Here is a 72089-nt window from a genome sequence, read left to right on the forward strand (position 1 = left end):
CGTTCGTGAATGTTCAGTTATATTCGTTCAGTTATGTTCGTTTCTGTTTGTTCGGTTATGTTCGGTTATGTTCGTTTATGTTCATTCATTTATGTTTAAGCCAATCTTCTTAAATCAATTTTGGTGACTAATTTGTAGGTATCTTAAAAATATTAATTAATCTGATATTCTGATGACCAACTCCATAATTAACCTAATTTTATTTGGAAAATCCAACAATATTAACATGGTTTAGTTCTTTTTGAACGATCCATAAGCTGCATACCCAGCACCGTCAACATCCACTACGCCGGAACCCTATTTGACTTCGCCACTAGTTGGTTATCCGATGAGCAAAGAGGAGCCCCAGAAACCGGTTGCTTTCGAAACCAAGTCCAAAGGTGATGGATTCCAGAGTTAAGTATTAAGTACCGTTTCTTCTACTCAAATAATCTTCTTTTCTTTCATATATAATGTAGTATTCGAATTTACAAGTAAATAGTGATCATCCAGCAACTCAAGTCAACTTACTTTGAACTCAAGAATCCAACAATCGAGCTCTTAATTTTTTTTTGAGTTCGAGCCTTTCGAGTTCGAGTCGAGTTTCAATATTATATTTCGAATTCGAGTCGAGCTTGATAATTTTAAGCTCGCGAGTTTTCGAGTCGAGTCAAGCTGACTTTGAAAGTTTTCGAGTTCGAGTCGAGCTCAGCAATACTTGAGCTCGACTCGGCTCTTTACACCCCTAAGTAGGGTCTCCAATGTTTATGTTCGTTTATGTTTGTGTTCATTTACGTTTATGTTCGTTTATGTTTGTGTTCGTTTATGTTCGTTTATTTATTAAATGAACGAACATGAACAAGTTATATTCCTTAATAAACGAACATGAACAAAAAACATTTTGTTCATTTATGCTCGTGTTCGTTTATGTTCGTTTAATTATTAAATGAACGAACATGAACATATCTCCGTTCGTGTGCGTTCGGTTCGTTTACAGGCCTAGATACCATCATTTTCCTTCTGAACTACAGTAGTTCCTTCTGACGAGTTTACAGCAGGAATGGATTCAAGCATCACAACAGTTTTCTCAACCACTGTACTATCATCCTCATCGCCATTAAGTGGAACTTTTTCCTTGTTCCTACTTGGTTCATTAACATCGGTGGTCGAAGAAATACTTCCAGTCACCTTCTGAGTCATTGCATTTTCTTCAGATTTGCTGCTGGTAATATCAGGGGCTTTAGTTGTTTTAATTTTTAGCTCGGGAAGAGACACAATCTTACTTTTATCATGGTTCACAATTGTTGATATTTTTTTGCTTTCAGGCACACCAGATACTTTTGTTTTCTTTGATGGCTCGGAGTTCCGTGACTTCACTGAAGAAACAAGTGGGCTGCTACTTGTTTTTGGTTCTGATAATCTCCTAACCCTTGCCATGGATACCTTTATATCAGGAGTTACACCGCCAATGTCCTTCTTCGTTTCAGGCAACGATGAAACTGACTGGCTTGATCTATTTCCACAGGATAGGGTTCCAGTGTTCAGTTTGCTGGGTTTAGAAGCTTTGTGAGAATCAGCTGATCCCACAGAAGCAAGCTTTATGGACCTTTATAGTGGCGATGATGGTCCAGGCTCACCATCAGTAAACTTTGATGCCTTATAAGATGAAAAACAATAATTAACATATGCAAATTTTGTTGAAGCGGGAAAAAATCGAATTCACGATCAAACACAGCTTCAGACAAACATTTACCAGATCTCAGAATTTCATTAAACACAAACAAGAACAAAAACAAAATTAAATAAAATGATAGTCAGATTCAAACGAAGAGAAGAAACAAAATCTAATCAGACTTGCTTATAATTTTATCTCATTAATCATAAGATAAACACAAAGCGGTAAATAAAATAGAAACATAAAAAAGAAAAACAATAAAAGCAAAGAAGTGATTGATAAAGAAAACGAACAGGAATAGTAATACTAATGTTGTGAGCGACTTACTGATTGGCTAAGGAGAAGTTTGGCAAGGAAAAAAGAATTCAAATGAATCTCTTTTTGCCAAACAATTAATACACTATCTCACTCTTTTTCTTTCTTTTTTCACTTGTTGTTCCTTTGATTTTATGTTGTAGTTCTTGGCGTTCTATTATCAGATCTTAATTGGATTAAAAAGTACTCGGTTTCAATTACAGGATGTTGTTGACCCTGTAACAGTTGAAATGCTTGCACAGTTTAATTTAATGAGTAATTTCTACTTTGTATGCCTATTTTTAGTTTTATATTGTTTTGGTCCTTCATGGCATTTTTAAAATATGAGTTTAAGTTATTAATAGTAGGTTTAATCTTATATTGTTTCATCTTAATGTATGTGCATTTGCATTTCATTCGTATGCATGCATGTATCGTGTAAGCACACTTTAGTTTAGGTAATAATTTAGTCCATGTTTAGGATTGTCTTCTTTAAGTAGTTATGTATATTTATTTTGCATGTTGATATGTTTATGTATAAGTATGTGAATGATTTATTTAGGAGTCACATAACATTATTTTGCATAATTTCTATGTTAGCTTCATGTGCATAACTTAAATCCTAAACCCTAAATCCTAAACCCTAAACCTAAACCTAAACCTAAACCCTAAACTCTAAGCCCTAGTCCATAAACTCTAAACTCTAAACCTTAAACTCTAAACACTAAACCATAAACCCTATCACATAATTATAAGGGATGAGATGTCTTAGTTGTATTATAGAATTTTTATTATATTTTTAAAATTTTTTAATTATCAATAATGTATTTTTAATAATGTAATTTTAAAAAATCTAAAATTATAATATAACATTTTTTCGAGTAGCTCACGAGCTTTTCGAGTCGAATATCGAGTAGCTCATTTTGGCTCGTTAAGAACTCGAGTCGAGCTCCGATCCGAGTATTTATCGAGCCTTGATCGAGTCGATCTCGAGTGGCTCGCGATCTATCTCGTCTCATTTACAACCCTAACTCTGGGTGTAAATGAACGAGCTTAAGTTGGGTTCATGTTTATTTGTTTATTTTTTTAAAATATTTATGTTCAGTTTGTGTTCATATAAATTTTCAATATCATTTTCTTGTTTATTTTTTTTAATGTGTTCAGGTTTGGTTGTTTAGCTTTTGTCAACATACCCGATAACCAAAACTCTATTTTTATCATTTTATTTGCAAGTAAAACAATGATGGAATTACACCATTAATCCTTAATATTTTGATACTTTCCTATTTTTAACTCCATAGTTTATCTTATATTCAATTTTGTCCTTACCTTCACCAAAATGAGTTAACGACTCATTCCCTTTGTCATGATTAGTGAAAGAGAAAAGAGAAAGCTCCAAGGCAAGGGGCAAGGGGAAGTTAGTCCTTGGGTGATTTGAGAACATTTTTCAGTAGCCTAACACCAAGGTAAAATGTTTCTAACTTATCCATACCACATGTAATTCATTAAATGTGCATAAATGGTTAGTTAAGTTCATGAAGCATGCTTGAGTAGTTCATGGTAAATCTTATTTTTGATGTTTTTAGCATGAAATGTGACTCCTTTTAACCCCTAAAACCTCAAATAAGACTTAAATAATTTAATGCCTAAAATAAGGCATTTCTAGGCACAAGTATCAATACTGGAAGAACAATACCGATTGAATTAAGGGACTTTTGGGAAAGGTAGTATCGATACTCGTTCATGGAGTATCGATACCAAGGGTAGAGTATCGGTACCAAGGTATTTTTCTAGACATTGAAGCCATTTTTTGTATCGGTACTCGGCGTAGTATTGATACCCTCCCATGGAAGTATCGATACTCTAAATAAGAGTATCGATACCAAGTGTTTTTCTAAAACATCGAATCTATTTTCGACATCGATACCCAGAGGGGGTACCGGTACTCGAGGGTTAGTATCGGTACTATTAAGCATAGTATCAGTACTATCATCATGAGTTGGTTAAATAACCCAATTGATTCAAGTGTTTGGGTAAGGGGGTTATAAGGTTGTGCATACGACTACAATTGAGAACAATTATGGTACCTATAAATACAACTAGAAACTGAATAAGTTAAAATAACATAAGACTGGACTTGTATGATGCTCGATAAACGAGCAGGACACCCGAGTCCCTTTAGCAGTATGATGATTCTCTTTATGATGAACATCCGAATATGGTATGCTAGTGCGTTAGGCGCTTCAGTTGCCAGCTAGGCTCAGATACCTTAAGACTTGATGGAGTAAGTTGGTCGGCACGTATCCGGTGCAAGTAAAATTTTGGATCACACACGATACTCGAGATCCCACACGTGGGCTAGGGATGTAAGCTTCGGAACCATGTGGAAATTCCAATTCTTACCCCGAGACCTTTGAGTATTCAAAGTAGGCTAATTTGCCATCCAAGATATACAAAATTCCTCTGATCGCAGCTCTAGTCCTATCATATGTTTGTTTATATACTTTTGCATGCCCATGACTTTACGCACCAACATGTTCATGAAATGAATGCATGTAGTATTGCATAGTTATTATCATGACACTGAGCTTATGAGCTCAGCGTTCGAAATTTGTTTCTGTACGCAGGTTAGTAGAGGATTGACGAGGAGCTTATCGTGCAGATACATTCCAGACCATTCGTCCTTCAGAGTATGTCTTGAGTCTGTTAGAGGACATGTATTTATGTGGACCTTGTATTAGTCATAACTCTGCTTGAATTAAAACTCAGTGTGTGCGTATTGGGAGCGTCCCGTATTTTGTAAACCTTGATTTATGATGTTTCATTTCATACTATGGTGAATGTTTCATTAATGTTTTACAGATGTTTTTAAAGAAAAATTTTGGGTTAGCCACTTTGGTGGTCCATGTAACGCTTTAATCATATGATCTTATGATTGGACCGAATTTGGGTGTTACATTATTTGTCACTAATTTATTATTTTTCTTATTTTAATGATCAAATTATATTTTATATAAAATTCTTATTAACGTTATATTTTTTTATTTAGTTATTAAACGTTATAAATTAATAACAATATTAATATGATTTTTTTCTATTTTTTTCTCTCATTGTGAACCCAAGAGGCCAAGACCCCTTACAAAAAGGGTCCCCATACTTAACCACTGATATTTAAAGTATATTAATATAATACCAAAATTTATATGACTCAACAATTGCTCGTTGCTTACTAACAGTTGTTTGGACTTCACCTAAGACCCCCGACAGTTGTTTGATATGTATTCTGTATAGCAGATAATGTTTAATATTAATTCATTTCGTATTAACTAACATTGGATTTAGTTATGCAGCTTAGAGCATTTTTAGCTGAAGCATTATTGGTAGAAACAAATTTCCGAAAAGCTGATATACGACCAATTATATCTTCAAAAACAAAATAAACTCTTTCCCTGGTTGGATTGCTAATCTTTGATTGAAACGTGATATCCACAAGGTTTCGATCTATGCAACACCTCAAAAATCACTTAGACTTTAAAAAAAGCTGGTGCAACCTGTGAGATCTTAGAGAATATAGAGCTATCCATATTTTTAATAGATCATAAAACTAAGGGTAAAATACATAAATAGTCCCTGAACTTTTAGGAATTTTACATTTTGGTCACCCAACTTTTAAAACTTGCGACACAGTCATTGGACTCTTAGTTCATTTTCAGAAAGGTCTCTGACGTTACCTTCCGTTAGTTTTATCTGACATGGCACATTACCTTCCGTTAACTTTTCTTCTTCTTCTTCTTGTAAACATTGTTCTATTACAGCATCCATATAAAACACTAGTCAAATCATCCGTCATACCGTTTGCATCTCTGTTCATTGGTTAGAAGATTCTCCTTTGCCATAGTTCATAAGAATTGTTTGCATCATTTCAACCCATTTAGTCTCCATCTTCTCTTCCAGACCTTCGCCTCCCTGCTCCAATTCATTTCATGATAGCCTAGCATAAGCATCAGATACCGAGAATACCCCTTTTCTGGATCATTTTCAGGTACATTTACCGGGACCAACTCACTCGTTTTGGGGTTAGATACTTGCAGTATGCAAAATAACAGTTTGTTCATGGTAGTTAGAAAAGTTGTTCCAATCCTAAAAGCACATATAAAGCTTTAAAAACAAAGTATACCATTGTTGGATTCCCCAACTTTGACACATCAACAAGCCTTTTGTCCATTTTATGTTGATCTGCGTTTATGTTTTGTTGTTCATAAGAAGCTTCGCTAACCCGAACTCAGATATTTTCACAGTGAGTGATTCATCCCATAGTATATTTTGTGGCTTTTTGTCACAATGGATGATCTCTTTACTGCATTCTTCATGCAAGTACGTTCGTCCCTTTACGTTCTGAAGAAGAAGAAAAAGAATAAGTATGTTAGTCCCTTTGCTTTCTGAAGAAAAAGGAGGAGGAGGAGGAGTTCATTGATTGAATTACAAGTTTTAAAAGCTGGGTGACCAAAATGCAAATGCCTTAAAAATTCGGGGACTATTTATGTACTTTACCCCAAACAACTTATCACACAAAAGAAAAAAAGAAAATGTAATGGTTGAACTAATATGGCATAAATACCTCTATATGAGAATATTCATCCTGTTTGATTGTAGTTTTACTTCCAAGCATATTGTAGCACAATAAATGCCTTTTTCGGTTCCAATAGGGTTAAACCTGCTTGCATTTCTTGGCCTAAATGCCTTCATAGATTTTTTTATTGTACTTCTTCCATAAATTATACTCCGTTGTCAGTTTTCCGTATGAGAGATTTTAAGGCCTCGAAAAATTCTTTAAGATATCCCAAGGTTCTTGTGGAGAGATAACTCGTAATTTCCTCCACCTGATTATGATTTTTTGATATGATCATTGTCAATCCCGACCACCCTACTATATAGTATCATCAATTCTATGACTGATATTATAGTCACTCTATTGTTTGGTGTCATCAACCATAGGACTGACACCAACCACTCTATTGCTTGATGTCAAGGATATATATACCCGCACAAGTAAGATTGAAGGATGGAATTTTCAGCCCCACGTCCATTATTTATCATCCTGTAATCCTTTTTTATCTCCTTTCTCAAAGCCATCACCAAGTAGACTCTGCATCTAATCCAAAAAGGATAAACTAGTTATATCCACCACCTTCCTTTGTTAACTCGATGCACTTTTCTCTGGGTTCAGGTTTTGGAACCAAGCTTAACTCGTCATAGACATATTCATGCTGATTATAATCAACTGTCAATTATTTTCACAATTATTTTCTGCTAGGAAGCTCAGGCTCACCATGGCTATCCTCGCCAAGATCACTTAAACCACCTGGCATGCCGAGTTCCTGATCTTTCTCATCGTAAAATAAGAGGCCATTATTGTTCCTTGACTTGGAACTTGGTGTGTCTTTTGTAAGAGAGTTAATTAAGGATGGAATAATCGATTCCCACATTCCATACTTTCCCATGACACCAATAATAGCCAGTGCATTTCGAATTGGCTTCCATGCTATACAACATAATCTGTCATCAAATATTTTCTTGTCAATGTCTTGCTCTCTTAACATCCCAGATCAAAACCTGTTTATCCAAACTGGAAATATCCATGTATCTCCCATTAGGCGACCGTGACATGAAACATATATGATCAGCTCTCAAAGTAAACAACTTTTCATTCGTGTCCCTTTCGTACAACACAATGTCATTTTTCAAACCAGGCACTGCTAAAATCTCCCCATCTGAACTCCAGCTAAGTACATTTTAGACCAAGTATCAAGGGCTACACCTCGAGGGTATATAGTGTTCTTCCAGATTGAAGTTCCCAATATACAAGTTACAACAGTTCCAATTAAATCAATTGAATGCACAATATCATCCATTAGGATGAAAAGGTAAACTTTGGATGAAATGATGGTGATACTTTTGTACGGGTGCTTATCAAACGAGTCGATCGTGATTAGGGCAGTGCTCTACACTTGCTCGTTAAAAAAAAAAATTGTTGCTCGACTCGACTCGTTGCTCATTAAGCTCGTTAAAATTTTACTCAACTTGTGTTCGTTAGTTAAGAAAATTTGCTGGTTAAATTATTGCTCGTTAAGCTCACCAAAATTTTTATTTTATTTTTTAACTGTGAGTAAAGTATACTAATACTATGTACTATAGAACTTATTATAAACATAAATTAATAAATTTAACTAAAAATTATCAAAAGGGTGTATGAAACAAATTCAAAGTCTAAACATCAAAATAACAATCCATATAAATACATTAAAATAATAATTAGAGTTTAATTTTTTTGGTGTAGTAAAATAATAATTATTAATTATTATTTTAATATATTTAATTATCTATTAGTAATGTAATATATTTAATTTTAAATTTGTAATTAGTAATTTTTTGAATGAAATAATTTTTTAAGATAACTACTAAAAATTAATTAAAAAAAAGTTAACGAATTACTCGCGAACTTATCGAGTCAAGTTGGACTTTGTTCAACTCAACTCGTTAAGGTCTCGAATCGAGCTCGAGTGTGAGATAAATTCAAACTGCTCACGAACTGCTCAACTTACTAATCACCCTTATGACATGTGTTTAGTAGCCAATTGGAAACGTCTAACGGTGATGGTATATGCAAAAGGAGGCCGATGATTATCATTAGTCTGAAAAACTTAGACGTATTTGTGAAAAAAAGATTACTTTAATGTGTCAAATCAACATTTCTTAATGACAGTTTAAAGTAATAACCGTAATAAAAGTAAATTTAAAATTGAGTGATTATATTACAAACTTTAAACGTTGATTATCATTAGTCTGAAATAGGTAATGATTTGTTGATAGGTTGAGGCCCGAGAAGACCTCGATTCGAATCCCACCGTTCACAGGTTGGCTTTCTTTTGCGTTATCCAGTCGTTAGTGTGTCCGAATCAAAAGCACTGGTTTAAACAGCCAAAAAACGCATTATTATTGTTTTTACAACATCATTAGTCTGAAATAGGTAATGATTTGTTGATAGGTTGAGGCCCGAGAAGACCTCGATTCGAATCCCACCGTTCACAGGTTGGCTTTCTTTTGCGTTATCCAGTCGTTAGTGTGTCCGAATCAAAAGCACTGGTTTAAACAGCCAAAAACGCATTTATTATTGTTTTTACAACGTGCATAGATCAATTTGGTTCACGTCTTCCCTCATGTCATGTGCTCTTGGAATCTTTTGCTTAATGAATGCATAGACAATGCGCATTCGTCTTTACTTTTGAGGGTTACTTAGAATGTTTATATATACTTTATTTGAGAAAACTGGAATAGGACGTGCTTTAGAAATTTTGTTTCGAATGACGATGAGATTCTCAAGGGAGATTGTACATGTGAGTTTTTTTTTGGGAAAGACATAATAAAATTGAACCACATTGTACAGTGTGAGGAATTCAAGTTTCAGTATATTATTGGTTGTTTCGATTGTATTATTTGATTTGTAAGAGTTGTTATTATTATTTTTAGATTTAATGCGTATATTTTATTCAGAAAAATTAAAAGTATAAATTAAATAATTTGAAAATAAATGAGATATGATGACATCTCTTCTAAGATTTTATTTTAGACATATATACGTCTGAATTAAAATGCCTAATCCTCCAATCAAAAGATGACACTCAGATTATAAGAATACAAATGAAAGATGAATGAGAGTAAATGTTCAAACCTAGGTCGCCTAGAATAAAAGGCAAAGAAGAGAACATTGAGGCAAGGTAACTGGATGTTAAATGTTTTACACCATACAGTATATATTTTATATGGTAATATTCAAAATCTATTTTTTTGCATTCTTTAAAATTTTAATTAAATTTAACCTTTTTGAGTTAATAAAAGAATAAAATATATTATCTGAATTTAAGATAATAACAAAATAAATTTTTAAGTTAATAAAAAAATTAAATATATTTAATAAGTTGAATAAAATATATATATTTTTTTAAAAGTAAGGTATGAATTTAAATTCAGATGCATAAAATGTTAAGAATTTAATTAAATTTTAAACATTAGAATACAACATATATACCATATGTTGCGGAGTATATAACAAATGGTTGCATTCTCTCAATGGTTGGTCATTTTCCTTTTATCCCGTTACCTGATTGGAGGAAAATAAATTTAATGAATTAAATAAATTATAAATAAATTCAATCATCCAATTAGAGACTCGCATGTGTCATAATCTGATTAGAGGATTAAATTTATTGAATTTAACTAAAATTAGAATCAAATTGATATCTTGTATAAGTAACTAGGGCTAAATGTGTATTCATACCAAAACTTTTATCCGACACGTCATCTTCTCTGTTAAATTTTAATGACAAGTGGCTTGATTGAACCATTTAAAAAGTTAGGTGGACTGATTAATTAAATCAAAACATTAGTTAAAAAAATGAAAAGGGACAATAGTTGAGTAGTCAACCGTGTAGTTTACCTAAAAGAATATTAGTGTAATTTTTAAATTTTAGGGTAAAATATAGTAATGGTCACTGAACTTTTCTAAGCTTTCATTTAAGTCTCTCAACTTTTAAAACTTGCAATACAATCTTCCAACATTTATTCCGTTTGCAATATGGTCCCCGACGTTACACTACCGTTATTACGTTTGCAATATGGTCACTGAACTTTTCAAGCACTTGCATTTAGGTCCCCCAATTTTTAAAACCTGCAACACAATCCTCAATTTCATTCTAGACCCCAAATTCCTTTTCGATCTTGATTTTCCTTTAGAAAAGTTCTTTCATCAAACGAGATAGATCTATTCAAGGTGCATTTACTTATTTTTTCGTGTTTGTTTATATAAAATACTTCTAGTTTACAAGTCAATTAAAAAATGCTTAAAATATATAAATGACCTTTAATTACATGATATTATTTTATAAAGTCTCACCAACTATTAAAAGTTACAAAATGATGTCTTAAGAGTTTTGTTTTATTAAGTCTCCGACTATTAAAAGTTACATAATGATCACATTATTATTCGACTAAAATATTTCAATATTTATATGCCCACTTAAGTAATCATTTATCGTACTCGAATGATTCATTGAGACTCTTCCATTAATGTTGATATCCTATCGCGAATAAAGAGACTTGTAAAATGCACACAAAAGCAATCTGGATGTTTAGCTTATAAAATTCAATAGTATACATTTATTCTATACTATTTTATGAGGTTTACATACATAAACGTGCAAGTCAAATATGAACATGTATGTATTAAGTATAAAGTTCTATAATCCTTAATTAATGATTAGGGATTATCATACTTACACAAGTACAAAGAGTAGCAAATTGCAAATCAAATAGGTACATACTAAAGTTTTATAATCCTTTATTAATTATGAACATGTACACATTAAGTATAAAGATCTATAATCCTTAATTAATTATTAGGGATTATCATACTTAAATTGTTATTTTATTCATTAACTTATTGACTTTATTTGGAAGGAATTTCATAGTTTTTTATTTAGTATATGAATTTCTAAAGTTTATTCTCTCTTTTATTTCTCTTATAATAAGTTATGTAGGTTATATATATAAGCTTTGATGTATAAGACTATGATATAGCAATATTTAAGATAAAATTTTCATATTTATTTTCTAAAGAAAATTCGAGATCGAAAAGGAATTTGGGGTTTAGAATGAAATTGAGGATTGTGTTGCAACTTTTAAAAGTTGGGGGACCTAAATGCAAGCGTTTGAAAAGTTCAGTGACCATATTGCAAATGTACTAACGGTAGTGTAATGTCGGGGACCATATTGCAAACAGAATAAATGTTGGAGGGTTGTATTGCAAGTTTTAAAAGTTGGGGGACCTAAATGAAAGCTTTAGAAAAGTTCATCGACCATTACTATACTTTACCCTAAATTTTAATATTTTTAGATATTTAAAAGTTTAAATTGTTTTTAAATTTTTATTTTATTTTTCATTAAAGATTAAATAAAGCCTCATACTACTAACAAATGGTTGGTCTAGTAGGATAAGAAACTAGATTCCTTAAATAAGATCATGAGTTTGGATCCTGACATATGCAAATGGAGCAAACTAATTCTGGAGCAAACTGAGTTACGAATGGACCAAATAAAACCTCAAACTTAACAAAAAATAATTAAGCCCTCAAACTTTATAGAAAAATAATTAAGATCCTCTATCACATCATCACTTATATATAGATTGTTATGTCAGTACTGCATATCAATATTTTAATGACCAACAATAATTTTTATCATTTAAAGGGTCGCATTGATTATTTTTTGGGTTTGAGCTCTTAATTGGCTACAAAAAAGGTTCATGGGCTTAATTGATTTTTTCTCCAAAAGTTCATAGATTTTTCACAGCCTTAAACTATTTTTTTTTTATATTTCAGTAGCTAAAATAGAAATTCAGTGACTAGTGATAAAGTTTACCCTTTTATTATATTATTTTAAGATAAACTACATCAATAGTCACAAACCTATTATTTCTTTTATATTTTGATCAATATACTATTCTTTTAACAGATGTGTCAACAATATTATTTTTTTCGGTCATCAATGTTAAATATTTAACATGACAGCACAAACCAAATTACCTCAGTAGTTAAAAGAATGATTGTTATTCCTAGAGGTCTCGGGTTTGAATACCAACAGGTGATTGAGCGTTCATTGTCAAATGATTGAAAGTAATTAGAACATATACTACTTTGTAATCATTTTAGTTTAATAAAAAATATTCAACATAGCAACGAGTTATTAGCTACATATGTATTTTGCCAATGGATTAAAATAGAAAAGAAGCAACAAGTTAGCGGCTACATATGTAATTTGTCCAATTCTTTATTATTCTCATGAAACAAGAAACTTCGGGGGATAGAGATGAAGTTATTTGAATGGATTGTAGCTTAGAATGATCTGACTTCAACTATTAATTGGGACATTGTTTTTTGAATAAAATAGTTGAATATCGGTTTGCCATAACTTATAAGCATCAATAGTCCAGTGCAAAACCAACTGCTATTTTCTTTTTTATTATCTCTATCCCCATCATTAATATAAAAAGTTCACAAATATTAAAATAGTCTAAGAGAGAAGAAATCATTTTTAGTGGTTAACAAATTAGGGTTGAAAAAGAAATGAATAATTATTAAATAAATTGATTTTTTTAGAAAAATGAAAGACCTAAACACCTATATAAATTTTTTTCTATTTTATAATTGGTAAATAGTGAAAGGAAAATTGATTTATTTTTAAAATTTATCAAAAAAAAAAAAAGAAAGATGAATGGTATTTTTTTTATTATTTTAAAGTTTATATCATTAGTAAGAGCAACTCTAACATACAATATTATAAAAAGTAAAACAGAATGCTGAGTGAACAAAAATATAAAGCGATAAGGCCCTGTTTAACATTGTTTTTAGGAAGAATATTTGGGGTTAAAAGCACATTTGAAGTCGTAAATAATGATACAAATATAATGTTTTTATATATAATTAATTTAAATTTTATACATTTTTATAAAGCACGTACACATTAAAATATTATTTGTTTTTATATGTACAACTTAATTACTATAATTTTTTTATATAATTTTATGGTGAATATAATGTAGTATTTGTTTAAACTCTCAACTATTTGACAATGAATTTTTATATCTCTACAAACGTGATGTTCGAACTCGAGACCTCAAGAGATAACAACAATCCCTTAATCACCGAGATCCCTTCATTCGTGTATAAGTATTACAAATTAAATTAATTAATTTCTAATTTATTATAACCAATCACCCATCGTTACCTTATTAAATTTAGACTAGTCATACGTAGCGTTTCAAACAGATGAAGGCAAAACTTCCAATCTTTTGATCATCTCTACCAATTCCTTAATTCATAACGAATTTGACGTAATAATTATTATTGTATACAATTTGACCTAATCGATTGGGAATGTCAAAGCAAATTAAGAATAACCAAAACTTAAATATCCATATATACATCCAACTTATTATTATATTACCTCTTTGGTAGGTTCATCAACCAAAAAAATTTTGCTTTAATATTTTAGTTGTTAAAGACTAAGGCCATGAGTCTTTGAATATTCATGTTCGACTTCCATTTCTCATAAATCATATGAGAATTATCTTCAAATCTTGTTTTAATTTAAATCTCATTGTATGTTCATCCTTTTCGAACATATTTCAATTTTATTTTATAGAATTATTAAAAATATAGAGTCAAACATCTCAATCATTGGATATAGATATATGAAACTAAAGTCGGTTGTTTTGTTATCCCCTCAACTAACTAATGTAGTGAAACAATTAATTTTTCTCCAAAACAACATAGGCAAATGTTAGAAAAATAAAATCGATGTGTGGTGTTCCAATTTAAAACAAAAATAATATACATTCGGGAGAATGATTGAACAGCTCATTGAGGTTCCAATATTCCCAAAGATCTTAGTTATTATTAAGAACCGTATTTTTTTAATTAATCATTGGTATTCAATCTATTGACTTACTAATCCAGATCGGGTACTGCAGAGGTGAGGGTGACCTTCCCAACCCAGTTTACTTCATTCGCAAACACCAGGATTTGAACTCTTGTTCTTGCTTAAGGGACCTAGTGCCTCATCCCACTTATCGATTAATAACCGTATTTTTAATTTCATTTTCAGTTGCACGTCTTTGCGGTTAAGCTACAGGGTGGAAAGCAAAATCCCCTCCAAAGGTCAAAATTTGTATAAGGTCCCTGCACTGTGTGCTAATTCCGTGGCCTATATCTTTTAGACATAGATTGATATACATCTCGACATTTTTTTAGAAATCAAGAATCATTCTTTTTTTTAATGTATCCAATCTATTGAACGACTAATCCAAATCCGGTACTGTAGAGACGAGGGAGACTCTCCCAACCCAGTTTTGCTACATTCACAAACGTCAGGATTTGAATCCCTGACCTTGCTTAAGGGATCTAGTGTCCCATCCCACTAACTCAACTGGTTGTTAGTAAGAATCATTCTTTTAGTTATGTACAACTAAGAGGGAATATATTTTCCCACGTCGTAACAAAAAAAAATCGATTTCTTCGAATACAAGTTAGGGGAAACTCAAGCCCTAAATTAAAATTGAAACCTTTTATTCTTTTCAAATGCTCATCTATTATATGGCCCTTTTCTTATGTGGAAAGGTACAAATACTATCACACTTAATGATAATAATAAAGACAACATATTTGAACCATTACGAGTCTACGGGTAGAATTAATCATCATAAATCGTGTAAAGAATAGAATTTAAACAAAAATAATTTTAGACGTGATCTATAAAATACGATTTAAATTTTCATAAATTTAAAAAATATATATAATTTATATAAAATGAATCTCGGACATGAACATAAACAGTTAAGATCTCGACACTTTAATCTTATTATTTCAATCAAAGATGCCTACTTATTTTTTATTTCATAAACTAAATGAAATTTTACAAATAATGGGTTATGCAAGGATATGAAAAGATTTTGGATTAATTAAAGAGAAATGCATGAGTTTTGGGTTGATTTGTTTTTGTTTTTAATGAAAATCTATTTAAAACCATGTTATCCTCTTGTTTATTTTGGATAAAAAAATGCACAATAAATGTTTATAATTATTTAATTTTAAGATCGGAATGAAGGAAATGCTGTACTTCAAGATTAATTAAAAACTAAATAAATACTTTATTAAAAGAAAAGTTAGAAGCTCAAACCAAGAGCCAATTTCAAACCTTAGAAATATTCATATAATTTATATATAAAAATCACAATTTAAAAACCAGAAGAAATGAAACCATCGTTTTCATTAATTAGAACAAGCATCGCACGCGACACCACATGCGTGTGGGATTCACAAAGCCACCATTGCTTCTCTCCGATCCTTCACTATAAAGAGCACCCAAACTGACAAGCCTTGGTATCATCTTTAGCAGCAAACAAAAAACATATGGCAAAAATGTCAGCCCCTTATAATTTTCTTCTCTCAATCCTACTCTTTCAACTCTTGTTTGCGTCTCAGCCATGTCACCTTATCCTCACCTCCGCCGCCGATGGTCGGTGGCAGCTTCTGCAGAAGAGCATTGGTATCTCTGCCATGCACATGCAACTACTCAAAAACGACCGCGTTGTCATGTTTGATAGAACTGATTTCGGGCCATCGAATCTGCCATTGCCCAATGGGAAATGCCGCAATGACCCGACCGACACTGCTCTCAAAGTAGATTGCACCGCTCATTCGGTGGAGTACGATGTTTTGGCCAATAAGTTTAGGGCTCTCACGGTCCAAACCGACGTCTGGTGTTCTTCGGGCGCCGTCATGCCTAACGGAAATTTGGTCCAAACTGGCGGTTTCAACGACGGAGAGCGTCGTGTAAGGGTTTTCACCCCGTGCGGGACTTGCGACTGGCAAGAAACGCCGAACGGATTGACGGCGAGAAGATGGTATGCCTCCAACCATATATTGCCAGACGGAAGACAAATCGTTGTCGGTGGTCGGGGGCAATTTAATTACGAGTTTGTTCCTAAAAACAAGGCTGCCAACACGTTCAAGTTGCCTTTCCTGTCGGAAACCAATGAACGGGGAGTGGAGAACAATCTCTACCCTTACGTTTTCCTCAATGTGGACGGAAACTTATTCATTTTCGCCAACAACCGTGCTATTTTGCTCGATTATGTGAACAACAAGGTGGTGAAAACTTATCCGACGATACCAGGTGGTCAGCCTAGAAGCTATCCGAGCACAGGCTCCGCCGTGTTGCTGCCATTGAAGAACTTGAAAGCAAAAGCTATTCAAGCTGAAGTTTTGGTCTGTGGTGGTGCTCCAAAAGGATCATATCTCCAAGCATTACGAGGTAGATTCATCAAAGCGTTGGACGATTGCGCCCGAATCTCAATAAACGACCCGAACCCACAATGGGTCCTCGAAACCATGCCTCTAGCTAGAGTCATGGGTGACATGATATTGCTTCCGAACGGCAACGTTCTGCTCATAAACGGAGCAGGTTCCGGGGCAGCAGGATGGGAGTTGGGGAGGAACCCGGTTATGAATCCGGTTTTGTACAAACCTAATAACAAAATCGGGTCACGATTCGAGACGCAAAACCCGACAAAGATTCCTCGGATGTACCACTCGACGGCGGCATTGCTTCGTGATGGCAGAGTTTTGGTCAGTGGAAGCAATCCTCACGCGTTCTACAACTTTACGGGTGTACTTTTCCCTACTGAACTAAGCATAGAAGCATTCTCTCCGGGTTACTTGGACTTTAAATTCAACAATTTCCGACCTGGCATTATTGCTCCGAAGTCAACGTCGACGATCGGATACGGTAAGAAGTTGACCGTTCAAGTGGTTATTACAGGGAGAGTAGCTAAAAACTTGGTGTCGGTGACAATGGTGGCGCCGGCTTTCAACACACATTCCTTCTCCATGAATCAGAGGTTGCTTGTACTTGGGAACGACAACATGACAGCTTTGAGGAGATCGAGGTATAGCATTGAAGTGACGACGCCGAGCTCCGGTAACCTTGCGCCTGCTGGGTATTATCTTTTGTTTGTGGTTCATCAAGACATCCCCAGCCAAGGCATTTGGGTGAAGCTGCAATAAAATAAAGGGTAATTCATTCCATATAATATATTCATTTAGATATATGTGTTTATTTAACCATAATTATAAACGTGTCCTCTACAAACACCCAAATGTATTCACAATGTAATGTTTCCATCAATAAAGAGGATCTATTGCTCATTTGTCAACTGAGGTCCATTTTGTAACATGCTCTGTTTTGAGGATTTTCTCAAACACCGTAATTTCAATGCAAGCTGTGGGTATTTAAATACAATTGAAACAAAATGCATGGAAATCAATTCAAGTATTCAACACACCTCTTTTTTTTCAACAATTTTATTCATTAATAAAATTATTAGTGCAGTGATAAAAAAATATTTTTTGCTTAATTTTTTAAATCAAATTTTGAACAATTCCTTCTTTTATGAGAATAAACTATTGTAATTTTAACAAAATAGATTAGCCTTAGCCGATTGTTACTGTAACTCACTGCCTAGGTTTTTAGCCCAACCGTGAAACAGTGGAAAATCACGTTCTTTAGGACACAACGTAAGGAAAAAAATCTTGTCTTTCCTCCTTCAACACTTCGTTTCCACGGATTTTCCCAACTTCCCAGAATTTCATGGCTTGATTCCCATATACTTCCTTTGAAATTCTTTCACTGGTGAGCTTCTTCTTCTTCTTCTTCTCTTCTACACCCACTCTTTTTCTTTTAATCATCGATTTGGCTTAAAACCCATCTTTATTATGCTTAGTTTTAGTTGTTTCATGCTTCTGCTCAGCTGCTTTTGGTTAATTTTCTTGCTCGGTGCTTTAAGGGAGCAAGGGAAGAATGCTTTCTCAAGCTCATTTCTTTCATTTCTGGGGTTTTAAGATTTTTTTGGTGGATTGGGTTCTTTTAAACAGCCATGGGAGTGAAATTTTAAGGCTTTTGGTATATTAGCTCTTCAACTAAGAGTTCAATGGTTCTCGGTGTTTTTAGCTTTAGCTTAGGACTGAAAATACTGTACATTACATATATTGGCTTGTGGAAGAATCAGGTCTTTTATCTGTTCATATAGTATTTTGTACATAAGTTCAGCTCTTAATCAATAAATGTCTGTAGTTCTTTGTATGGATCGATGTTATAGAAAAGTGATCTCTAGAGGGTGATGTTTTTGCCTTTAAAGCTTCTACTTTTGAACCCTTCTGATTGATGGGTAATGTTGATGTGTTTACGGCTATTGGGGGGGTTATACTTGTTGATTAAACAAGGAACTGATCGAATTCGTGCTACTAAATCAAGAATAATTTTGTTCCTTGTTTTCAATGATGTGTTTATGCATTAGTTTTTATTCGGGGAAGATCAACGGCTGAAGGATGTGGTGGTGTTCCTTATACAGGTTTTATATAGTAAGATGTTAGCATTCTCCGTGGGATGATATCGGCGCTTTTTCTGATAGTAATGGAGTAATCATCTGCTGTAAATAACTTAATCTTAATAGTTCTCCTTCCACCTTTTCCGCTATACAGGATTTTCTGTCCCAGAGTGATGTGATGTTTACTTGACCGAATACCACCCTCAGAACAGAGTTTTGAGACTTTCTTTGTTGATCTCAACAATTTGCTGTATTCTCCAATGGATGATGTTGGACATCGTGAAAATGGAAGAGTTAAAACGGATCAGTATAGAGCAGCTCAAGGCCAGGTACCTTAAGGGTTTTTTTTTCTTTCTTTTTTTGCAAACTATATAGATACTTGATTGATGTGAAATTACATGAATGAATTAACTCTCTCTGTGATTAATGTGTTCAATTTCAGCATTTTCTGAGAACTTCTGTCAATGATAATTTTTATGAGGATTGTTGTTGCAGTGGCTGATGCATCAGCCATCAATGAAGCAGATAATGGCCCTTATGGCCGAACGAGATGCTGCTATTCAAGAAAGGAATTTAGCTCTTTCCGAGAAGAAAGCAGCTATTGCTGATAGAGATATGGCATTCTTGCAGCGAGACGCAGCAATTGCTGAACGAAATAGTGCTATAGCAGAACGAGATAGTGCCATAGCGAATCTGCATTATCAAGAGAACTCCTCGTCATCTGGTAATATGTCCTCTTGTCCGCAGGGGCTTCATATGTCACGTGGGATGAAGCACATGCAACATCCTCAGCAGAACATTCACCATCTGCCCCACATTAGTGAAGTTCCTTATAACTCGAGAGAAATGCATTCAGCTGGTTCCCTTCCGGTGATGCCAGGTACCTCTGAAGCCGCAAAGTCAAGACAGGGTAAACGAGCAAAAGAGGCCAAGGTAATTGCAGCTAACAAGAAGGCTTCAAAGCCTCCTAAAAAAGTAAAACAAGAAAATGAGGAATCGAACAAGATTATGCCTGGCAAGTCACGTGAGTGGAAGGGTCCACAAGATGTGGATGGTGCTGGTGATGATCTCAACAAACAGTTAGTTACTGCAAAACTCGATTGGAAAGGTAAGGATCTGGGATTGAATCAAGTTGTATTCGACGAGTCAACCATGGCACCACCTGTTTGTTCATGCACGGGAGTCCTAAGACAGTGCTATAAATGGGGAAACGGTGGATGGCAATCTTCATGTTGCACAACCGCCTTGTCTATGTATCCATTGCCAGCAGTTCCGAACAAAAGACATGCCCGGATCGGTGGCAGAAAGATGAGTGGAAGTGCTTTCAACAAGCTGCTTACTCGGCTTGCAGAGGAAGGTTATGATCTGTCCAACCCCGTCGATCTTAAGCATCATTGGGCCAAGCATGGGACAAACCGCTACATCACCATCAAGTAGGCTGTTTAAAAAACCAAATGCGTATCGGAAGTTATGTAGCATTAGAGAACAGTCGTTTGGCGTTCATGTTTCCATCCTTTGTCAATTTAGCAGTGTAGGAAAAATAAATGATCCGGAAATGACACTAGGTGGGTAATGCCAACTTAATTTCGGGTTTACTTCGAAACGGCCCCTCTGAGCTCTCTCTATACGGCTTCGATCCTCCATGAGCAGACTGGTATACAAAGAGAGGATAAAGGATATATGATATGGTCTCATCCAATCTTGGAAAAATGATGGGGTTGTCAACTTGCCACTTTGTAGCATGTAACTGAATTGAAAAAGTATTGTACCAGTTGTACTTTAATGGAGTTTCAGTTTACTACCTTAATCCACCAAAAATGTTTGCTGGAAATGGAATATTACTTTTATGGGGTTGTCAACCTGACACTATGTGGCATGTAAACGTCATTTGGCTTTCACTCTCCTTGAGAGTATTCTCACGATGCCATCTATATGGAAGCCTCAAGTGCAAGAAAAATAGAAAATTAAGAACCAAACTAGAGAGGAATCGCACAGCAAAAAAAGGACTTCTAGAGAAAAATGGTCGAACAAAAAGCGAGAGCATTATCAACGACGGAAAATTACGGGAGAGTTTCTTGGTAATATAAAAATTACCATACAGTAAGCACCAACAAAAAAAGGGAAATTCATTTTTTTCGTCCTTTACGTTTTGCCAGATATTTCATTTTTTTTAGTTTAGTGTTATTTTAATTTTAATTATTGTCTGTTATTTTATTTTTGCTTTGATTTAGTCCATGTTCATGTTTATCTATTTGTGATTTAGCCATCTTATTTTCAATTATTTGTCCTTGGGTTGTTTATCATAAGTATTGGTTCATTTTAGCCCCAAAAATATTAGGAGAATGTCTATATTTATGCTCTTTTGATTAGGCTGCTTAACTTGTGATTAATTTATGGGTAAACTATATGAATAGTCCCTTTGTTTTTGTCCTAACTAACTTTGATCACCGATTTTTAAATTAAACGCGGTTGGTTTCTTATGTTATCGGTACGTTCGGTTATGTCCTTCAACCATTAACTTCCGTTAACTCATTAACATAAATATTACTTTACAATTTAAAAATAATAAATAAATCCACATAGGTCACTTATATTGTAAATTCACGTGTCTTCTTCTTGGGGTTTGTATTTCCAATGAGTAAAATAACTCATATACTCGACACCACCAACTGAAAACATGTGATTTTTCAAAAATAATACCTCAGAAATCCTTCTGCTTTCCCTCAATTTCCCTATTAAAGAACAAGCACATAAACAATCCCATCTCTTTTTATGTCGATAAGGGCTAAAAAAGAGCAACAATTTGTCAAAGAAGGTCGAGTTGAAGAGAAGGAAAACTCAAAAGATGATACTAACGAGACTACAATGTCGGAAGCTATTGTCTGTTTGCTTATAGACCCGTTTGTTCCTTGGTGATTGAACAGAAAAATGTAAACAAGCTTCATTGTTGCATAACTTTTGTTCAAGCTGATATGTTAAAAGAAAGGCTTCAACTCCATGCTTGTGTAAACTAAAGTTGTTTTATTACTAATATTGTTCATTATTAAGGTTATGGAAGCTTTGCTTCGAATGTTTCATGAACCTTCTTGGGAATCTAGTAAATACAAAAGAATTAAACAGTTCTTGCATTGTTTGATGATTAGTATGTGATGTTGATTTTTTAAAGGAATTGATTGTTGCAGAAAAGATTTTGTTTCGGCCTAAGAGTCAGATATTTTTACATATATCTTCAAGTGTTTTTATTTTATATATAATCATTTTAAAGAAACTAAAAAAGGTCATAAAGTTGAGCTTTCTTCGATGCCTGTAAATGACGTCTTAATGTTGACGAAGTTGTTATCGTTGTACTCCCATTTAAGAATATCTTTGGGGTATAGAGAGCTTCATCGAGAGAATCAGGCTCCAAGCCGGTAACCATGGAAACATATAACTTACTATTTGTTACATTTTGACACAAATTATAATTAGTAATTAAGTTAGATTTTATTATAATTTAGTGATTGAAAATTTCTTGGTAATTGACTTTATTTAATAAAATAAATATTTATTTTAGGTAATAATTCTTAAGGAATAAGAATTCTTGATTGACCAAGTATTTGATTCTATAAATAAAGATCATATCTTAACCTTTAGAGTTTTTTTGAAAAGATTTGTTAGAGATTGACTCGAATTCAAAGTGACACAAATTAATTAATATTTAAATTTAGGAAAGTAAGAATCTTAGTTTGATTAAAAGTATAAAACTTTATTAAAGTAGATTTCTACTCTATTTAATTTTTTTTTTGTAATTAACTATTTATACCTATAAATAGATGTTAAGGGTATGGGTTAAATATCAAGTTTTTTATTCTCCAATATCCTCTTGTATTTTCTTCCTTTATATTAGTTAAATTCTTCTCCTCTGCTAATGGGTTTTTCTTATTGGGTTTTTCACGTAAATCTTTGTGTTATTTATTTTCGATCATGATTATTTGTTTGTCGATAACCATTTCAATATTATAATAAATTGGTATCAGAGCACTGAGTTGAAGATTATGACAACAATGAAGTATAATATTTTGTTGTTAGATTAAAACATCAGATTCTCGATATGGCAATGAAAATTCAGGATGTTCTTGTACAGTTAGATCTCGACGATGTAATAGAAGGATTTGATGAGAAGTCGACGACATAATGGATGAATGAGGAAAACGTAATGATCGTAAAACTCTTTATCATATTCGTTTATATTTATCAAACTAAATTTTGTAGGATGTGTTGAAAGAAAAAATGTACATTTCTTTATGGGCGAAATTAGAGTAACTATACATGCTGAAATCATTGTCCAACAAGTTGCACTTAAAGAAGTGTCTTTATTCGTTCAAGTTGACGGAAGATTTGTCACTTGAAGATGACTTGACCACATTCAAGGAAATTATCTCTAATCTAGAAATTTTAGAAGTAAAAAATGACCAAGAAGACTTAAGATTGATCCTCATATGTTTACTGTCTCCTTCCTACTCATCTTTTAAAAACATGATCCTGTACAATCACAAAACAATAACTTTTGAAGAAGTGTACAATGACTTGTACTAGTTTGACAAGATGAAGTATCTTGTATCTAGTTTTGAGCCCCAAATAGAGGGTCTCGTGGTGCATAGATCGACTAACTCAGACCGTGGAAGAAAAAATGAGCGTTCTTCTTGTAATAAAGAAAGAGGCAGATCAAAATCATCTAACCGAGATAAAATTTTTCACTTTTTTTAAAAGAAAAGACACGTTAAATTGGAGTATTATAAGTTACTGAATAAAATTAAAAGAGAATTTGAAAATTAGAACTCTAGAAAATCTAGTGAGGTCGGTGTAGTAGAGGAGTGCGATGACAGAGAACTCCTAGTTGTGGCTGACGAAAACTCTATAACAACTTATGAGTAAATACTTAATTCTGATAGTAGTTTTCATATGAGTCTCAATTGTGACTGGTTTGCGACGTATAAAATTGTATCTATAGGTAATGTATTTTTGGAAAATAATGTCTTTTGTAAAGTATTGACACAATCAAGAATAAGATGTTCGATGGGATTATTCGAACACTTGGTAATGTGAGACATATTCCAGATTTGAGTTGGAGTCTCATTTTGTTGGGTACCTGTAACACCTCAACACGTATCCGACCCGGATACGCGTCTGAGATGTCACATTGACTTTTAAAAACCTTTTTCTTACAAAATAACAAAACATTTGAACTTATTTTAAGAAAATACGATCATATATTGTTCAATTGTGTTTGGTATAAAATTTTAAGATAAAAACAAATTTATGAACAGTAAAATACAGTATGAACAATATCGTATGAACAGTGATGAACAGTACCTTGTTATAGTACCCCGAATATTAAAATTTCCATATTACAAATAGGGAACTGATTCTCCTGCTACAGGGAACCGATTCCCCTACTACAGTACTGCTACAGTACTTCCATAAAATACGTATAAATTCATAAAATTTAAAACGTTCATCATCTTTCATTCACCATTTACAAATATATGTTTAAAACAATGCAAAATTCAATAATATGATTTTAACAAAACCGATTAAAACATATCGGATTCAAATCTTTGTTTACATGCCAACCACTATAAGTATTACAAAATACATGCCATTAACTTCTTTTCTGATCTGATCTTTGAAAAGGAGGAACTGACCTGTCTTGCATAACTTTGATCAATCTTCTCTTTTTCGCTTTCCAAACCTACTTATGAAACAATCACACGCTAAGTCGATGACTTAGTGAGGCATATAAAACATATAGTATAACCATATACCATTTCATATAAACAAAAGCATACATCTGCAAATACTATCATATCATATAAAAGCATATCTTCCATTGTATAACCAATGCACACATATACATTTATCAGTAATCATATTATTATCACTAATTCATTTTTATCATATAAGCATATGTTGAACATTTCCATATACATCATGGAACACATTTATCATTTCATAACAAAACACACGTAACATCGTATAATTCATATAATGCATTTCGTATCATAAAAACAAACATATACATCATATATATATTGTATTTGATATTATCTCTTTATTAGCCTATGGTACACTGGTGAGAACTGAAGGTATGTGAGTACATTGACGTTGTGCACAACTATGTTATCACCACAGCTCGTATAAATGTCCCGAAGAACCTATCCAAATGTCATAAAGAACCTCGACAATTATCCATAGGTCCTGAGGAACCTAGGTAAACTGTCCATATGTTCCTTAGAACATAGGTAAACTATCCATATGTCTCGAAAGACATAGGTAAACCCTCGACTCTTGTCATGCTAACTATACCACTAGCTCTCATATTACATAGCATGGGCATTATCATTTATAACAATTTACATATTCATATAAGCTCATAGCTTCGTTCACATATGCCTGTAATCATGTAATTTATTTCATGTAATTCATGTCACTTTTCATATGAATTCATGTTCATATGTCACATAGCTCATATCACTTTGCATGGATTCACATAAACATATATATCATTTGATTCATGTCTTATTCTTATATCATATATATATATCATCTATGTTTCATCAATTAATCTCATATCATATAACATGCTATATCCTCATGTGTTCACATTACATATAATGCATACAAATTATATTCACATATGCATTTACTCATGAATTCATACAAATCATATCATCTCTTGTTCTCATATATTTCCAATACATCACATAATAATCACATAACATTTTAAAAGTTACTTCTTACCATAGTAACTCCATCATTGGCTCATCGCAAGCTAATGTCCGTTCTATAAGCACAAATTAAATTGCACTCACCTTAGCCTTGCTTTGATTCGATCCTAATTCTTTGATTATTCCGGAACTTGTTTAGGCTCAATATCTACATAAATATAACATTTCAAAACAACTATCAGAATCCTAAACCTTAAACTTGATGTTGATAACTTAAGCCGGTTTAATGAACCAAAATTATATTTTTCATTTAGGGGGAATCGATAACCCCTCAGGGGGGGGAATCTGTACCCCCTGCACAATCTAAAATTTTCGTTCAAGCCCAGAAAAATCACTGTTCATGCCCGAAAATTCACTATATCAACTTAAATTCTTCATGTTTCATTCCCTTTCATATTCTTAGCTCAAATATACATACTTAAACTAATTTATATCCATTTATTTCATCTTAAACCTCAAAATTCTATTATCCATATAGAAATCAATAATCATACCAAATTTACCATGTTATCCAAACTTAATTCTAACACTTCTAACCTCTTATTCTCATAGATGACAAGTCAAATTCAACTTATCAACTTTATTTCAAGATTTCATTCAAGAACTCAAAATCTTTAATCTCTCATATACCTTTCATCTTATTGTTTTAGAACAAATTAAGCTTTCCTTAAGCTTAATTATCATTTAATGATCAAAACCCAACCTTTAATTGAACAAATAATCAACTAATGAAGAAACTTACCTTTGCCTTTGAGCTCTTATGGGAGAAGAAAGAAGAAAGGAAGAAGATGAAATGTTTTCATCTTCCCACGTTTTTATCTCCTATTAAAGGGGATAAAAATATCTTTTATTGACAATTGACCATTTTGCTCTTTAATTCTTTGGATAATTACTAACAACTTTCAAGAAATATCCCAAAATAAATCATTTAACTATTCAACTATTCTACTTTTATCCTCAAATTCCAAAATTTTACAATTTAGTCAATAACCCGGTATTGAGGATGTTACAGTACCCTAGATTCAAAAGGGTACAAATTCTCCAGTGAAGGTGGAGCTATGAAAATTTGCAATGGCTTTCTTGTTGTGATGAAATGGTAGAGAAAAACCTACCAAGTTTTAAGTTCTACAAGGTTCAACAAATTTAGATAAAGCAACTGGTGTTTCTTCCTTTGTATCAAATAACATTGTTACTGATAAAAATGTATTGGCTAAATTAAGCAAAAGAAGATTTTTTGTTGAACAAGATAACCGTGGGTAGAATAGTTATGTGAAGGAGAAAATAGTTCAATTTCGTGTGCATAACAAATTTAAAGATAGAACCATCATTGATGATCGAGATCGTATTTTGCATGATATTGCTTTCGGTGATACACTTATGAGAAAAGTTGGCACTTATGATAATCATGTCGATGTAAGAACTCCATAAAATCAAAACACAATCTTAACAACTTCGCACGGTTATTCCAACAAGACTTTGAGTCACTCGAAGTATCGAATTGTAGATTTCCGAACCACAGACAAACCTTCGTCTTAAAGCCCTATCAAAACACAAGCTTAACAACTTCGCACGGTTATTCCAACAAGACTTTGAGTCACTCAAAGTATCGAATTGTAGGATTTCGAACCACAGACAAACCTTCGTCTTAAAGCCCTCCACATCGAGCAGCACTCGGACAAAGTCGACATTGTACGCACCTTTGATTCTAGTCACCATACAGTGTTGTAACCATGACATTTCACCTTCAAGGATGTTTTTTGTGGAAAAATCCATAGAAAAATCATAGTAATGATGTTTAAGTGCCACATCGAAAACAAAATAATCTAGGTACAAGGTTAGAATAAAAGGAGAGGTAAATTTGATCCCTTTATTATGAAAAATTTTCAATATGATTATCAATTTTTTTAATTTAGTCAATCAAATAATGTAATTTTATTTTTATTATTTACAAGTTCTATTTATTTGATATAAATATTTTTTTTAATTTAATAAACTTAATTATTTAATTAAATAATGTCATTTAAATTGAAAGAAACCTCTCATGCGATTGTTAATGTGAAGACCATGGTAGAAAATTAATAATTTGGAGCCGCTGGTCTTGCAAAAAGAAAGAAAGCTTGTTATATTAAAATTTATTACATTAATAATTTCGTTAAGAAAAAGTAAAGAATTAAGATTCAATTACACAATATAAAATATTTTTAATTTTATATAAATTTAATATTTTTGAATGAGTGAAAACATATGACTAAGATTAATTTATTATTTTTTAGTGAATATTTTTTTATTTCTTACTATTATTCTAGCCATCTATTTTTATTTATTCAACTATTTTTTATAATTTTTAATAACAAGATGGAAAAGTAATTTAATGATGAAAATATGAAAATGTTGATACTTGAGTGATCAATGGGTAGTAACACACTTACACTTATCAATATCTCCCACTCTAAACGATTTTGGAGCCGTTGATCTTGCTTACTATAAACACGTGATCTCTTCAATAAATGGCAAGGCAACCGACACCCTCGCTTCCTCTGAGTCTTAAATCCATAATCTCCCTAATCTGGTAATAAAGATTGAACATTTTTTACTAAAAAAAATCTCAACTTGCTTTGGGTTCACAAATCCAAATCGCAAAACGATTAAAAGACCCAATTTTTAATTCATCTATTTTCCATCTCTTTCGTTTCACAGGCTTCACTCTAGCAGAGAAGAAAGCTATGGGGTCGGTTTCACTGAAAATTGGAGATGGAACAGCAAGATTCAAGAGAGCAACACTTTTTTCTTCAGCTGTCAACATTCTCATGCTTTTCTCCGTCATCACCACCAATCTCTTCGCTCTATACGCCTTCAATTACTCCCCAAACCACCACTTGAACAATCCATTTCACCACCCTCATAAAAACATCTCCTTGATCTCTCAACAAGTCACTCTGATCATAAAAGAGATCGATTCTTCCCAGAGGAAGCTCGCCCAGATGGAGAAAGAGCTCCTTGGTTATGAAACTCTCGATCTTTCAAGACCCAATCTTGCTGCCGAGCTCAAGCTGTTCTTGCAACACCATCGGCTTCCCCTGGGGAAGGATTCGAGAACCGGGATCACCGAGATGGTGGCTTCCGTGGGACATTCTTGCGAGAAATCCGCTGATTTGTTGACCCAGTACATGAGTTACAAGGTTTCCGGTCCTTGTCCCGATGACTGGAGTCTTGCTCAGAAGCTAATCTTGAAAGGGTGTGAACCTTTGCCTAGAAGGAGATGCTTTGCCAAGACTGTTCCTAAACCAGGTCTCTCTTTTTTACCTGCTTCTCTTTGGAAACCTGTTAATGAGAAGATTGTTACTTGGAGTGGCCTAGGTTGCAAGAATTTTAACTGTTTGAATAGTAAGAAATTGAGTACAGATTGTGTTGGTTGCTTTGATTTGGTTAATGGATTCGAGAATCAAAGATATGTTAAGGCTAGAAGCAAGATTGATTTTACCATGGATGATGTTTTAGCTATGGGGAATGGTGGGATACGGATCGGATTCGATATCGGAGGCGGGTCTGGGACTTTTGCTGCTCGAATGGCCGAGAGGAACGTCACAGTCATTACTAACGCCTTGAATCTCGATGCACCTTACTGCGAATTCATTGCTGCTAGAGGACTTTTTCCTTTGTCCTTGAGCTTGGACCATAGGTTCCCTTTCTATGATAATGTGTTTGATTTGGTTCATTCCACGAGTGGATTAGACGTTGGAGGTATACCGGAGAAATTGGAGTTTTTGATGTTTGATGTAGACCGCGTTCTAAGGGCCGGCGGCTTGTTTTGGTTAGATAACTTTTATTGTTCTGATGATGAAAAGAAGAGAGCTTTAACTCGTTTGATCGAAAGATTTGGGTACAAGAAGCTCAAATGGGTTGTAGGAGAGAGACCAGATGCAGCGGGATCCGGAAAACCTGAAATTTACCTGTCTGCTGTTTTACAAAAGCCGGTGAGAATCTGATGATCAAAGAGATTTCCCAGGAAACTGATGGATGCTAGAAAAATATAGTTCAAATTTCTACCTTTATCCACATAAAATTTGTGCAAATTTATCAGATTTCTAAGGTGGAATAAATGCTACAAAATGGTGAAGGGTGGCCTATATCTTCTGTAATCTAAAGCCCTTTTTTACCCCTTGAATCTCTCAGCATTTTACCTCATGTTGGTTATTTGAAGCAAAGAACTGTTACAAGCAATTCTTGAAGTTTTAAGGTCATATTTGATATTTCATTGTACTTCGATGTGAGTTTTCTATCGAATTACATGATTTCAGTTGACGTCTTTGAAGCATATATGGTACAACCTTAAACCTATGTTAATCTCTTGTTATAATGATCTTAAAGGATGTAATGAATCTTGGAAATATATATATATTTCTCATTACTCATCAGCATAGATTATGTTCTGATTAGTACAACTATTTGTCTGCAAGTTCATTTCCTGTTGAAAAATGTAAATTTAAAATCCGTACATTACATTTCCAACTCTACCATAGACATGCGGGTAACAATGGAGCTTTGCGGGTCAAATCTCAATCTGCAATTATACTCGGCTATGTGGAACCTTAAGAATTGCGGTGCAACCATCCGAATTGGAGCCATTGATGCCTTGCACTGTTGAGCAGCTTCATCCCCTCTTCACTCATCTGTTGTACTTCAGTAGGGGATAGAATTCGGATGCATCTAACACACCCGACGAATTCCCTGCTCATATATAATGAAATCATTAGAAAGTGAATGTTAATGTCCCGGTCGACAGTTCGACCGATGAATATAAAAAGTTTGCAGATAAACTTACTCCCAAGGATCATCCCCGATGAGAAGAACATCGTTCTCGTAATCCACATATACCAATTTCCATCCTGAACCTTTGGGATCATCCAGCAGACCTTTAAGTCCAAACATGCATTCAATTGCAGAGATTAGTTCATCATAGTTCTTAAAACTCGTGACATCGATCGACCTTCCTACAGATCCTGCCTTCTGAACCTGTCGGCAACGGACCAAGAAGAGTTATAAATGAATCCTAACTACACAATCTGCAAGTAACTTCGATGCCTCAAGAATTTAAATTTCCAGAATCCAAATTGAGATTATCATACCTTTGTATATGTTCTAACGAGTGGAGCTGTTGTTTGCTTCCAGGAATTGTTTTGCAGAAGGCCACTCTCGTCGAAATCAATGTTGCTACGAGACGTGCCACCAGAGCTGTCGAGCAAGTCTTGTCGAGAGAAAGCTTGAGAATCCGCAAGACTATTAGAGGTAATCTGAGATTGAACATCTTGACAAGAACTCAAGTTCCCAACCAAACAATCTGAAGGGTTTTGAAAATCGGCACCCTTCAATGTGCAAAACTCATCTAGAATGGCATTGGCCACGAACGGATCGATCACAGTACTGCCACCATTACTGAAATCGACGTTTAGACTGCTATATATCCCACTTTGATTATTGCTGTCAACAGATAAATCCCTCACCCCACCAGAATTGAGACTGTGCGGACCGTGCTGAGTGAACGAAGTCAATTGGTCGGCTTGTGATAAAAGCCTGCAATTATTCAGCTTCTGGTCCCACATGTTCTGACCTACTGTAGTTAACAAAGCATCGGTTTCAACAGGAAAAGCAGCTGCAGAGTCTTGTAACCCAACCATCGGTAACGTACCTGGTGATTTATATAACCCAGCAAAAGGTTGGCAAGAAGAAAGGTTCGACGTCCACTCATCAGTGTCTGAAAAAGGAAGAAAGCTGTTTAAGGTGCTAAGATCAGCTTGGGATGCAAGCATTTGATGAGCTTGGAGGACTGATGAATCCAACGGGGTCTGAACCGGCCATGGATTATTTTGCACTTGGAGGGGAACCTGGTTCGGGTTTGGGAAAGAAGGTTGGTTCAACATAGTCGGACTCGTAGCATTTACCACCAAATTTTCCTCATTGCATTCAGATGCCGAAGTCAACTGCTCGGCCAAATGCTTTGATTCCGACTCTGTCTTTTCATTACTGCTCCCAGTCCCAGCTTGTGTTAGGCTTTCAAACTTGTTTGCTGGATGTGGATTCCCATTAGCATTGATTTTGGATATATTCGAGTTGATGGGATCCGATTGGTCAGGGACCACGTTAGGAAGATTTTGGCTCTCGATCGACATGTTTTCCGAATGGATAAGCTGAGGTTTTTGGTTGCTTCTAGGCTGCAAGCTCTTCATTTCTTCTAATGGAGATGGCTTATCATCAGTACTGAATTGTTGTAAAGCAGATGCAAAAATTCCAGGATGGTTAACAAGCTGAGGCTTCAGCATCATCTTCATCAGTTGCTCAGAACATAAATTCGAGATCGTATAGGGAATATTCCCATTTCCATTTTCAGGTAACTGGAGTAGGGGCCTTTTCATCAAGCTTCCCCATTCGGATTCCGTTCCTGTGAGCATAAAAAAAAAGAAACAAACACCAAGATAAGCATCTAAAAAAGTTGTCCACCACTCAAATATTACAAACGGAAGCCTACCAGAAAATCCAGGATATAATGGTCGCTTGAGACCTGATGTTAAGGACGGAAAAATAAAGAGGCTTTCTGGAGTTTCGATTTCCCATGCGCTCACCCTATTCTGCTTATCGTTACATCCAGGTTCATCCCATTCAACCTGTTTCGAGAATGAATACGATAAGTTCCGCTTTTAAACCGACCAGCAAGTAAAGCTTTACATTAAACAGTATTCAGTTCGATGAAAACAAACCTGGAGGTTTCGCCACTTCGAGCCAGGCCATCTCAGAGGATCCAAGTCGCTAATACCACCTATTGTACCCATATATCTGCAGAAATTTGAGAAACATATTGGATAATTACACCATATGATTATTATGCACAAAATTTCTTTAACGCCTTAAGGTTGGAAACAACATGGTCAGAGGATGAAAAAATATTTAGTAACTTACCGACGTTTACCGGACTCTTCTGTTTCAAACATCATTCCAAACCTCATACCAACTGCTACTTGAGATCCATATACCGATTTACGGTATTTAGCCAAAGGGATGACAAATTCCGAAGGGCAAGCTCTACAAAGAAATCATGAAATAGATAATGTAACTGCAAGAGTGGCAAAAGGAGATGAAGTGGTAGGATATGAATGTTACGCACCTTGGATTGTAAAATATTGTGAATGGGCTTCTATTGGCGGTAGCATGAGCAGCGGCAGCAAGGACACCAATGTGCATACTATCAGCAGATAGAACTGATGATGGCAATGTTGTTTGTTGGCGAACCGCACGCCTTACACCCACCATTAACTGTGACTTCTCATCCCTGCAACAAACAAGATATAATCATGAACTTAGCAGTTAAAATATCTTGCACCAAACATATGCTAGTATGTGACTATGCCATACCTGATAAAGAGAACAGAATCACCTGCCCTAAGCCTTTTCGATCCTACAAACAAGCTCCACCCGGTTGTAAGAAGGTGTCTTTTCGGCTGCCCTGTACAAAGAACATCATACATTACACTCAAAATACACTGTCAAAAATATATCTTTTACAGATTTACACATCTTGCCTAGTTCTAGTTATTGAATAAGATTATTTGCTCAAACAGACGGTAAATAATCAATAGAACACTCACCGCGGTATATATGGCGAAATGTCCAGGTATTATCATGCAAATCTCTCACAACTAGCTCTTGAGTAGGGGGTTGCATGGTGAAATCCTGAGAAACAGATAAAAATAGTCATGCAAATTCTCATAATGTCCCTTCATGATCATGCATAACAACAACACTTTGAGCAGCCTACGAGAACCTTACCAACGGAGGAAAGAGCTTCTCAGCTGCTCTACGTGGCACTGAAAAACCACCATGCGTACTCGTATCACTTGCAGTCAAGGTTTTGCAGAAAAATTCATTTGGATGCCTGCTCAGATTCAACCCAAAGTCCGGTATATGGTACACATCTTTTTCCTAATGAAAGTTAAATCTCATAAGTGAGAACGGTCACATCTTTTTATCACATCTAAATATATACGGTAAATTCATAAGAGTTTGAGAAGTGTATATTTATCCAGCTAGATAAGCTTACAGAGTTCACTGGTTGAAGACTCAATTGAGCATATATTTCATCGCTATCTCTGTCGGCCTGTCAAAGATTACCAGAAAAATAGCATTGTTTATTTAGAAAAATGATATACATGACATGATCATACTTAAAAGTCCGATTCATATATAAATGACATACATGTAATGTGACATTATGAACTTGGCACATTAACTGAGAAGGAAGGTTTGGATAGTTGGGAATTTGAGAGGTCGCCATTCTTTTTGTGGACACTGCTACCTGTTAAAAAAAAACACCATTACTCCTTTAGTTATTGTCTAAATACATAACAAAATAATATCAAAACAATACAGAAAGCAAAGCATGTTATCAAGGTTGAATGCTTTAAGGTCTCATCATGTTGATGCTAATAAATGTCAAAAAAATAGACAAGGAAAAATGATGCAACAGAAACAAGACAACTGATAATCAAATGTGAGGGATAAATGCAAACCTGTTCGCTGTGTCCTTGAGGGAAGTAATACACGAGACTTCCCACCTGAGGCAAAGAAGCAAGTGGACCAGCACAGGCATGCCATAACTCAGAATTTATAGCCTTACGGCTGCCTGAGATCAATCAGGAAAAACAAATCCATCACACAGAGATTACCTTATTAACACTTTTGAAAGACTTAAATGCGTCTCCATTAAAGTCAGGTAATAAATGACTTTAACATCTTTAATTTGTAAGCTTATATGTTGAAGAGAAGAAAGTCAATGGTTCTTCCATATTGGATTAAGACTAAAACAGATCATGTTTGAATTGACAAAAAAACATAAAAAGAACAAATTTTGTGTAAAAACAAACCAGGTTGGGCTTGCATTTCTTTCAACAGCTTCATTTCTTCAAGCAGGGTCGACTGTGTCCCTCCATTAACCAAAGCTCTCGGTCTGATCTTCTCTTCAACAACAGAACCCATCTTTGCTAAAAGAATTCTTCTTTTTTTTGGACTCTTTTTACAAATACACACCAACCACCATAAGAACATAAAACAAAGACCCCACCTTTACATCTTCACTAAAGGAAAAACAAAAGACCCTGAACTTACAAAAAGAGAATAAACAAATTCCCTTCCCCATTTCTCCAAGCAAAAATCACGTACAGAATATTTTACATAGGAGACAAATTATCTAAAGGGTAGAAAAAGGTCACCAATTGGTCCAGAAAGGACAAACCTTTTAGCCCCTCCCTCAACAACACCACCACAAACAACAACAGCAGCAGCAGCATAATCAGAGTTCAAAATCAAGGAACAAAAACCTGCAAAGAAAAGGGAACAACACTGGCGAGAAAAAAAAAAGATCCCTTTTTTATCTTTTGTGGGCCTTTTTGATATGACCAAAAAGCAAACACCTTCGCTTCACCTTCAGTTAGCAGGCATCAAAGCACGCCGACCATAGCATTTGAGTATTAGCTTCTCTCTCTCTATCAAAAAAGATGAAGACCTTTCAATGAAAACCCCACTATCCTCTTCATCATTCACTTTGATTCCTTCACCCTCTCTATCAACCCCATCATCAAAAAAAAGTAAAACAAAACCCAAAGCTTAAAAAACTTGCAAATTTTCGATTTTTGCCACTGTTTTTATAATACCAAAACAAATAAAATGAATGAATGTGTAAGTTGCTAGAAACTAGGAAGAGTGTGCATGCTCTTATCCTGCGCGCACACTTTCTATATAGGTGTGTGATTCCGTTGCGGCTTTAAACTTCAAACCGATGTATTTTATATGATATATATTAAATAATAAATTATATTAAATGTCGAAAAACAGAGCAAAACTAACAGAACACGAAAACAGTACAGTGTAAGAGCCAAAAACTAGTAGTTTTCTTTTAAAAGAGAGGAGGGAGAAGAGCGCATAGGACTATGAACAAGACCTACGTGGCGTATTATACCACATGGACACTGAGGATTGGTTGTTTCGCTCCATTTTCCGGCGTCTGTGAAAGTCTTTTTTTTTATATATTTAATATTAATTTATAATAAAAATATATACTAGCTTTTTTATTTTGCGTATGATATTTGACCGATCGTCGTCACGCGTGCCGTACACGACAAAACCAAGTGAGGAGAGTGGGGTCACTTGCATCTGACACGTGTCTCCTTAATTTTCTGACTCCGCTGTCACGGCGCCGTTTCTTCTTTTCACATCACACATACTATTACTCTATAGTTTTTCCAATTTGTCACTGTATATGGTTTCCTGTTATTCTTTTTTTTTTCTTTTTTGCAAATACTCTTTTGTATAAGATTTTATTAGTAAAATTAGAGAAACAATGTTGGGGAATAAGGATTATGGTATATTATTTAAGAAATAGAGTGAACACTATAGTGATTGATAAAATTATTATTAGCTATTGATAATATTATTTTTATTTTTAAATTTTTAAAACCAAAATAGAAGAAAACAAAAATACTTGAATTAAAATGAAAAAAAATTAAAATTGTCCTTTTTAGTGGAATGATGAGCTTTAAAAAATTAGTGATATTATTATTTACACTATAATTGTATTATAAAATTTTAAAAGTCCATTAAAATATAAAGTTCTAAAAAAAATAAAACAAAATTGTGCATTTAACTTAGTATAATATAAAGTATAATGTATATTCATTTTAAATTTTTTATTATTAATATTATTTTAAAATTTGAATTTATATAACTATGTAATTCCAAAAGAATAATATGAATGATTAAGAGATAATTACACTCTGTCAGTCAGATATGTCTAAGATAACAATTATATTTCCATATAATTACACATTAATATCCGAACACAATCTAAAATATTGGATCAAAATGAGGAAGTATCCTTTGGTCAGTTGATCGAACTGCTTATCTTTGTAAGTTATTACCTCATATTTCTTTGTGTCATAAATTATAGATCCACAAGGAGCATTCTCTTTCCTTTCTCTAAAGTTTCATTTTTGCCTATCCACTAAATAAGATTAAGATTATATTTAGAATTTTATAAAAAAGATTAATCAAAATTATATTATACAAAATAGCACATTCACAGAGATGAATAGTTAATAATGTTGATATTGTCTTAATTTATATAGCTTCCTTATTTATGTCTATGAATCTAACATATTTATGTGCCTCCAATCTATGTCTTTGATACTAAAGTTTTTCTTCTTTCTTGTGCACATATTAATTTTACTCTCCATTATGATTTTAATAAATATACAACATATTATGTGTCCATTCAATAAATAAATTTACTACTGTGTATTAAATTTCTTTTACCTGTATTGTTTGTCGTTGAGATTGACTAGCCGATGATTTAGTTTAACCAAATACCTACATTTTGCTATATATTAAATATTCAATTTCTTTTACTTTATAAAAATATATACATATGATATAAATGTCTGAAAATATCATAACTTTATGGAAAATAAATGAGGAAGTGTAGCATGGAATAGTAATAAAACCATAGGATATATTATTATTCGAAGTGCTGCCCTCCCAAGGGGACAAGTTTTGCATGGTGGGTCGTGGTCCGTCTTGCATGGATGCTGAGCCGAAAGAAAACAAAACAATGCAATGAAAGATCAAATGTGTAAAGGTCTCTTTTGGAAATAATATTGATTTTGTTTTCCTTCATAATCTCAAATAATTACGAGAAAGACAACCATATGTAATGATGTTGTTTAGCAATATCTTAGACACACTTAATAATGTGCTTACCATACATAATTTTGTTACCTGTTTTTAATAGGTCTAGTTAAGGTTAAACATTAATAATTGTTTACCAACTAAAATGACACTAAACAATATATATATATATATATATATATATATATATATATATATATATATTGATTTGAACATTCCCAGGAGGCACGTGATGATCACATGGAGGGCTTGTGCATCGATGTGGATGAGAAATATGATCGGACGGTTCATATGTGACGCAGAAATCGCTATTGGGCTACAAGGCAATGGTCCAATATGTACAATAAGTAACCTTGGGGTAGAGCTCATTCGATGCGGCAAAAGGTGTAACACTTGTCCTCATTTAATTGGAAGAACTTTCAATAATAACACGACTTTAGGTGCAATATCACTTATTTAATAGTCTCTATTTACAAAATTGCCCTTATTATAGGGGGCGAGCAAATGTTTTTCGGCTTTAAGCTTTTGTATTATGTTTCTTATTGAGTTGTTATTACTCATCTTATTTTACATATAAGTCATTTTACTTTGTTTTATATTTTTATCTATTTTCTCTTATCTTTGATGACTTATAAGAGATCATTGAACGATAAATCCTATGATTTATTGTATGTAGAAGGCATGTTAAGCTTTTTTAGTGATGTCAATATTGAGTGTAGAATGTTATGACAGGGTTTCGGAAGGGGCATCGTCGAAGCTATTTGTGCCCTTGATACTTGATTGTCACACACAAAAGGGTGCATGTGTGAGGGATATATCATATTGTTTAATTTGGCCCCTTGTATTTAGAGAATTATCAGAGGATCATCTATATTTTTTTTAGTTTCCTTATAATTTGAAGGCGTCAATCTTGACTAATCTAAGTCGGCCCATGTCACACATCTGATTTTTGTGAGAAATTTCACAACAGAGATTGTATTGCATACATAAAGACTCAAACTTGAGACTTTAATTAAGTGATATCAAACTACTTACTACTTAAATAAACTCCGGTTGGTTGTTTATATTATTTTTGGGAACATGAGAGAAATTTAAAATTGAGATATAACCATAATATAACTATGATATATGAATTATTTTAAATTTATATCAACATGATATATGTATTGCGCAAAAAGGACAGTATGGGAGGGACCCTCTCCCTTAACACGGGCGATGCTATCTCATCCGACAATAGAAGTGCGGCTAGAGGAATCTTGAGAGACCATGGAGTGGACTTTATCCTCGCCTTCAACAAATTTCCTGGATAATCTTCAGTTCTGGAAGCCGAATTATGAGGCATACCCGAGGGACTCAAATTTGTGTGGCAATATGATTTTGAGCGCATTGCATTGCAATCCGATAACAACGACACCGTCAACTTATCGCAGTTATCTTTAAACAACTCTTTCTCCTAAGTAAGAGTCATCGTCAACCTGTGCCAGAGAGCTTGATACGTTGAATTCAATCTGGTTGCGAAAGAAGCTAATGAAGCAATATATTACATGACCAAATGCATCTCTAAAGAAGATGGGGCCCTAGTTATTTATAATTCGATTGCACGTTATATCTACAGTATTTATAGTCATGATCCGTCTTATTTACGTTTTAGAGGCTGATTTATTATTTTAGCCTTTCTCTCTTCATTTCAAACAATATAAAATAAACATAAAAACTATAAAAATACCGTAAACATTTTTTTTATTAAATATACTTAAGTGGTTGAGTGATTATCCAAAAATACCTTTATTAAATCTACATTGTCATTGCTTTGTTGTACAAAGTTTGAATTCATTTTCTAAAGGCTTAAATGTCCCGTTGCCCCTTGATCTATATCATTTGTATCAAATTGTTCTTAAAGTATTTTTCGAAATATTTTGACCCTTAACTTTAAATTGATATTCCATTTATCTCAAATCATTAACACTGTTAAAAAAATCACAGGCTAATTAGAACATGCGACATTAACTCTTAATTTTTATTTTTTTTATTTAAATAAATAAAAAATAAATAATAAAATAAATAAACTACCCAAAATACCCTCCTTCCCCACCCCAACCCCCAAATCTCCACCGTAACATCACCATCTCTAACAGTTCCCCCCGTCTTTCATTCTGTAAGCTCCAATCAGCAACAGCAACTATAAGCATTTCGCTTGCAGTTTCATCACCATCCCCAACAATGCAATCACATTAGCAAACTATTCCTCCCTAATTTTTTTTTTTAAAAAATCGAACAAATTAAAGAACAACTCACATCCAATTGACAATAAACTTTTGATTTTATTAAAAAATCAAATAAATCAAAGAACAATTCACATCCAATCACCTACTTCTTTCCTTCTTTTTTTCTAGGCAACCAAACAATGTTTCCAGAAAATGAGTTTGAATCTTACTGCTAATATTTCATCGATGTTATTTAGCACCCTCCAATGCAAGCACTCCACCAATTGAAACAAAATTTCTGATTAATCAATTAGAAACTGACGAGATGAAGAACAACATAACCCAGAAAAAAAAACCATATTTTTCGAAAGAAAAAAACCATTAGAGATCTAAACTATTCATTCCTTAGTCATTTATTTGCTCCACTTTTTCTCACCATCCAAACACTCAGAAAAAGAGAGAGAGAAAAGAATACAAACGACTTACAATTAACATGGCAATAGCAATGCAAGAAAAGAAAAAATCCATAAAGAAACCACTTTGTTTTTTTCTCCAAACCACCACCATGCCGACGAGAACCAAAGTTGTTAACAACCCAAACCACTATTGATGAACTGGAACAAAGCTCCCTCCTTTTTCAGACATCCCCAAATAAAACAAAATGAAAACCCATAAAGAACAATAATAGTAAAAGAAACACTTTTCTTTTCACCTAAAAACAGGGAGATATATGTTAGGGAAAGGAAGTGTCGGGTGCTTTGTTTCTTGGTGATATGCAGGAGAGAGATGAAGAAAAATGGAGAAAGCAAAAATGGAGGTTTGGGGGTGGGGCAGGGGCAGGGAGTTACGGTGGGGGTGGGGAGGGGGAAAGGGCATTTTTGGTATTCTATCAGTTTTATTTTATTTAATACAAATAAAAAATAAATATTAAAGGGTGACATGGGTTAGTGATTTTTTTTTTTCGGCGTTAATGATTTAGAGTAAACGGAGTAATAATTTATAATTGAGGTCTGAGGATACAAAATATCTCAAAAGATATTTTAATAGACAACTCGATATAAATAATATAGTTAGAGTTACCGGGGCATTTAAGCCTTTTCCAAAAACAAAGTAAAAAATGAATGGGGATTACTTTTAAAGTATAGTTATAATTATTTTAAAAGCGTGCTAATTAAGCCATTGATTAAAGAATTTATTTTACCACCCCAAATCACCGTTCATTTGTATGAATTCCACGTGGTAAACATACAACCAATCACATAATTAGTTAAAACTACACATGCCCTAATGCAAGGTTAGATGTGTTAAGTTGACTCTAGTGTGAATTATAGCACCAACCCAAATCTCGATCACCCTTTTTGACATTAAGATCAACAAAATCTTATAGTTTTTGGACCCACCCACTAACTTTAAACAACGTAAAGTTTTATCTTTTACTTATAAAGTCAAGATATTACCAAACTTCATTGGAAGAAAATATTATATACTGTATACACATGTACATGACAATATATATTTTTTGAAATTTATATAAGATAGTTATTAATTTATATTATATATAAAATTATTAATTAAATTATATTACGAATTAAATAAATTTAATTTAATTCCAGAAAAGAAAAATAAATGTTATAAAAAAAGGTTGCATAAATATTATTATTTTAGAATAACATTTTTATACAGAAAAAATCTCTAGCTCTTTATATCAATTGATATCAACTCAAATTTTAATAAGCAATCAAGATGAATTTTCTTGTAATTATAGTATTGATTATTAGTTGGTGATTAAATGTATTTAATAAATATATATTTGTTGAACCTATCTTTTGATATAATAAATAAGGGAAAAATGTTCTTAGACTTAATTGAATCTGTTCAAATGATTAAAAACATAATTTAAAATCCACAAAACTTGAAAAATTGTTGAGTTAATCGAATGAATGAATTAGCCAAGAGGGGGTGCATTGGCAATTAAAATATTGATGGAAGCTTTTATAAGAGAATGAAAATTTTGACACAAACAATTTTAGAGTGTTTCAATTTTTTCAATGAAGTTTATGTCCACTACTTTAGCTTCTATACTAAGGATTTCAAAAAATTCATTAATTTGTTCAAACCTTTTAGAACAATGTGTAACATTACATATAACGCCATAAATCTTGGGTTAAGAGTTTCGGGTTGACCTGAGAAAGTTGGACGTAGGGGTGCATAACGAGTTGAGCAGCTCGTGAGCAGCTCGAACTCGGCTCGGTCAAAACTCGGTAAACGCTCGACTTGAGTTGGCTCGACTCGAACTCGACTCGAGACCTTAACGAGCTGAGCCGAGCAAAGTCTAACTTGACTCGATAAGTTCGCGAACAACTCGTTAATTTTTTAAAATATATTTTTAGTAATTACTTTAAAATTATTTCATTCAAAAAACAAATCTAAATAATAATTATTAATTTATTAATGAATAATAAAAATAATAAGTTAACTAATCTATTATTTTTTAATAAATAATAAATTATTATTAATTAATAAGATTATCTTAATACAAAAAACCCAACCTAATATCCTCATATAGTATCAGTAAAAAAAATAGTTAAAAAATAAGGTAAATTGAGCTTAACGAGCAATGAGTCGAGTCGAGCAACAATTTTTTTTAACGTGCACGATTCGAGCACAATTTTAACGAGCAACGAGTCGAGTTGAGTCGAGCAATAAAAGTTTTTAACGAGCACGAGTCGAGCACTGCCCAACTCGCGATCGACTCACACGATAAGCATCTTTAGTTAGACGAGCCCAATTACCTTATAAAAGAGCTAAACCCAATTAAAGTTTGAATTGGGCTTGGTTTGGGGGCCCAATCAAAGTAAAAAAGGACAATTTTAAATTGAGGATGAAAGTTGGAGGACCAAAAAGTTATTAAACCATTTTTCAAAATAAAAATTAAACACCCTTCTTTTAGGCATGATTTCACGTAGCCACATACCCCTTAACTCATCAAACACTCTTCATTCATCTTCTCTTTCTTTTTCTTCCTCTCTAAAGCTTGAACAAAGATTGAAATTTTATTTTATATAAGCTTAGTTCAAAGATTGAAGGTAAGGAATGAAATCTTCATCTGAAGAGCTTAAATTTAAGCTCTAATCCAAGTTTTAACCATATAAACCAAAAATATATTTGAGGGAGGTTTTTTAATCAAAGTGTTTTTCAAGCCCTTTTTGTTATATTTAAGTTATAGGGAGTCATTAACCTCAATCCAAGCTCATAAACAAGTTAGTAACTTATTTTCTTGCCCTTGATTAGTGAAAGAAGTGGGAGAGAGCTCCAAGGCAAGAGGCTAGGAAAAAGTGACCCTTGGTTGATTTGAAGATTTTCTATCAGCTAGGAAATCTAAGGTAACACATTCACAACTTTTTCTTACCATTTGTGAGTCATTATAATGCTTGTAGCTAAAGAGTTTTGTCTTGAAGCATTTCATGGTAAATTTCATGTTTTGGTGTTTTTAGCATGATTAAAGACCTATCATTATCCTTTTTAATATACGTTAGACTTTAATAATGATTGAGAACCTTAATAGGGTCTTTAGAGTAGATAAGGAGTCATTTTGCGTGCCTGAGTAAGGTAATTCTGGGTTCGAGTATTGGCACTGGAAAAAAAGAACTGATATTGTTCTTATAACTTAGGGAAATTAGGATGCGTAGTATCGATACTCCACCAATAAGTATCGATACCAAGGGCTTCGTCTCGATACGCACAGGGTGGTATCGATACCAGGTGAGCTAAAACGATTCCAATAGACCATTTTGGTAACGATACTTAGGGGGTATCGACATCCAAGGGAGAGTATTGATACTCCCTATAGGAGTAACGATTCCTAACTATTTTTACAAACATCGAAGTAAATTTTGGTATCGATACCGTGGTGAGTATCGATACCCCGGTTCTAGAGTATTGATATTGACCCAGCAATATCGATATTGCCCACTAGTTTTCAACTTGTTTTAACACTACAATATCGATACTCAAGGATGAGTATCGATACCATCGTACAAAGTTGGGCAAAAAGTTCAAGAGATTTAAATAAGAGTTGGAGGTATCAAATCCCACCAATACTTCTTCAAATAAGACTACAAGTGAAAACTATGAATTAAGTGAAATTTCAACCAGAAACAATATCAATTAGGGCATTATAAAACTAGCCTTGGTTGATTCTTAGGAAAACGACCATGACACTCGAGGTACTTTAGTATATGAGTACGACTTCGAGGTATAGATTGTCTGGATATCCTTAGGTAGAGTGCGAGGCCCTTTGAGACTAACTAGGGCGTGAGGCCCGAACATTCGCTAAGAGTGGGTTAGTTGGGTGTTGTATCCGATGTAGAGATTCCAGATTCTCACCCTAAGTAGACTGGACGGGTGTGTGAGCTCCAAGATGTAGAACCTTAAATTGCACCATGATGTCTACCCTAAAGCATAGTGGAGTATACGAGTATTCTTATTATCTTTATTGCACATGATAATGTGAGCATGATTGAGCATTTTGAGTATGATTCTGTTGTTAGTGTGACATTGGGCTAGTGAGCTCAGCGTTCAAAATTTGTTTCCGTGCGTAGGTCGTTAGGAGGAGCATTCGGGGAGCATATCGCGCAGTCGACATTTCAGACAGTTTGAGAAACAAAGTACGTCTTGTGTCTTTTCTTTAGAGGGCATGTATTATTCATAGACATTCACGTACTTGAGTCGTAACTTGTTTTGTAATACTCATATATAATATTTTGATGTATTTATTTTGGGAGCTCCCGATGTAAACCTTATTTTAAAGATGTTTAATTACTTTTAATCATGGTTTTAAATGTATGATTTCGAAGACTTTTTAAGAAAAATGTTGGGTAGCCACTCTGATGGCCCTGTGTGGCATTCTAATCAGCTGACTTTGTGTTGTATTGGATTTGGGTGTTACATTACAACACACCTAGACTTATACCCCAAAGTCTCAATGTACAACCCTTACTAAGAAGAAGTTACAAATAACAAACTTAGAAAACCTCACTAGGAATGTGTTTGTACAATTCAAGAACAAAGAAGAATATTTAACAAATGAAACAAATGAGTACAAAAATGTTCTTTGAAAGCAAAAAGAATATTGAAGAATGTTGATTTGATTTTGGCTTAATATGATTGTTTTTGTTTTCTCTATGATCTCTTATCTTTACATATTACTTGGAATCTTTTTTTATACCCCTTCATTTAATTCTAGTTGTTTGGGTTGTTATAGGAGTTAATAGAGTCGTTGGAATGAAATTTCCTGCAATAAATGATGCCCAAACGCCTTGAATACCGATACTCGAGCTTGGAGTATCAGTATTATCTGTATTAAATATAAAAACCTAGCCATTGGTAAAAGAGGATTATCAATACTCCAACATGAGTATCGATACTTGAGCAGTATCAATAAGAAAATGGCTACTACAATTTGTTTTTACCAAAATAACAAATGGAGTATCGATACAGGTATTAGTATCACATGAATAGTATCAGTATTGTTATTGTATTATCGGTCCTGCAAGGTTAGAAAATGATTTTTGACTCAATTAAAATCCGAAACCCTTTGTAAAAATGTTTAAAAAATTAATTACAGTATATTACTTGAATTTTCAAAAGAGAATGGAGTAAAAATAGAGTTTTTGACCTTAAGAAGAATTTCTATATTCGAACGGTTGAATTGAATATATGAAAACCAAATTAAAATTTATTTAAAAATATTTACTTTTTGTTATATCAAAATCTCAAAGCATGGTTCAAAAAAATGTTTTCAAAGTGTTTTTGACTTGATCTACACCTTAAAGTATGTTTAGAAACTCAAATTAAGTCAAAATATTCAATTATTGGAGTAAGATTTCGAAACCCTTTTTAAGGTTTCGAAACCTTTAAGGCAGAATGCTCAAACGACCAAAATTTCCTATGGTTTTGAAATCCCCTAACTGGTTGCTAAACCCCCTGCCTAGTTTTTAAACCCTCTGATCTAATGATCATATTTTTTAAAGAGATTTTTGAAACCCCTTTAGTAGTTTCGAAACCACTCTACAGAAATGCTAAAATTGAGGGGATTAAAGGCTTTTGACGGCTCCAAAACATCCCCTATGATTAGAAACGGTCACAAGATCATTACATCTTATAAAAACAACCTAAGGGTGCTTGAAGAAGGTTACTTCACCTATCTAAGTTTAGAGATCAAGAGAAAAGAGTTTTTATTCTTATTTCATTCATTGTTCTCTAGTACATAAGTGTGTAGAGCTTAATTGCATATCTTTTGTTCTTATTCTTGCGAACCTAATCCATGTAAACACCTATTTAGAGAGGCCTTCTTGTTTACACAAATTATCCTTTGTAGAAAATGGGAGTGGTTCTAGTTTAGCCCTTGAAAAGCTAGATAATTGTAAATGTTACTCTTAAGCCTAGAAAAAAAAAGAATAAATTAGTGAATTTGTTGAAAATCCTTAGTGTGGAGCTAAGGTAGTAGATGTAAACTTTGGTTGAGAAAGTCGAACCACTATAAATCTTGAGTCAAATTCTTATCTTTTATTGCTTCCACGCCAATGATTTTTAAAGGTCAATTCACCTCCTCTTGGCGATTTTCGGTTGATCGATTCGAGCCTAACAATATTAAATTTAGGTAAAATATTACGAAATTAGATTTTTAGTGATTTGGTATTTGATTCTATAATAAATAGTATGTATTAACCTTATAATTATGGAAAAAATATTATTTTAAAAATATATAGTTCTTAACAATTTTTGAAGTTTATGTTGTAGAGATAAATTTTATAGAGATATTAAGATACATCAAATTATGATATAATTAATATAAATAATATATCCCCTCATCTTTTTTTTTTTCTTTGAGTTTGTGTTGTTTTATATAGATCATATCAACATTTTCTTTTTTTGATTTTGTTTAGCCGGCGATGATACCAATTTTGATGTTGGTTGCGGACCGCTGATTCTCTCTTCTCTTTGTGGCACGTTTGTCTCTACCTTTGTGGTACATTTTTCATTTTTTTCTCGTTTGTTTGATCATTCTTTTATTCATGTTTTCTTAGGGTTGTATTTGACGACGTCACAACTGATAAAGATGACACTTATTTGAAATATTGTTGATCTTCCTTGCTATGGACCTTCGGATTATATTTGGCTCTGATTTGCGGTTCTCGGTGGTATTTCAATAGCTTAATTCCCTTTTGTGGTTTGTTCATCAATGCAATCATATTTGTTCGTATATAATTTCATTCAAGTCTTTTGATTTGATTTTTAACTTTTTTCATGTGTGATCTTTATATGATCTAAAGTGGTTAGTTTTAATGTTATAGGAAAATACCCAATTTATGTATTTAGTTTACGTTGATAGTTATAAACTATTATTATAATTTTGGATATTTTCACCTTTTTATAATACTAACAGCTTCTATTAAAAAAATAATATAAATAATATATAAAAATTCAAATATTTAATATTTTTTGGTTGCTCTCCGGTTCTAAAACTTCTCCTTAACTAATTAGACTGACATGAGTTGCACATATGACTTTGATGTGTGAGTCTCTCAATAAGATTTTTTTTACATACATAAAAATTCGAATTTAAAGCTTTATTTAAATAATATCAAGATACATGACACCCTCTATCGTAAAGTGTATAATTGGATGGGACCCTTTGTGCTAACCTGCGTGATTCAATTTGAAAGAGTTGTATCTAATTATACAAGGTGCAAAGGCACCAAAAACAAGCTTTGGGAAATTGATGGTTTATATGCAATTGGATAATGATTTGTGAAGCTGAATTATATAATGAGAAATTGATGTGAATGTGGGATAGTTGACGTAATATTTGTCGTTTTATGATCAAAATTTATACGGGAATGATTAAAATATTTTCCAATTGCGTATCCAACCAAGTAGAGCATTACTTATTTTTCTTAAATCCTTTGAAAAGGGACTTTAGACGGCAAAACAAATGATTGAATTTTGAGATTATTTATTAATAAAAGCAACAATCAAAGATTAGTACAGAAGCATAAGAGAAAATGAAAACATGGAATTGGAGAGAAAACGAAAGATGATGATGAAGGTGGGGACCAAGGCGAGGAAGGCGTGGTTTAAAGGAAACATAGGAAGCAGGGTAAGATGTAGGGATGTAAGGGGACATGGGTTAAAATTATACACTCACGCATCATTTTATATAAAATTATTAAAAGGAACTCATTTTTAAAATTTTAAAAGATAAGAATAAATTATTGATTAAAAATATAAAAATATATTTAAATATATATTAGTTTAAATTTTTTAAAAAGGAGGTCCTCTCTTTCATCCCTTCAGTCTGTCTCTAATAATAGGAACTTCGTTCTTTTCTTCCTTTTTTCCCCATTATAATTCTCTTAGGCTTGGCTGGTACTGCCTCAAATCGAGAGAGAGAGCACCTTTGCATCGATGTTTGTGTGAGGGGTGGGCCGACACTCAAGCTGCTTCTTGGGCTTCCCCCTTACACATAGACTCTCATTTTTTTCTGGTCAAATTATGATTTTTTACATATGTATAATGGATGGTTTGTCACATATTATGTCACCAAAGTTATAATGTGATATGTATCTCGTTACCTAAAGTGATAATGTGATATATCACGTCACTCAAAATATTAATATCATGTTATGTATCACATTATTAATTAAATATATAAAAATTAATATATGTTGATTATTAGTTAACTAACACTTTTAATCTAACATAGACTATGCTTTAGAAAAAATAATAACTAAAATCATCATTTAGACAAGTATCAAGAATTAACTTTTAACTCTATGCCATTTTGATATAGGACTATAGTATTTAGTTTATAAATATTATAGACAAAATAATATAAAATATCATTTTATAACATCTCATTCATACGTAATTGAAGATTACGGACATAATTTTAACATGTAGAATACTTTATTTTTTATTATATTAAATAATTTAATGTCTTAACATAAAATTTAAATCTAATTAAAAATAATTTTTTAATATATATTATCTAATAATTTATTTATTTTATATTTATTATTACAAAAATTAGTGTTTATAATAATTAATTTATCATTTGTTTTTATTATTTTTGCATGGGCCGGTGGAAGGAGTTTGTGGTTAGGGCATATAGTGCTGGATGTTGGAGGAGGAGGAGGAGGAGGCAGATCAGGAACATGGATAGGCAATAGACACAGGGTTGATAATGGGGTTATGATTTAATTTGATTCAATTTAAAAAAAGATTAAATGATAATATAATATTCAATTTTAACTTGGTAGTGATAACAATTTCATAGCCCTTAAAGTGAATAGGCATTAGACACAGCTTTATGCATACGTGGTGATAACAATTTCATAGTGTTTTATTTTACGAATTTTTACTGTTTGACCTTAATACTTTGACTAAGTAATAATTATAATTAACGATAATAAGTTAATCTGAATACCCTAACTGCCACTATTATTTAAGAATCAATCTCATTGCCCTTGCTTAAAGGTTTGAGATAGAAGTCGAATGTTAGTCAGTGAACGAAGAAAAAAAAAAGTTACTCCAAGATAGCAATAATTTCGTTAATTATTACATAAAACAGCTGAACTCAATATAAAAAAAAAATAATCCATGATAATATATTTTTTTTTGGATAAGTAAATTTTATTATCCAATAGAAAAAGTACATTACAACTCAATCAAAGATCAAAGAAAGCTAATTACAACAAAAGAATGATTAAATACCCCAATTAGTACAAAGATGCATATTAACAAAATCAAGTCTGTTAAGTTCTCTATTCCTAAGTAGAGAACCGACAATCTCCTTAATAGCAATAAGCAAGTCATCCATAGTTCTAGCTCTACCTTGAAATAGACGTCTATTTCTTTCTTCCCAAACAAACTAAATGAAAGAGCTCCAAGCAATCTTCAAAATAGAGGAAAGAAGAGATTTACCTTTCCAACAAGAAAAAGCCCAAGTAAGCTTGATATCCCAAGACATGTGAGGCTTAGTTAAGAGTGAAAGATACAGAATTCTAGTCCAAAGAGAATCAACCATAGCACAACCAGCAAATAAATGATTTCTTGTTTCAAGGCCCTCGTTGCATAATACACAAGAACCTTCAGTGGTTATCCCCATTCGAATGAGTCTTTCCCGAGTGGGGAGTCGATCAAGAATTACCATCCAAGTGATGATACTGAATTTTGGGACATGGAGGGGAAACCAGATTAATTTGTGCCAAGGAACTTTTTCCTTTTTGATACAAACCTCATTCTAAATATCACTGCTTTTAGTAATTCCTGCATTGAGAATAGGGATGGCCTCGACTTTCATGTTGAGCAGCCTATTAAAACAGTAACTGTAAGTAGCATTGGTAGGCATCTGAAAAAAAACCTTAGATTTAATAACATAGGTATAAATCCAAGCAATCCATAAGGATCCTGCACCAGCAAGAAGGTTACGGATAAGCTGAAACATACAGACTTTATTCCAGGTTTTTAAGTCTTTAAGTCTCAGCCCACCTTCAGATTTGGGGTAAAAAATGTTACCCCAGCTTACTCTTGCACCATTGGCAGCAGAGTCGGTGCCTTTTCATAAGAATCTAGAACAAAGCTGGTTAATCTTATTGATAACACCTTGAGGAAGCAGAAATTGTTTGCACCAGAAGTTTGCTATACTTTGGAGGACAGTTTTGACAAGTTCAAGTCTTCCTGCATAACTAAGATGTTTCCCAGACCATTGATGAATTCTTAGTCTAATTTTATCAATAAGAGGAGTTAGCAGTTAGTTTTCTGGTGACAAGATGGACCCCAAGGTATCTCACTGGAAGAAGACCATTTTTGAATCCAGTAGAATTAATAATATAATGAAGGTTTCTTGGGGAAATTCCAGCAACAAAGAGGTCATATTTGGCTGCATTAAGTTGAAGTCCTGACATTTCATAGAATTTTTTAAGGAGAGAGGTAACTCTAATGACTGATTCTAAGTTTCCTTTACAGAAAATGAGGAGGTCATCCACAAAGGTTAAACGAGTGAGTCCAAGCTTTTTGCATTTTGGATGATATCCAAATAAGCCTCTGGCAGCAGCAATATTTAGCATATTAGAAAGGATGTTCATAGCAAGAACAAAGAGGATAGGTGATAAGGGATCACCTTGTCTTAGGCCTCTTTCACCTTTGAAATAACCTATCAAAGAACCATTAAGAGAGATAGAGTATCTAGATTGAGTGAAGCAAGCTTTAATCCAAGCAGAGAATTTAGAAGGCAGATTTATGGCTTCAAGAATAGAAGAGATGAACCCCCAATGAATAGAATCAAATGCTTTTTGGAGATCAATTTTAATGGCACATCTTGGAGAAATGGTTTTCCTTCCATAGCCTTTGACAAGCTCTTGAGCAAGAAGAGTGTTGTCAATGATATTTCTGCCTTTAACAAATGCAGTTTGGTTAAGGGTGATGATTCCAGGCAGAATAGTGGTCAATCTTTTAACCAAAATCTTGGTGATGGATTTATAAATGACTGTGCAGCAAGATATTGGTCTATAGTCTTTTAACCTTGCTAGGATTGGAACTTTTGGGGACCAAGGCAATAATGGTTGAATTAAAGGCTGGCAGAAGAGAGGAACTGCTAAAAAAATATTTGACTGCTTTAGTGACATCCTCGCCAACCACTGACCAGCAGAATTTAAAGAAGAAATTAGTGAAACCATCTGGACCAGGTGCATTGTCATTACCTTGACAAAAATAGCTTCTTTAACTTCCTCAGAAGTGACATCTTTATCCAATTCTGCAGAATTTTTAGGGGACAAATTATATTAAAGAAGGTTTTTAAAAGATTGATGGTCACTGTCTCTGACAAGTGGGTCAGCCTTTCCCAAAAGGTTTTTGAAGTAAAGAATGATTTCAGAGAAAATATCATCAAAAGTCTCAAGCCTACAACCTTGTTCATTCTCTAAGATTCTTATTGTATCTCTTTTGTTCTTGGAAGCAATGACAGAGTGATAGAATTTTGTGCATTTATCACATTCCTTAAGCCATTGAACTTTGGCTTTCTGCTTTTAAAACTGATTTTCTGCTGCTTCAAGGGCTGACAGTTCAGTCTGAATTTTTAGTTCAGTGTCAATGGAACCAGTTCTGTGCAGAGTAGAGAGCTGAAATTGTTCAAGTTCAGCTTTCTTTTGCTTGACCATTGTGGAAATATTACTAAAACATTCCTTTTTTAAAGTCTTCAGTATGGTTTTCAATCTTTTAAGCTTGAGAAACAGAGACATCATAGGGTTACTATGGACAGGTTGCTGCCAAGAATTATGAACTTCATGAAGAAAATATGGGTGTTTGGTCCAGAAATTAAAAAATTTGAAGGGTTTCGGGTGATTAGCAAGAGAATCCTTGTTAAGTCAAACAATGGCCATGCAGTGATCAGATGGCCCAGGGACTACAAATTCCACAAAAGAGTTTTTAAATGTTGTGATCCAATTGGAATTAACAAGCACTCTGTCAAGTTTCCTAGCAAGGAATGAATCTTTTTGTTTATTGTTCCAGGTGAAAGTAGGACCAAAGAAAGGGTGATCTTGAAGGAGAAGGTCATGGATAGTATCTTGAAAATATTTCATATCAGTGGAAACAAATGGACCTATAATGTCATGATCAGAGCTTTCTGAAGGGTGAAGGATGATGTTAAAATCACCTCCAAGGATCCATGGAAAAGAACCAATACTAGAATCAAGGTCTATTAAGTGTTGCCATAGAAGCCTCCTTTGTGAACCATCATTGTAGCCATAGATTGCAGTAATATAAAAAGGTTGACCCTGAGAAAGACCTTTGACAGTGATACTTTAGGCAGTAGAGTGGCAGAAAGAGAGATTAAGGCCTTTAGTCTAAAGAAACCAAATTCTTCCATTGGATGCAGAATTATAGTTAGTGAAGCAATTCCAGTTACTAAAATTAGACATAAATAACTCATCGAACTTATCAGATTTAACTATGGTCTCAATCACGCAGAGAACATCAATTTTGTAAAGAATAGCTCTTTACAAAACTTTATTTTGTTTTTGAGGATTGTTAAATCCTCTGACATTCCAAAAGATGATGATCATTGAGAAGAGAAGCCCAGATCACTCCCATTGACACTTTCTGAAAGACTTTTAGCTTTAATAAGATATTCTTTCTTTTTGTTTTTGAGGTCTTTGATTAATAAAGCCACACCCAAAGAAGTAGACCTTGGTTTTCTATTGTGATCCTCCAAGGAGGAAGAAGTTTCGTCAACAGTACTAAGGACCTCAAATCTATTGGAGGATCCTTTGAGAGCATTCTTTGATTTAATCTTGACAGATCTTTCTCTACCTCTTTTAGGAAGAGAAGCAGATTTATTTCCTAATTCTGAAGGTGAAGGAGAAAGAGAACCTACTTCAAGGGGGTCATTAACAGTGATTGGTAAAGAAACCTCTGATGTTGTAAGTAAAGATGAAGACTGATCATTCACAACAATAGTGCCCAAAAGGCATAAAGAAGAATTTAGTGGTTCTTTATAAGAGTCAGAATTGATATGGGTAGAGAAAATCCCTACAGGAACCGGGGAGGATGAAGAGGGGTCCTCAGAGGCAGAGGTATTAGAAGGTTCCTTTGAAGAATTACAATCTTTTGTAGGATCATAATAAGAATTGTCTTGAGTAGAACCAATATTAATAGGAATGTTGTTAGGAGCTAAAGGAAGATAATCTCCTTTATTTCTCCAGACTTGAGAAGGATTAGAAACACCAGAAGCTTTAGCCAAACATCCTTTATCATTGTGGCCAAATGTATTGCATCGTTTGCAGCTTGAAGGAAACCAAGGTACTTCAACGTAGACAGAAGTAGATTGGCCATTAGCAAAGATTACATCAATAGTTTTAGGAATTTCATCATTTACTCCTATCTCCACACATATTTTAGCAAATTCTAATCGTGTCTTTGAAGCTGTGATAGAATCCATCGAAAGAGGGATTCCTATTGCACTAGCAATATAACTTAGACCCTCTCTTAAAAATAATTCAAACGAAACACTATACAGATGAACCCATAAGGGAATGCGAGAAAGATCAAAGTGCAGTCTAGTTGAGTTAGGTTCCCATTTCCTTAAGATTAAAGGTATGTTTAATATGTGCCAAGGACCATTTTCCATAACCCAATTTCTTGCAGAATCAGAATTGAAAGTGAATAAATATAAGTTACTGCCTGCGAAACTCACCTGGATGTGAATCCCCTTATTTGGGTTATTCCATAGATTCTCAATGATCCTCTGCATAGTAGTGAAATTTGGTGCAGCCCCAAGGAATTGACCCACGAGAGATGTCCTCCATTCGGCAATCCCAGCTTTATAAACTTCTGGAGGAGGCTGAATAATGGGGTTGGAATCGCGAGATTTTGGTGGGAAGAATTGAAGCTCGTGCCCCTGTTGATAGCCGAAAAGTTTTCTCCAATCCATGAATCAGTGAGGAAAACAGCACCCAGGTATAGATGAAGAAGTGATAATAGTAGGCGAAGGAAAGAAGACACATGAGAAGCACCGACGACCTAGGATCCATTAGTCCTGCTAACGTACGCTAAGAGAAAACCAACTATCGTGCGCCCAGAATGAAAAAAAAAAACTCGATTACAATTCGTGCCATATTACTGTCGAATTTGAGATATTTTGAGTTTTGTTATAGATATCAAATTTTAATCCATGATAATCTTGGATTGCAGCTCTTTAGCCAAAAAGATAAAGACAAGCATGGTATACGTATCAATGGACAAACGCATCATGCACCCACAGATTTGTGTAAATCTTGATTGAGCAAAAAACAAAGTGCTGTTAGTTGGTCCATCAGTGTCTTGTATGGTGGATTTCGAGAGTTTTAGGGTTTGATCAGCAAAGTACATAACCCTCTGTACTTATCGGGTATGGGGTTTCTATCACAAATCAACATATTATACATTCATCTATACAAATAGATTTTTATTTTATTTTATTCGATATTTATCGATGTCTTGTTGATTATATTCTATATCGAGCTAGATTAGACTCTTAACCGAGATGTAAAATTCTTCATGTATTGTTTTTTCATTATCAACATTAAAAGTCGAAATATTATTTAAAAGCCACAGAGAGACAATTTTTTTTATCACTCGCCCAACACGATGAAGGAAAGGAGGCAAGAGTGGGTTTTAAAGTTGGTCCCATCAAACACCCAAGTGATGGCTGATTATTTTAACCACAAAAGAATTAAGCATTAAGACAGCCTTTTTTTCTCTCCGTATAATCCGGGCTTGTAACATGCTCCGGCTGTCATTTTACCTTAATTATGCGTGTTTTTGGTTCGTAGAATCTTAAATTATCAGGGAATATTTTTTCAGAATTATATTATCACGTTTGGTTCACGAAATTTTATATTATCGGTAATACTCTTTTCCCAATAATATTATTTTTTTGTGAAAATGGTGGAAATATCATTATCTCCAAATTCTTAAGTAATCTTACATTCTCATCACTTTGGACAAGAATATCATTGGACTAATGAATTCTTTTTATAATGATCCTTCTAAATTCTTGTTTTTTTATACTTTACACAAAATTATAAAAATAATAATAATATACAAAGAGTTTGATTTACTAAAATATTAATAATTTTGAGAATTAAAAATATTTTATATTTTTAATATTCAATATTTTACTATTTATAATTTTATGGGATGAAAAAAAATAGTATTATTATAAAAATGTAATTATTTAAAATAATATTTTACTACCATAATATTATTTTTTATATTATATTATATTTTATATAAATAAATATGATACTTATGAACATTATTTAAAAATATAAATTTAATACACTAATTATATTAATTATATATTAAATGTAATTTCTCCTCAAAAGTTATAGTATAATGATTAAAATATTTTCATGAATTTTCATTCAAATATTTATAAATTAATATTAAAGTTTAACTTCAAAAAAATATATCACAAGGATAATTTGGTAAAATATGTATCCAAGTAATCTTATATTCCTTCAACCAAACACTGCAATATTACATTCCTGCTAAATAAACCAAACAAGGTAATACAATATTCCCATAGTAATGTTACATTCCAGTAATGTTATTCCCAAATGTAATCTTACATTCCGTGAAGCAAACACCACCTTAGGTTAAGTTCAACATTATTTATTGTTGAGAGTATTTTTAAGATGCTATTGTTCTAATATTAATGATGTTAACCTTATGTATCGTAATAGATTTTGTTACAATATAAATACCACAGTAGACATTTTAAATGAGTTTAAAAAAATAACTTATTGTATTAAACATAATACTTGATAATTTCTTTCGTTATTATTATTATAATCTTAGGGAGAAGTTGCTTGAAAAAACGAGGCAGAAAGCATAAGCTAAAGAAGGAATATTTCCAATCATCCGATGCGATGATTAAGATAAATATTATATATTTATGTATACTGTGTGGAATTATTAGTAGTAGTTTCTAATTATAATGGAGAATTAGTTTTTAATTAATTCCCATTGAATTCGTCTACTCATTTTGAAGGAGATCAGAAGAAAAAAGGCAGCTAGAGAACCGTAGAAAATGCAAAGACAACTAGCAATTTCATTTTATTTTCTGAAAATAATAGATAAATTTTGGACGGCTTGGCGTTTATATAACATATTTTTTTTATTATATGATTTTGGATTTTGATTTGGTGTATGTTTAAATTTTTAATGCATTGCAAAAATACCTTATTTCTACTATACATTTGAATGGAAGGAAACTTATATAAAAACCTCTAATTAATTTATTTTTAGTTAATTTCGTAGTTTTTCTAAATTTGGTTTTTTACATTCTTTTTGTGCTCATTAGTTGCGGAACTTAGCAATTTTTCCCAACTCGGTTCATATTGGTCTCGAAACTTGGCAATGTTTCTCAATTTGATCCATAAATTTGGTTTTCGTAAGGACTAAAATGTGTGACGGAATCCAAGCATATGGCCTAAGTTGAGAGAAGTTACCGAGTTTTGGAAATAATGTGGACCAAAGGGACACAGATTAGAAAAAATGTTATGTTTAGGGACCAGTTGTCAAATTTAGGGACTAAATGTTGCTTTATTCATAAAAATAATATATTAAATTCAATTTTGTTAAAACACAAACCCCAAGTTAGTCCATATGTTATGAGTTAGTGATGGATTTAATCCATATACTCTAATTTAATTATTTTTAATTCCTATGCTTTTTTGAAATTTTATTTATAAATCAAATAACATTAGTTAAATTTGATAAGTCAAATTATGCTAGAAATTTTGATATATATTTTTTTGGAATAATTTGGGGTAAGTACAAGGGACTTGGACATTATTTGTTCATAGAACACTCTTGACCATCTGACATTCGCACTCATGGTGCTCCGAGATCTCAAGAAATAACAATAATTTCTTTACCACCGAGGTGGTTTGATTCAATCTATAGTATATATAAATTGTAGGTTTAGTGCTAGTTTTTCAATTCGATCAATTTAAATCCTTATAATTTAGTTGCCTTCATATCAGATCATGATTGAAATTTTAAAATTGAAATATATATATATAGAGAGAGTAAAATTGATCAAATTCGATTTCAACGACTAAACTTACAAGTTATTAATAATTAGGAATTACCGACAGAATTTAACCAATAAAGCTTTGGTGATATAGGAATGTGAGTGAAAATGACTCTAGGGAAAACAGACAGAGATTAGTACAAATTCACGAGGAAAAAAAAGACTTTCGGTTGTAACTAAACCAGTAACCAAAAACACACTTCATTCCTTCCATAAAGTACTCAACTCATTGCCTTTTTATCCTTTTCTTGTCGTTTCTTCTCCCCTTGTCGTCGCCACAAATCAATAACCTTTGCAATTATTCTTTAATTAATGATGGATCCATATGCACTTTTCTCTCTTTTTTAGTTATTATTTTTAGGGTTAAGGTACCCTTTTATCCCTAATTTTGATGTTAATATGAAATTTAGCCCTCTAATTTCTTAATGCCCTTTTCTCTTGATTCTGGCTTTGATATGAAATTTTAGACATATAAGTTAAATGTATGCGTGTAGTCTTTTCGGTATATAATTTATATTTCATTCATATCATATAAATATTTAAGTATGATTTTTAAAGATAATGTTTGAAAAATATCATCTAGTTCAAATAGTATATATGATGATCTTATCAACCCATCATATATTATACGTACATTAATGTATACATGTAACATAATGACATAAAAACAAATTAAGTATATTCTCAAGAATGGATTTAGAGAGGTCATAAATAACACGATGAAGAAAATCCATATAATATTTTTTAAACCTTATGACTCCATTTAAAAGGTTATCGGTCTTCCATGCCATCACCGAAACAAATTTATGTTGTATGATCTATAAAGAAGATGTGTTTTTCTTTTTCCAAATAATTACAGAATCTATGCGGGGGATGACACTGCGAAAAGGAGGAAATAAATGAGATGATCCTAAAATGGTAGCAAGTGGGGGTTGTTTCTTTACTTTTAACGTGCACGTAGTATGACGTTCGGGGGGATGCACCCTACCTCCCCATAACATGCACGTGGACCCATGTATCGTCAAATGATTGATTATTTTTATTTGAAAACCTTTTATGTTGATTCTCATAACACATAATGAATTTCGTTTTGATCAAAGGAATGCTATATTGCTATACCTTATCCACATAATATTTTGTAAAGAAATGAAAGAAAAGGAGTACATGGAGCTTACAAAATGGTTTAGGAAACAAAAGCATCTTCCACATCTACTTTTGCATGTGGTGGGTTTTGTCGAGTCTTCAATTTGTTTCACCACACATTACAAGTCCTTCAACATAAAATCGTAGATCCATCCTTAATAATCTGTTAATATTTGTTCAACGTCATTACATTAAGTCATCATAGTGACTCACAATTTTTTTTTAAATATTTAAAATCTTAAAACATTCATTTGATTTCATCTGAATTAAAAAAAAATTGTAACATATGTTTATAAAATAATATTATACTAAATGTGGAGCTCTAAGTTATAATATTATATAACAAAATATCAGCAGAGTTACAAACCTAAAATACAATAAAGTCGTACAAATATATGACCCGCAAAAGAATATAAGATATGACACTCTGAATTTAGAGATACTGAAAATTCTTATTGATAATACTCTTCCAACACAAACTAAAATAATTAACTTGTGAATATAAAATATCACAATCCAAGAGTATCTGTCTCTCCTCCAATATTGATACCGATTCAAGAGTATCGGTACTTAAGTATAGATACTAAATTGATATTAAAATATCAAAATTTCGATCTTTATCACTTGAATATCAATAGTGGATGAGTAATACCGATACTTCAAGCATGAGTATCGATATTCTCTTACCAAAATAATTTATTTAATCTCATGTTTGTATGTTTTTGATACCATATAAATGAATATTTATACTTTAATCCAAAAATATATATTTTAAGCTCGATAAACATATTAAATTCTCTTTAAACCCTTTATATTAGAGCCATAGTCCATTACTGAAGCTTATAGAAGTAATAGTCCATTACTGAAGCTCATAGAAGTAATGTAGGTACATTTAACACATTTTATAACAATTCATTACAAAATTTTTGCCTGTTATCCACTAAACATGCTCTCACTCAAACAAACAATAATCATCAACACAAAATTCACAACAATCACATTTAGGATATACAAAATGCATTTCAAAGTTAGAAATGTATTATCTTAATGTAAATCATCAGAGAGGAAATTGTGAATTCAAATTATATATTTTCTTCTTTTTCTCTAGTTTCAGAGGATTCACTACTCTCCTTAACAAAACAATGATTTACTATAGAGCTTGAATTGGAGCTAAAATCATGCCATTTGATTTTCTTACCTTCAAAGAACATAGGATGACAAGCTTGCTTCAAGAAGCTAATATATTGAATTGAAGAATAAGTTAGGAAGGAAAGAGAAGGAAAATGAATGGGAAATGGGAGTTTCACCTTCTCTATAGCCTTTCCCCATTTCCCATGTCAAATAAGAGGTAAATCAAGTAGCATCGGCATCATTTTAAAAGATAGAGAAACTACCACCTTAGTCCTTCAATTTTTCTCTAAAACTAAAAAGTTCCCTTATTCAACTTAATTTGACCCAGCTTCTTATCCCTTCACGCCTAAATTTGGTCCAGCACTTAAATTAATTTATTTAACTACGATTTAAAATAAGCCAAAAAATTCAAATTGTTATAAAAATATTTTCTAGATTAATGACAACCTCTTAAACCTATAAATTAATTGTAAAATGCATTCAAACATACAATGTGGTAAGTATCACAACAATTCTAACCAAATTATTGTCCAATCATCGTAAATAACATGAAAATTGAACTCCATTAAAAAGACGGTCCAACTCCTTTGAATTTCAATTTTACTTCATTTGACCATTATATTGGGAAGATATAATCATTTCGACAAAGAACTAATTAAAGAAACTATGACAAGTAATCATTGATTATCGGTTTAATTATTTGGAGGGTCAAATTTGGCTTACCATGACAAGTATCTAATTGGGAGCATAAAAGTCAACCAAGGAATTTCCAACTTTCAATAAATTATACGATATATTTTTTTTAAATATATTAGTGTGTTTTCAGATGAGAAATTTTTACTTTTTAAATATTAATATTTTGAAATTCATCATTTTCTAACATTCTTAATTATGAGTAAAGTATACAAATAGTCCTCCAACTATAGGGTATTGCTTTAGTAAGTCCAGCGACTATTAAAAGTTACAAAATGGTCCTCCGACTATAGAGTGTTGCTTTGTTGAGTCCCTCAACTATTAAAAGTTACAAAATGGACACCTGACTATTCATTATGTTCCAAACTCATTATTTTTTGTTAAAAATGGATGGTATTATTAACCTGTTGACTGTGATATGATAAAATCTTATATTAGAATCTCGAATGACTATCATATCCCAGTCATCATGTCAACGTCCAACTTAAATAACCATAAATTTTTAATGGAAAAGGTCGTGTTTGGAACATAATGAATATTTGGTGACCATTTTGTAACGTTTAATAGTCAACGGATTTAACAAAGCAAAATTCTATAGTCAAAGGACCATTTTATAACTTGTAATAGTAAAAGGGCTTAATAAAACAATATCCTATAGTCATGGGACCATTTGTGTACTTTACCCTTTAATTATTTAGACAAGTTTAAATTATTATAATTTTGTGAGTTTGAAATGATTATTTCTCTAATATATTAATTAAAATAAGTATTTATTTAAGCAAAATAATCATAAATGCTAGTATTTTAAAATAACTCATTTTAAAATGTTTAAAACTTTGAATTTTTCTCACCTAAACACATCCTTAATTATTTTCTTATATTTACTGACATTATAAAATTAGCTGACCCTTATTCCCATATGTAATGGGGTAAGGGGAGGTATAATAGTAGACTACCCCCAACACCAGATTGAGAGCAACTTCCGTGGAAGACCTCAGAATTATGAATTGCCCACCGTGGGACTCGATCCCACGACCCCAAGGTTAAGAGCCTTGTGCTCTACCAACTGAGATGAACAGACAATTCATTTACTGACATTATGCCTTAGTTAATTGTTTCTTACATTAAACTGGTATTATCTCTTTGTTAAAAGATAAATAACTATTTTTTGTTTCAAGTTAAATTTATTGATAATATGAATTTATTTAAATATAAATTAAAATAATTTTTTAACTTAAATAATTTTATCAACCAAAATTTAATTATGTTAATATTATCAATTATAACATCTAAAAACTTAAAAGGAAATGTTACTATGTTTTATTAAATAAAATCTAAAAACTTCAAGTTTAGATATTTATTTATATTGTAGGTTAATTGTCAAAAGACAATTTTGAGAACTTAATTGATTTATCAACAACCCAAAAATAAGGCGTGTAATTGTCTCAAACTTTAGGGGCATTTTCGGAGTCCCATTTTTATAAAAGCCTCCTCGATCTCCCCTTAAAAAAATATTCTCTAAATTTGTTTTCTCTCAATCAAATCAAACACTTCATTCGATATTTCTCAATTTCCGGGAAAATGTCTGTGGTGCTAGGAAAATGCAGCAAAATCCGCCACATTGTGAGGCTTCGCCAAATGCTGCTGCGGTGGAGGAACAAGACCCTAAAGTCGACCGGCCGCATCCAGTCCGATGTGCCGGCGGGACACGTGGCGGTTTATGTGGGGACGAGTTGCAGAAGATTCGTGGTGCGCCTGACGTACCTGAGCCATCCCGTCTTCAAGAAGCTTCTCGTCCAAGTGGAGGAAGAGTACGGGTTCAGTAACCAAGGCCCATTGTCAATTCCCTGCGACGAGTCCGTCTTCGAAGAAGTAATGCGGTTTATCTCCCGTTCGGGTTTGGGGCACTCCGGTAGGTTCGTAAACATCGACGATTTCAAAGGTTACTGCCATTTGTGGACCGAATCCCGTCCTTTACTTCATGGGTTTGCTGAGGAAACAATCTGGTAATTCTGGAAAAAGAAAAACTGAGAGGAAATGTGTTCTGATTCTTTCCCGGGGGTTTTTTTAATACTCACTTCCGAGTTAGCTCGAGTGAACAATGAATCTCGTATTGTTGAAACAAGTGGGTTTACCATAGTTGAGAAGGTGGATTTTTTTGCAATGGTTTGAATTGTTTTTTTTTTTGGGGGGGGGGGGGGAAATGAACCGAGTCAATTATATGATAGCTTCGGAGAATGCATGGAGGCAGAAAAAGGTGGGCGAGTTTTCCACCAAGTGGTACCGGGTTGGAATCGGGCTAGAGGCATAGCATAAAGGTCGAGACTCTGAGAGTAGTGAATTCGTGAAGGAAAAAAAAAACAAGTGGCTTTTAATCACTGCTGTAAATTCTGTGATTTTTTTGATTGATGATGGCAAAAGAGATGTATATAATTCCATCAGTTATATTCTTTTTTTTTTTTTGAAGTGATCCATCAGTTATATTCAACTGTCACCGTGATGGGTAGTTTTGTTGTTCGGTAACTTTAATATATAATTAAGTAAAGGTTATATAAAAAATATTAATATTTTTTAATAATTTTAGTAAAATATTCTTAAAAATATTTTTTTTACTGAAAATATTATTTTCGTTACTTAATTTCTTGTAAGAAAAATAACATTTTAGGTAGCATTCAATATTAACATTTTTAATAAAAAAATAATATTTTATGTAGTGTTTTATCAGAAATATTAAACATTTTAGGTAGCGTCTAATATTAACATTTTTTGTAAAAAAAATATTTTAGGTAACGTTTTATCAAAAATATTAAAAAAATATTCACATTTCCGATAACATTTTTCTTTAACATTTCCATCATAATTTAACCCTTTAATTTAAATTTATATAAACTACAACGATTATTATTTTTTATATTAGATTTTTAAATCAATTATGAGACTGAATTTAATTTCCGTTTGTAGATGTTACATTAAAATAACATCACTTTAATATTTTAATGTTCAAAACAATATAAAACATAATTTCTTTCTGGTACAACAATATAAAATAGAATTTGAGTTTAATTTTGTTTATTTAAAATATTATACTTTTCCATCCAATTGAGTTCTCCAACTGTAAAATTTAATCAAATAGATTGTTAAACCGATGTTAATTGGTATTCATGCTAATATAACAGTTAATAAATTATTTAATATTTAAAAAAATCAGTTAAAATTTTCAGAAAAATAATGACCTAAATAAATCCCTAATTCTAAAATTTTATGTTGATGTCATTAAAGATCCTTAGAGATCATAAATTTAGATGGACTTAGATGCCTAAACTCATGTTTAAGCGAGTATTATCAGTTAAGATGTATATGAAAAAAATACAATATATAGTTGACAATAATTAAATAAATTTTAATATTTCACAGAGATAGTAGCATCTCTTTTTTAAAATTCAAATTATTATTTATATTTTAAAATATTTTTTTATTAATAATTAATTTTTTCTTTTTAAACTTTTATGAATGATAAAATTTTATCTTGTAACATAAAGTTGTACTTTGTTGGACTTAATAATGGGTGAAAGTGAGCCCACCACGTTGATGTTGAATCATTGACAAAATCTGACCCAGTTATGAACCGGTCGTTTGGTCAAAATCCTAGCATAATAATCCAAGTTTTATGGATGGTCTGCATCTGTTTGCCGGTGAGGGTGCGTCAAGAGGAGAGTGGCGTCACATAAAGAAAATTGCTTAACATCGACTCCCAGTCACCGGCACCGTCCACAATCTTTGTTAAAAAGGACAAAGGTACTGAGTGAAAACAAGTGATGATTTTGACTTGTGCTGCGCATGAGAATGCATAGTCTTAATCGGCATTGCTGGTTAATCAAAAGGAATTGGATATGAAGCAGAGTTGGTGGAAAGCATTATCATTTGTCTGAGCATTCTCATCAAGTTTCTAAAGATGCTATTATAAATAGATTTAAAATACCAATAACCGATCTGTCTAGTAAGATGAAGCACTAGATCCCTTAAGTTGTTGGGAAATAAACGAGAACCTATAACCAGATTAGTGAGAATGCGAAATAAAAGCGGAAAAATAATACATGAAATTGATAACGGAGTTCAGCCAATTATGTCTACGTCTCCGGACTGCTGCAAATCTTTTACTAAAGAGAGAAAATTTACATGTGTTTACAAAACACTCACTACTCACAATAAAACTTTCTAGTATTGGGAGAAAGAAATGATTTAGGATGATTTAGAAGCTAAATGGGTAAGAGTATTTATAGTTGAAACTTATGGACTAATATTTGAAAATACCCTAAAGTGCAATGACTAAATTACAATTTACACATTACCATTTTCAACACAAAATTTCTAACCTTTGAAATAAGCACCATTCGGTGCCAAACATTGTTGAATTTCCAACAATCCGGTGCCTACCCTTTGTTGAAAAAAACCAAGCCCACCTTGCTGACTTTTTCAACAATCTTCCACTTGAAGACTGATTTTAATTTGTCTTCACACCTCGATCGATGAAGCAATATTTGTGGTCTTGTTACTCTAGCATACCAATTGAAGCTGAACACAACTTCAGTTTGTCCGTAGTCACCGTCTTAGTTAACATGTCTGCCGGATTTTGAGCCCCACTAATCTTTTCAAGTTTCAAAATCCTATTTTCCAGAAGAGACCAGATAAAATTATATCGCAATTGTATATGCTTCGTCCTGGAATGAAAAGACGAATTCTTTACTAGATGGATAACACTTGATTGTCGCAATATAAAACATTGTTTTCTTGTTTTTTGCCTAACTCTTCCAAGAAACTTTGGAGCCAAACCATCTCCTTGCTGGCTTCTGTAACAGCGATATATTCTGCTTCAGTTGTGGAGAGAGCAACTATCTTCTGTAGTTGAGAAACCCAACTTACTGCAGTTACTCCTAGAGTATGGACATACCATTTAGTACTTCTTTTGATGTCAACATTTCCGGCTAAGTCAGCATCTACATAGCCTGTCAGTATCGTATCTCCACCTTTGAAACAAAGTGTTTTGTTTGTAGTATCCCGCAGATATCTGAGGATCCATTTGATTGCTTCCCAATGTACCTTGCCCGGATTATTCATGTACCTGCTAACAGCTGCCACTACATGAGCAATATATGGTATAGTACAAACCATGGCATACATCAGACTTCCAACTGCTGAGGCATACGACACCTTCGCCATGTGTGCACGTTCTTCCTCCATTTTTGGTGACTGTTCTTTGGAGAGTCTAAAAGGAACACCTAAAGGTGTACTTACTGGTTTAGCATCTTGCATGTTAAACCTGGAGAGTACTTTGTTGATGTACTCAGCCTGTGATAACATCAAAGTCCCCGACTTTGTGTCTCTCTTAATCTTCATCCCAAGAATCTGCTTTGCAGCGTCCATATCCTTCATAGCAAACTGCTTCGACAATTTTTGCTTCAAGTTTATAATCTCTTGCATGTCTGAGCCTGCAACGAGCATATCATCAACATACAACAATAAAATAATGAAGTTGTTGTCAAACTTCTTGATATAGCAACAATGATATGCTTGGCATCTGGTAAAACCACTGCTACCCATGAAACTATCAAACTTCTTGCACCACTGTCTAGGAGCTTATTTTAAACCATACAAGCTCTTCTTCAACCTGCATACCAGGTTTTTCTTGCCTGCCTCTATGAAGCCTTCTGGCTGCCTCATATAGATTTCTTCCTCCAAATCACCATGAAGGAAAGTTGTTTTCACATCTAACTGTTCAAGATGTAGATTCTTTGCAGCTACAATTTTCAACACCAGTCTAATTGTAGACAGTTTTACGACTAGAGAGAAAATTTCATTGTAGTCAATACCTTCTTTTTGTTGAAAACCTTTGACAACCAATATAACATCTTCAATACCGGGTTAGTGACTAAATTATAAAATTTTAGAATTTGGTGATTTAAAGTGGAAAAGTTGAATAGTTCAATGACTTATTTAAAATAATATCTGAAGGGTTATTGGTAATTATTAAAAGAATGAAAGGGCAAAATGGTTATTTAACAAGGAAATAATTAAATAATGGTTAGTGGGTATTATAATACCCATGTGAATCATAATTGAGGAGATAAGTTTCCAGCTTATCTTCTTCAATTTCTTCTCTTCTTCCAACCGTGAAGCCTCATAGCCAAGGTGAGTTGATTTTCTTAGTGTTAATTTCTGGAAATTTCAAGAGGGTTTTGATTCTTTAGGTGTTAATTAAGCTTAAGGAAAGCTTAATTTGTTCTAAACAACAAGATGAAAGGTATATGAGAGATTAAATATTAGGGGTTCTTAGATGAAATCTTGAAATAAAGTTCATAATAAGAATTGAAAGTTGGATTTGACTTGTCATAAGTGTGAATAATAAGTTATAAGTGTTAGAAATAAGTTTGGATTACATGAAAAATTTGGTATGATTCTTAGCCTTAAGATTTTGGATGAAATAAAGGAGATTATATGAACAAATAGTATTGATACGACACATAAGATTTCATATCTATGTTTTAATGTAATAGAGGGAAATAAGTCCAATGATAATGAAGTATGTGAATATAGTATATGTGTTATGCAATATGTAAATGGTAATTTTATACGGATGGAAGCTTAAGTTTTTATGAATTTATACATATTTTTACGAAAGTTACTGTAGCATTACTGTAGCAGTGCATCGATACAGAATTGATATTCGAAATATTTCACTGTTCATGGTACTGTTCACAATACTATTCATACCATATTTTACTGTTCATAAATACGTTTTTGACTTGAATTTTTATACTGAAACATAATTTAATAGAATATTGTTGTATTTTCTTAAAATGAGTTCAAATGTTTTGATATTTTATAAGAATATCGTTTTAAAATGTCAATGTGACATCTCGGACTCGTATTCGGGTCGGATACGAGTTGGGGTGTTACAACCAATCTTGCTTTATAGCGTTTTCTCCCATCATGTTCTTCTTTGATCCTATAAATCCACTTGTTATGGAGCACTTTCTTGCATGGTGGCAATTCAGCTAATTCCCACGTCTGATTTCACATAAGCGAGTCCATCTCATCTTTCATGGAAGACTCCCACTTGACTGAATCCTCCACCTACATTGCTTTATCATAGCACTCTGGTTCACCATTGTCAGTCAACAATAAGTAATGCAAAGAAGACGAATAACGTTGAGTTGATTTAAGAATTCTGGAGGAGCGTCTCAGTTCTGGTGTGCGTGGTTTTTCTTGAACTGCTTCAGGATTGAACTGAACGTTATTTCCAGAAATCTCCCCGAACTCAACAAATTTCTTTATTTCTACTTTGGTATTGGAGCTACTTAATTCTATGGTTGACTTGTCTTTGTACATCACATTCTCATTGAAAATGACATCTCTACTTCTGATGATCTTTCGATTTTTGTAGTCTCAGAACCGGTAACTGAGCTCATCACCACAATAACCAACAAAGACACATTTTTTAGACTTGGCATCAAGTTTGCTTCTTTCAGCAGAATCTATGTGTACATAAGAAATACAACCAAACACTCTTAAGTGTGAAAAGTTTATTTCTTTCTTGCTTCAAACTTCCTCTGGTATTCCTCTATCCAAGGGAACTAAGGGCCCATGGTTGATCAGGTAAGCTGCAGTGTTGATAGCTTCAGCCTATAGCAATTTGGGCAATCCGGCATGTATCCTCATGTTTCTGGCACGTTTATTCAGAGTTCTGTTCATGCGCTCTGCTACGCCATTTTGTTGCGGTGTCATGGGAACTGTTGTCTCCATCTTGATCCCATTGTTTGTGCAGAAATCTCTGAATCTATTGTTTTTGTACTCTCCTCCATTATCAGATCTCAACCGCTTGACTTTCAAACCAGTCTTATTTTCCACCATGACCTTCCATTTTCTGAAGGTATCAAATACTTCTGATTTATTCTTCAGAAAATAAACCCACACCTTTCTTGTAGAATCATCAATGAATGTGACATAATATAGTGAGCCTGTAAGAGATGAAACTGGAGATGGTCCCCATACATCAGTATGAACCAACTCTAACTTTTCTGCCTTGGGTGCCTTGTCAATCTTTGCAAAACTGACTTTCTTTTGTTTGCCAAAGATGCAATCCTCGTATAGTCTGACATCTACACTTTTTAGATCCGACAACTTCCCTTTTGACAAAAGTGTCTTCATCCTTTTCTCGCTCATATGACCAAGTCTTTGGTGCCATAGGTTTGATTTTCCATCAGCATCTGCTACTGTAATGATATTCTCTAAATTTGAGGTTACATAGAGAATACCAGTCTTTTTACCACGAGCAATGACGAGTGCTCCTTTGGTAATCTTCCATTCACAGCCTGAAAAGGTTGTACTATATCATTCTTGTCCTACAGAAATCAAATTTCTTTTAAGGCCAGAAATATGTCTCACTCCTTTCAGCTTTCATGTGGTCTGGTTTGGCAACTTTAATCGGATGTCTCATTTTCCGACGATCTTCAAGGTTTCATCATCAGCTAGATAAACCTTCCCAAAATCACCACTGACATAGTTCTCCATGATTTCTTGGCATGGGGTGGAGTGGAAATGTGCCTCTGAATCCAAGATCCATGATTCAATCGGACTGTTGACGCTTAGAATCATGGCATCACCTGTCTCCTCTGTCATGTTGGCAGATTCCTGTGCGTCGGTATTTTTTTTGGTGCTCGACAATCTCTTTTAAAGTGACATTTCTTGTCATAATTATAATAGGTAAAATATTTCTTTCCCGTTCTTGATATTCCCCTTCTGGATTTCAATCTGCCACGATTTGAATTTCTTTATGAAGTTCTCCCTCTAGACTCTGTGTGCAAGGCTGAGGAGCTTGATGCTTCACCCGATTCTCTCCTTCGAATTTCTTCACTCAATACCAGATCCCGAACATCATCGAATTTTAATTTACTGTTTCCCGACGAGCTGCTGACTCCTGTAACATTAGCATTCCAACTGTCTGGCAGAGATGATAAGAGAATTAAAGCTCGAACTACATCATCGAATTCAATTTCCACGGAACTCAACTGGGTTGTGATTGTGTTAAGTTCATTTAGGTGTTGAGCCACTGATGCCTCTTCCGCCATCCGTAAATTGAATAATCGCCTCATCAAATGAATTTTGTTTGAGGTTGATGGCTTCTCTTACATACTAGAGAGAGCCGCCATAAGACCCGCCGTGGTCTTTTCCTTTGCTATGTTGAAAGCAATATTGCGGGATAACGTTAGTCGGATAACTCCGAGGGCTTGTCTGTCGAGAAGAGCCCAATGTTCATTCTTCATGCCCTCTGTTGTTTTCCTGAGAGAGATTGATATAGATTTTTCTAGTACAAAAGATCTTCAATCTGCATCTTCCAAAAGCCAAAGTCTGTACCATCGAACTTCTCAATTTTCACTTTCCCTTCGTCTGCAGCCATCGCTCCCACTCGAATCTGGCTTCGTTTGGATCATTTCTGACAATTCTTGCGAACCACCATGTATTAGAACACCTTCGTCGACAAATTCGTATCACCGACAAAATTTTTACTATTCACATGAATAGTAATGAATAGTAACCTCACAAAAAAATGACAAAATTCACAACCAAAAGATCTGATAGCAGTTGTTAGGAAATAAACGAGAATGAGTAATTTTCCTATAACCAGATTAGTGAGAGTGCGAAATAAAAGTGGAAAAATAATAGCCAAAATTGATAACGGAGTTCAACCAATTATGCATACGTCTTCGGACTGCTGTAGTTCTTTTACTAAAGAGAGAAAATTTACAGGTGTTTACAAAACACTCATTACTCACAAGAAAACTCTCTAGTATTGGGAGAAAGAAATGATTTGGGATGATTTAGAAGCTAAATGGGCAAGGATATTTATAGATGAAGCTTAAGAACTAATCTTTGAAAATATTCTAAAGTACAATGACTAAATTGTAATTTACCTATTACCATTTTCAACACAAAATTTCCAACCTTTGAAATAAGCACCATTCGGTGCCAAACATTGTTGAATTTCCAACAAGGGGAGAGTGGCGTCACATAAAGAAAATTGCTTAACTTCGACTCCCACTCACCGGCACCATCCACAATCTTTGTTAAAAAGTACAAAGTTACTGAGTGAAAACAAGTGATGATTTTGACTTGTGCTGCGCATGAGAATGCATAGTCTTAATCGTCATTGCTGGTTAATCAAATGGAATTGGAGATGAAGCAGAGTTAATGGAAAGCATTATCATTTGTTTGAGCATTCTCATCAAGTTTCTAAAGATGCTATTATAAATAGATTTAAAATATCAATAACTGATCGGTCTAGTAGGATGAAGCACTAGATTCCTTAAGCAAGGTAAGAGATTTGAATCATGAAGATTACAAATAGAGTAAATTAGGTTGAGAGGATTACCTTTACCTCTGTAATACCCGATTCGAATTAGTCGATCAATAAATGGGATACCGATGCGCTTGCCTTCACCCTCTCAAACACAGCAAGGAAAAGTAAAGGCAACGATCTTGTAAGTAAGCCCAAAACGTGCCTATGGGCCGCTGGGCTTCCTTTACTTGGACCTGAGCCTCACACTATTGTTGTGAAATAGTGATCCTAAAGTGCGTGTATATATATATCCAATATTTAGCTTTTGGTTATTTATAATTTTCTTGGACGTTGGTTGCTTAATCTTTTGTTTTGATTATTCTAATTTGGTATTTAAGCTAAATTTAATGCTAAATTCCATAAGAGTCATACGATACCGTTCTCAATTGATTGGGTTATTTTAATCTCTATTTTTACTGTTTAACAAAAGAAATTGATTTGAAGATATATACACATCAAATCGAATAATTATCACATGCTTATTACTAAAGTTGCACATGAGATTATGGCAATTATTAATCATCTTTTAAGCCGATCAATACTAACATATCCTAAGTTACATGTACAAAATTTGTATAAAATGTTTTCCATAATTGATGCCACTTTAAAGACTTATTTCTTTAATTAAATCATCTCAAAATAAATATTAGTATTTAAAATTAATATTTCTATAACAATCAAATGTCAAAACTGAAATTTATGATTGCACTAAAATATCCAAAAGAACCCAAAATAAGGTTACATAAATTATGCTATAAAAAACTAAGTCTTTAATTCCATGCATTTAATTTATAACTTCATAACTCACCAAAAGAAATAAATAAAATGAATTCAAATTAATATTTAACCAAAAGTCAAGGTCAAAGTACATATTGGTCAAATAAATCTTTAGTTAAACTGAATCGAATATAATAATATCAAATATATATTAAATAATTCATAAAAATAAAAAAACAAAACTATTTTTTTTCTAATCACGTATGATTTTCAAAGAAACCCATAATAAGGTTTGTCTAAACAACGTTATTAGAAACCGAAAACCTAAATATTGGACTATGCCTCAAAATTTCTTAATCATGGGTTAACTAAATTAAACTAAAACATGATACAAGAAATCAAAACCAATTACCTGAATAACCCAATACTATATTTAAAATTAATATCGTGACACAAAAATCAATTGTTATCTAAACTGCCATATCACAATTCTCCGTAAATAATCAATAGTGTACGTAAACAGTCTGCCGATTCTCCATGTCTTATGCTTGTGTATATATATATATAATAATATTTATAATTAATGAATTATGAAACCATTATGAATCCCTTAAAAAAATTATATTAACCCAACGTGGAATTTAATATTTCAAAAAATTTGATGCAATCGTAACGCAAAAATGAGACTGTTTGAAATCAACATGCAAAATCAAATCATAATTTATA

The 72089-nt window shown here is 33.1% G+C and overlaps 5 protein-coding genes and 1 pseudogene across 6 annotated transcripts; 4 read left to right on the plus strand and 2 right to left on the minus strand.

The window, feature by feature from the left end:
* The first annotated feature begins 15961 nt into the window (after positions 1 to 15961).
* LOC120146101 (aldehyde oxidase GLOX-like) lies at positions 15962 to 17630 on the plus strand. The gene has a single exon (XM_039159755.1). The coding sequence runs from the start codon at positions 15970 to 15972 to the stop codon at positions 17623 to 17625; it is 1656 nt and encodes a 551-aa protein (XP_039015686.1). The 5' UTR covers positions 15962 to 15969; the 3' UTR covers positions 17626 to 17630.
* Positions 17631 to 18170: 540 nt separating this feature from the next.
* LOC120146103 (protein BASIC PENTACYSTEINE6-like) lies at positions 18171 to 20730 on the plus strand. 2 transcript variants are annotated; one of them, XM_039159757.1, is made up of 3 exons: positions 18171 to 18250; positions 19099 to 19273; positions 19440 to 20730. In XM_039159757.1, exons 2-3 carry the CDS (start codon positions 19205 to 19207, stop codon positions 20379 to 20381), a joined length of 1011 nt encoding a protein of 336 aa, XP_039015688.1. In that variant the 5' UTR covers positions 18171 to 18250; positions 19099 to 19204; the 3' UTR covers positions 20382 to 20730. The 2 variants fall into 2 exon arrangements, with proteins under 2 accessions (XP_039015688.1, XP_039015689.1); XM_039159758.1 differs by lacking the exon at positions 18171 to 18250 and adding an exon at positions 18925 to 18978.
* Positions 20731 to 28330: 7600 nt separating this feature from the next.
* On the plus strand, positions 28331 to 29975 carry LOC120146050. Its single transcript, XM_039159720.1, has one exon. It carries the CDS (start codon positions 28435 to 28437, stop codon positions 29695 to 29697), a length of 1263 nt encoding a protein of 420 aa, XP_039015651.1. The 5' UTR covers positions 28331 to 28434; the 3' UTR covers positions 29698 to 29975.
* A 114-nt stretch (positions 29976 to 30089) lies between these two features.
* Positions 30090 to 35520, minus strand: LOC120146051 (annotated as a pseudogene).
* Positions 35521 to 52765: 17245 nt separating this feature from the next.
* LOC120145920 lies at positions 52766 to 54136 on the minus strand. The gene has a single exon (XM_039159625.1). The coding sequence runs from the start codon at positions 54134 to 54136 to the stop codon at positions 52766 to 52768; it is 1371 nt and encodes a 456-aa protein (XP_039015556.1).
* Positions 54137 to 61774: 7638 nt separating this feature from the next.
* Positions 61775 to 62369, plus strand: LOC120145974 (indole-3-acetic acid-induced protein ARG7-like). Its single transcript, XM_039159654.1, has one exon. The coding sequence runs from the start codon at positions 61835 to 61837 to the stop codon at positions 62261 to 62263; it is 429 nt and encodes a 142-aa protein (XP_039015585.1). The 5' UTR covers positions 61775 to 61834; the 3' UTR covers positions 62264 to 62369.
* Positions 62370 to 72089: the final 9720 nt, after the last annotated feature.

This window comes from Hibiscus syriacus, unplaced genomic scaffold (assembly GCF_006381635.1).
Source record: "Hibiscus syriacus cultivar Baekdansim isolate YM2019G1 unplaced genomic scaffold, ASM638163v2 tig00110895_pilon, whole genome shotgun sequence".
Taxonomy (NCBI): domain Eukaryota; kingdom Viridiplantae; phylum Streptophyta; class Magnoliopsida; order Malvales; family Malvaceae; genus Hibiscus; species Hibiscus syriacus.

Excerpts from the sequence above, each read along its gene's own strand:
- LOC120146101 (XM_039159755.1), top strand. The coding sequence starts at position 15,970 with ATGGCAAAAATGTCAGCCCCTTATAATTTTCTTCTCTCAATCCTACTC.
- LOC120146103 (XM_039159757.1), top strand. The coding sequence starts at position 19,205 with ATGGATGATGTTGGACATCGTGAAAATGGAAGAGTTAAAACGGATCAG. Across the intron at positions 19,274-19,439 it reads ATAGAGCAGCTCAAGGCCAG|TGGCTGATGCATCAGCCATC; the intron begins GTACCTTAAGGG and ends TTGTTGTTGCAG.
- LOC120146050 (XM_039159720.1), top strand. The coding sequence starts at position 28,435 with ATGGGGTCGGTTTCACTGAAAATTGGAGATGGAACAGCAAGATTCAAG.
- LOC120145920 (XM_039159625.1), bottom strand. The coding sequence starts at position 54,136 with ATGGATTGGAGAAAACTTTTCGGCTATCAACAGGGGCACGAGCTTCAA.
- LOC120145974 (XM_039159654.1), top strand. The coding sequence starts at position 61,835 with ATGTCTGTGGTGCTAGGAAAATGCAGCAAAATCCGCCACATTGTGAGG.